Source organism: Myotis yumanensis, unplaced genomic scaffold (genome assembly GCF_028538775.1).
Source record: "Myotis yumanensis isolate MYYU_CA2020_CCGP unplaced genomic scaffold, mMyoYum1.0.hap1 SCAF_20, whole genome shotgun sequence".
Lineage (NCBI taxonomy): Eukaryota > Metazoa > Chordata > Mammalia > Chiroptera > Vespertilionidae > Myotis > Myotis yumanensis.
Window position 1 is genome coordinate 15,377,684 of NW_027223771.1, and position 71,702 is coordinate 15,449,385.

The 71,702-nt window shown below is 46.1% G+C and overlaps 1 protein-coding gene across 1 annotated transcript; it reads left to right on the plus strand.

The window, feature by feature from the left end:
• The first annotated feature begins 3,770 nt into the window (after positions 1 to 3,770).
• LOC138998588 (protein Daple-like) lies at positions 3,771 to 57,018 on the plus strand. Its single transcript, XM_070400732.1, has 10 exons — positions 3,771 to 3,992; positions 30,203 to 30,309; positions 36,128 to 36,239; positions 43,725 to 43,854; positions 47,152 to 47,285; positions 47,734 to 47,871; positions 48,457 to 48,650; positions 53,236 to 53,352; positions 55,555 to 55,741; positions 56,890 to 57,018. Exons 1-10 carry the CDS (start codon positions 3,771 to 3,773, stop codon positions 57,016 to 57,018), a joined length of 1,470 nt encoding a protein of 489 aa, XP_070256833.1.
• The last annotated feature ends 14,684 nt before the right edge of the window (positions 57,019 to 71,702 follow it).

Genomic DNA, 71,702 nt, shown 5'->3' on the forward strand with positions numbered 1-71,702 from the left:
TCTGTTTCACTTTAAGTAATTGTATAGCAGTTAGTGAAGCTAGATAATTAACAGAAATGATAATCAATACTCCCCCATCATAAGTCCAAAGATTTCATCTATTTAAAATAATTTACATTTATTTTAAATTAAGAATGAATTTTTAATTAACAAGAATTAAAATCATTGCCAAAACCGGTTTGGCTCAGTGGATAGAGCGTCGGCCTGCGGACTGAAAGGTCCCAGGTTCGATTCCGGTCAAGGGCATGTACCTGGGTTGCGGGCACATCCCTGGTGGGAGATGTGCAGGAGGCAGCTGATCGATGTTTCTCTCTCATCGATGTTTCTAACTCTCTATCCCTCTCCCTTCCTCTCTGTAAAAAATCAATAAAATATATTTTAAAAAAAAGAATTAAAATCATTACTAGTTTAGAAATAATTAAAACACTATTAGCTCATTTATTAACAGCCTAAATGTTTTTTTACAATTAAATTTTTATTGTTCAGATTATTACAGTTGTTCCTCTTCCCCCCCCCATAGCTCCCCTCCACCCCGTTCCCACCCCACCCTCTGCCCTTACCCCCACCACCCACTGTCCTCATCCATAGGTATACAATTTTTTTCAAGTCTCTTCCTGCACCCCCCCACACCCCTTTCCCCCTGAGAGTAGTCATTACACTCCCTTTCTATGCTCCTGATTCTATTATATTCACCAGTTTATTCTGTTCATCAGATTATTTATTCACTTGATTTTTAGATTCACTTGTTGATAGATGCGTATTTGTTGTTCATAATTTAGATCTTTACCTTTTTCTTCTTCCTCTTCTCAAAGAATACCTTTTAGCATTTCACATAATACTGGTTTGGTGGTGATGAGCTCCTTTAGCTTTTTCTTACCTGTGAAGCTCTTTATCTGACCTTCAATTCTGAATGATAGCTTTGATGAGTAAAGTAATCTAGGTTGTAGGTTCTTGCTATTCATCACTTTGAATATTTCTTGCCACTCCCTTCTGGCTTGCATGGTTTCTGTTGAGAAATCAGCTGACAGTCGTATGGGTACTCCCTTGTAGGTAACTGATTGTTTTTCTCTGGCTACTTTTAAGATCCTCTCTTTGTCTTTTGCTCTTGGCATTTTAATTATGATGTGTCTTGGTGTGGTCCTCTTTGGATTCCTTTTGCTTTGGGTTCTGTGCGCTTCCTGGACTTGGAAGTCTATTTCTTTCACCAGGTAGGGGAAGTTTTCTGTCATGATTTCTTCAAATAGCTTTTCAATATCTTGCTCTCTCTCTTCTTCTGGCATCCCCATAATTCAGATGTTGGTATGCTTGAAGTTGACCTAGAGGCTCCTTACACTATCTTCATATTTTTGGATTCTTTTTGTTTTTCTGGTTGGGTGATTTTTGCTTCTTTATACTTCAAATCATTGACTTGATTCTTGCGATCCTCTAGTCTGCTTTTGTTTTTTGGTTTTTTTAAAAAATATATTTTATTGATTTTTTACAGAGAGGAAGGGAGAGGGATACATCAATGAGAGAGAAACATCGATCAGGTGCCTCCTGCACACTCCCTGCTGGGGATGTGCCTGCAACCAAGGTACATGCCCTTGACCGGAATCGAACCTGGGACCCTTGAGTCCGCAGGCAGACGCTCTATCCACTGAGCCAAACCGGTTTGGGCAGCTTTTGGAACTCTGTATAATATCCTTTATTTCAGTCAGTATATGCTTAATTTCTAGTTGGTTCTTTTTCATAACCTCGGGTTCTCACTAAATTTATCGGCAGCTTCACTAGATTTCTTGAGGGTCTCACTAAATTTATCGGTGGTTTCTAGAAAGTTCTTGAAAAACCTTAAAAGTGTGGTTTTGATCTCAGTATCCAGTAGTTTGCTTTCCTCAGTTTCTGTCATTTGTGACTTGTTTTTTGTCTCCGAATTTTATATGCTTCCCTGTGTTGATAGAGTAACTTTCTGTGTTAGGTGTCCTATAGGGCCCAGTGGCTCAGCCTCCCCAATTACCTTAGGTGGACACTCTGGGTACACCCCTTTGTGGGCTTTGTGCACAGTTTTGTTATAGTTAAGTCTTGATTGTTTTAGGTGTCACTGGGAGGAATTGACCTCCAGCCCAATTGGCTGTGAGAATCAGCTGTGTCTGCAGTGGGAGAACTTCTGAGCTGGAGACACTCTTCTGGGGCAAGACTTGCTTCAGTGGGACTTTGGTGCTCACTGAGTCGGCCCACTGAGTGTGTCCCTTATGGATCTGAGTAGTTGTAATCTGGATGTCCCACTCTGACCCCTGGGGACAGTGGCTCTTGGATCTCTAAGGTGCTGCTAATTTAGCCTCTACCTGGGGCTGCACAGCAGGAGCTATGGAGAGATTCCTCTTCTTTGTTTGGGGTTTGGAGGTGCCCAGATGAGGCCCAGCTGTGAAGCAATGCAAGCTGCTGTGGGGCCTTGTACCTTCTTTTTGAAGTTCTGGGTCTCTCTGATTCAGCTGCAGTTTGTTAGGTAATTTTCAGGTTGCAAAGGGCCAGGCCTTTCATATGCAAAGCCTCTGTGCACAGCTTGGGTGGTGTGGGGTCTCAGGGGATCAACAGGGTGGAGCAAGCAACTATGACTGCTCCCCAGTCCTACCCTAAGAGGCCTGCATCTCAGTGTCCCTTTAATCACTGCAAGCACCTCTAAGGGAAAGCCGCCCTCGAGTTCTGCCTGATGCCAGACAGTCCAGTTTCTCCCCAGAGACTCAGATGAGCTTCAGAGCAGTCTGGAGCTTGAGACTCCCTCCCGATTGAAAAAGACAACCAAGTCCTCAGCAGCCAGCCCTTTCCATGTGCGCCACTCCTCAGTTGCCAGCCATTTTGGCGTGCCACTCCGTACCTCTGCACTTTACTTCCGCACCTCCTCTGAGTCTCAGTGCTTGTCTCTTTCCTTCTAGTTGTAGAATTTCCACTCAGCCAGCCTTACTGTAGTTCTGGACGATGTCCGTTTTGTCTTTTAGTTGTATTTTTAAAGTGGTTGTGTGATGCAGCAATTTCCGGTGTTTACCTATGCCACCATTTTGGTTTCCTCAGCCAGCCTAAATGTTTAAATTCTGTTCAGAGGATACCTGCATATTTGCTCTCTAAATGTCTTTCTTGCATGTGCTAATTTAAGACTCCTTGCACAGAAAGCTATGTACAATATCTTTTTGTTAAAGTATTTTCCAGTCAGGCTGGTGTGGCTCAGTGATGCAGCATCAAACTATGAACCAGCAAATCACTGTTCCATACCCAATCAGGGCACATGTCCAGATTGGGGGCTTGATCCCCATTACTGGGCATGCAGTAGGCAGCCTATCAATGATTGTCTCTCATCATTGATGTTTATATATCTCCCTCCTTCTTTTCCCTCTGAACTTAATAAAAATATATATTTTAAAATTAAGTAAATAAAGTATTTTCCAAACATACAGCTTTACTTTGTTCATTTTTCTTATAAACTACACATTAGTGAATCGTTTGTGAAATTGTTTTTTAGGCAGTTGGTTGGGAGCTGAGCTCTCTAGATAAGACTTCACAAAATAAAATGAATGTGTTGTTACCTAAAAGTAACTGATTTCTATAATTCAGCTGATGGGAAAATAATAATTATTAGAAATGTGGTAGAGAAAGTTAGAATGAAGTAGTTAATTTCCATTTATAATCATGTAGGATACATATATATATCCATTTTGTTTCTTTATATTTTATATGCCCAGACAGGTCTCAAGTTTCTTAGGGAGAGTGTCCTAATATTTGTGTATTCCAAAGCAGTTAACATGGGGCATGAGCTGTTGGCAGAGCAGTTTAGAATGCGGCCCATACGGCAGTTTGAAATGGGTGGCATGGAATTTGCGGTGCAGAGTCGGAGGATGTGGAGTTGGTGGTGTGGAGTCGGTTGTGTGCAGTCGGTGTGTGAAGAGTCGGTGTGTGAAGAGTCGGTGTGTGAAGAGTCGGTGGAGGTAGAGTCGGTGGACGTAGAGTCGGTGAGAGCAGAGTCGGTGAGTGCAGAGCCTCTTCATGTGTAAGAAGGGACTGTCCCTGCCTCCCCCTCAGGGCTGTTGAGAAGAGTGAATGTTGAAAGGTGAGAGGGTGCCTAGTGCAGGGCATGGGATGGGCAGAGAGACGGTGCCCAGGTGAATCCAGAGTCTGTGAGCAAACCCTTCTGGCTGCCAGGCTTTGATCCAAACTATGTCCACTGATGGGAGGTCCATGGCTTCCCTTCTACCAAGAATCTTGGGTTCTGGCTCCTTCAAGGAAAATGGACAGGAGATGGAAAGGCAGCAGTTACCGCCCGTTCCCAGTCATTAGAAATCCTGAGTGGGGTCAACCTTGGAAACCTGCCACCAAGAGAAAGGGTCACATCCCATGGATGCGTGTTCCCACACTGTGAAGGCATTCAGGGGAGACTCAGACCCCTAAGACACCCAGTGGTTCTGGGAGGGCTCAGGGGCGGGAGCAGAGATAAGGGGAAAAAGCCAAATGGCTCCCCCATGTGTGCTGGGCACTGGGACTGGAGATTCCTGAGTCTTCATGTTGATTCACACTAGGACTTGTGTTTCTGCCTCTTTTTTTAGCTTATATACCTATGCTCTATATGCTTATCCACTATTCCAATTACCAGCACCCTATTCTGGCAGCTGGGCCTCCTAGCTCTACCCATCCACAGCGCCCCTCCCCCAACACACACACAACTGGAAAGCTTATGTGGAGCTTACTTTCACTTTCTTTATTATGTTTTATTGCTTAAAGTGTTACAAAAATATTACATATGTCTCTTTTTTATTTTTTTATTTTGGAGCTTACTTTTTAGCCCAGATCTTTTCAGACTAGTTACCATTTGAGTTTGTTGTTTTTTTTTCCTGCTAGAAAGTGTTAGTTGGAAACATTTGAGCTGTCAGGGATATTCAAATAATGTTGCAGGAAAGGGCCAGATGATCCTTTGTCCTTTGTTACAGGATCTGCACCCCAAGGTGACATTTATTCTGTTGAGCACCTTTATTAGGTAGTGGAAGGTCCCACATCACTCTCCCAGAGCAGTAGGCACCAACTTGCCTGAAGTTCCATAATTGAGGTTGGCCCCTCAAGTGATCTCTTTGCCATAACAATGAAAGTTTCCCAAGTGACTTAAATTTACCTTAGGTTTCAGAGTATTTTAGATTATTCCTCACATGGAAGCCAGTCAACAGAAAGCTCTGAATCAAAAGTAGGTTATTGGTCCTTAAAATTGCTAAGGGCCCATCCATGACCGATAAATATCCATGGGTGACCAGTAGGATTGCATCTTCCAAGCCAATTGGGGATAGACAGGGAGATTAAGCATTGCTCTCATAAAGATCTGCTGGTTCAGAATCTGAGTAGTTAGAGAAGGAATAGTAGTAGTCCAGCCCAGGTCCTGGCTTCTATTAGTTTTCTTTGGTTTGTATGATTTGCTGCATAAAGAAGGGAGCATGGTGTTATCTGACTTCATGGGGAAATCTATTCGTACATTAATTTAGTTGTTACTTACATAATAGCTGAGGTACACTGAAATACAAAGCGCAATGTAAGTACAGGTAATAACCAAAATTCATAACATTTTCAGAAAACTGCAACATTTGAATATGAGAAACTATGAAAATTCCACATTGGTATTTCTTTGGGAATCCAAATAATTTCAAGAAATAAATGTCAGGACTAGATTTTTACTTTGGTTTAAATTTTCTGAGCATATCTTTTTGCTGTATCATCTCTTTTAATTCTCTTAGCAAACTTATAAAATAAGGAAGTAAGTTTCTTATTTTGTAGAGGAGAACTGAGCCAAAGATAAGGACTTGTTTGATAACAAATAGCTATTGGTTATAGAACTAGGGTGACTGAGTTCTAGAAACTTATAATAATGTCAAGCTAACTCTAATTAATTCACTGAATTATACTGCTCTCAAATCATGACGGTTACAATTTTTTGTTTTGTACTTCATAAAACAGTTGTGGAACTTACAAATTTAAAGTGTATGGTATCATTAACATTGCAATATTAGCTCTGATATTATCTGAAATATCCTAAGAATTTACTATATTTTGAAAATATTTTTATATTAATATTAAGAGAGTAATGTTATTTATCACCAGTTTTGTGCACAGCAAGCAACAGCTAACTTCTAAATATAAAGAAGAAAGGAGGCCTCAAAAATCTGCAAATAGCACTCCTGGTAAAACCTCTGATAGTGAATTCCTCTTGGTGTTCCTGCCATAGATGAAGTAAGAGTGAGAAAGTTTGATAATGAGAGAGCAGGGAAATAATACCAAACAATGTGTAAGTTGCATGTATAGTTTTTCTAATCTCTTTCTTCATAGCATAGTATTCAGTATTAATAACAACATTAAAATCTGGGGCAATATCATTTGAAAAAAAATTCATTTAGTTAGTCCTTATCCCTAAAATCCCATAAAATATCTTTATGTAAAAAAAATTATGTTTGGATGGTGTATGTTTCCTCTATGTTCATATTATTCCAAATTGGAACTGTTCTAAAATGGATCTTTTGTTTAGTTTTCATTGAAATGGGTTATATTTTGCAAGTACTTGTTATTACATAGAGATTTGTCTCACAAAAAAAGAAACTAAAACTCGGAACTCAACAATACTTTCCTAATATCACAAACAAATGGCAAAGAATAAGAACTATACCCCTTAGCCAGAGTGCAAGAATCTCAATGAGATAGTGTTTTAAAGATGTCTACCCATAGAGCGGAAGTCAGAAAAACAATACCTGTTGGGAAGCAGAGCGTATTGTTCACATTATGCCAAGAAGATCTCATTATATCAACTTTAATCCTCAGAAGTCAAAACAGAAGGAGATATGTTCACTTCATTAATTTGATAATTATCAGGACACTGGCATTTCTTTAGAACAGTGGTTCTCAACCTTCCTGATGCCGTGACCCTTTAATACAGTTCCTCATGTTCCGGTGACCCCCAATTTTATTGTTATAAATTGAACATAATTAAAGCATAGTGATTAATCGCAAAAACAATATGTAATTATATATGTGTTTTCCGATGGTCTTAGGCGACCGCTGTGAAAGGGTCGTTCTACCCCGAAAGGGCTTGCAACCCACAGGTTGAGAACCACTGTTGTAGAACAAGATGCTCTATTGTCATTGGTGAAAAAATAATCATAATAAATATTCGCAAAGCCCAACGAGGGACTCAACAAATTGCAGTAAACGTACAAAAATGTTTCTCAGTAACAAAAATGCCAGATATGTTACCTAGTTCATTGTGCAATATGAATTGTGTGAAGAGTCTACGGCCATACCACCCTGAACGTGCCCGATCTCATCTGGATTCTGTGAAGACACCTTGGACTTAGTCGACTTTATCAGAGGACTTGTGTAGGTTGGTTTTGCAAGTGATAGGAAACACAAAGATGAACTAGTGTTTTGACCTTGAAGATATGTGTAATACGGGAGAGCTTCCCCAGGTTTATTTCTCTCTTATTTTTTTAAAACAAAATTTTCACAGAAAATATCAAAATTCAGTTACTCATTTTTCAGCTTAATGATACGCCATTTAACTCTCAGGCGTCTTTTAGGTACTTGTTACTGTGATGTTGCAGAATTCAAATACCGTCCCTGCCTCCAAGAGCTTGTTAATATCATCACCATCTATATTATTTTCTATTCTTTATTCAGTGCTTATTAGGTGCCATATCACACTAAGTGCTTACAAATATAGTTATTTATTCTTTCATATGCCTGAGTAATACATCAGTCTCTCTCTCTCTCTCTCTCTCTCTCTCTCTCTCTCTCCATATATATATAAATATATATATATATATATATATATATATATATATATATATATATCACATATACAAAACACATATACATAACACATCATCTTTATTCATTTATCTATGGGAAGAATCCTGGTTCCTTCCATATCCTGGCTATTGTGAATAATGTTGCAGTGAACATAGGAGTGCACAGATATTTTCTCCCCAAAATGCGTGTTTATATATATCTGTTGGGTAAATACCCAGATGAGGAATGGCAGTTCTGTTTCTAATTTCTTTAGGAATCTCCATGCTGTTTTCCACAATTACTGTACCAATTTATCTTCACATGAACAGTGTGTGAGGCTTTGTCTCTTCTCCATGTCCTCAAAAACACTTGCTTTTTATATTTTGAGAACAGCCGTTCTGAGAGGAGTGAGGTGGTACTTCTCTGTGGCTTTAATTTGCATTTCCCTGATTAGTGATGTTGAGCTATTTGTTTCCTTGAATTTTTTTAAACATGTTTTTAATTATTTTTAGAGAGAGAGGAAGGGAAAATGAGAGAAACATCAATGAGAGAGAACCATCACATCCATAGGCTGCCTACTGCACGCCACTGCTGGGGTTGAGCCTGCAACTGGAGCATGTGGCCTGACCAGAAATTGAACCAGGAACCTCTCAGTGCATGGGACAGCTCTTCATTCACTTAGCATTACTGGCCTGGCCTGTGGGTTTCTTTTAAATAGAGAAAACACTGAGAGACTTGGAGTTGACTTCCCCTAACTTTTGATGCACTTGGGTTACATCCCATGCTCATTCTTAAATCCTTTAGAGGTAAACCAGTTTCTTTAATCAGCTTAGTATAATCATAACTCTCTTTGGAGCTGGGGAGATAACACCTTCTTTGTGTATCAGAACAGTAAATGTCCAAATACAGTTGTGATTCTCCAGCAATAAGGAAGACCTAAGGTAGGGAGCCAGCAATACTTACTACAGGGATTCACTGGAGTTTTTGGCAGAAGACTAACAGGATTACATATGATTAGGTTCCTCTGGTTGTGGAGGGATGCAGGGATCAGCAAGATTTTTCTTTTAAAGGGCCTGATTTTAGTCCATGTGGTCTGTCATATCTACTCAAGTGGACCATTGTAGTGTGAGCGCAGTCCTAGAGAATCTGTCAGTGAATATGCATGACTGTGTTCCAGTGAGACTACTTGCAAAACCAGATGGCAGTTTGTATTTGGCCTGTGGGCCGTACATTGCTGACCCCTCCTGTAGAGGATAGATGGAAGGAAAACACATAAAGAGATGGGAGACCAAAGAATATTTTGCCTCTGGACTAGCATAAGTCTACTATGAAGATTTCAAGCATCCATGCTGAAATGAGTCAGGAAGCTCAATTCATTCCCTTTAAAATGTTGGTGTTTTTCTACCTTTATGTCTTTCTCATTTGTTTTGCTTAAAAAATAATACTAATTTAAGAAAGAACAATAATAGTTGGTAGTATTTTCCCCGCTGTGAATGCCATCATCTAAAAGCCCACATTTGACTAGGGCACTTGACAGTAGCAAAATAAAGCAGAGACGGTAGATTTTGTGATGATTGCATGTAAAGACTTACTGAGGAGAGAGAACTCTAAGGTGATTCATAGGTTTCTAGGTCGTGCACTTGCATTTTTTTCAGTTGTGTTGTTAATCCTCACATGAAGGTATTTTTCCATTGATTTTTAGAGAGAGTGGAAGGGAGAGGGAGAGACAGAGAAACATTGATGTGAGAGGGACATGTCAATCGGTTGCCTCCTGCATGCTCTCCAACCAGGGACAGGGAGCCTACAACCAAGGTACTTTCCCTTGAACGCAATCACACCTGGGACAGTTCAGTCTGTGGGCAAGGGCTCTATTCACTAAGCTAAACCAGTTAGGGCCTGAATTGGCATTTGGAATGGACATGAAGACTAGGTCTTTAACCGATCGGAAGGAAAGAGCAACAGTTCATGAAGAAAGACCAGTATTTTCCCATACAGGTTGAGTTTAATGAGTATCCATGGATATCCCTATATTTTGGATAACATTTCTTTCACTTTTTAGTTGTCCTGTCAAAAACTGCCTTTAATAGGTGAGCCACGATAGTGTTTAATAGGAACTTTTAAAAAAGATTAGTAATAAAGAAAAAGAACTCTGCAATCATTAGAACACTGTTTTATTAAATACTAGAGGTCTGCCTGCCCCGATGGGGGACGATTGGGGGTGTGGCCAGCCAGGAGATCAAATGTTGGAAGCTATAGCTTTCCTCAGGCTGGATCTAATTATAAAGGATGGCCAAAAGAAAACCCACAACAGAACTGTTTTGCATTTCACGTGCCATGAGATGAAGTTGTTTATGTGTTGTTTGCAAACATATATCAAGATAGATGATGGCCCTTTAATGATTTTTGCGTTCTTTCTGGGACTCTACTCTTAGTTTCACAATATGATCTTCATGCTTGTTTGTTAAAAGGCTTTTCTCTTTTTGAATGTGCCTGTGCTTCACTGTTGCTCCTGGCAGCCTGCAGATCCTCTTTTCTACCCCATTTAAAGAGAGATTGAAAGCTCACCTAATCGGCAAGTCACTGCAATTTCACAAAATCCCCGCAGCCTCTCTACATTTCTCCGCAAAGGACCGCCATCCATTAATGCTTCTGTCGCCTTTTTGGCTAAATTGGAAGGTCTCCTGGGGCTTCAGGCCATGGAGGGAGAATTCCACACCTTGGCTGCAATATTAGCAGAGCCCTCTGGAGACTCTGGTTGGGGTCAGAGGGACTGATAATTATTTTCGTGTGCTTGCACTAACTGTACATGCACCAGGGAGCCAGGGAGAGATTTAGGAGTGTTTGGGGTCATTCGGGTTGGGGGTCGGCCAGGGGGAGGAGCTGCAAGTGGTGGGCGGTCGGATGAACCCCTAACCAGGGTGTTGGGGGCCGACTGGGGGCTGAGCCAGCCAGGAGGGGGGGGCGAACAAGGTCAGTTGAGGCTGTTTGGCTGTTGCAGTGCATGTCATAGCCACCAGTCTTTCTGGTCATTCTGGCATAATGGTCACTGGGCTTTTATATAAATAGACTAGAGGCCCGGTGCACAAAAATTTTTGCACTGGGCGGAGTGAGGGGGGTCCCCCAGCCCGGCCTGTGCCCTCTTGCAGTCTGGGACCTCTTGGGATATAATGACCTGCTGGCTTAGGCCTGCTCCTGGGTGGCAGAGGGCAGGCCCAATCCCTAAGTGCAGCCCCTGGTCAGGCTCAGAGCAGGGCCGATTGCGGAGTTGGGGGGCCGCCCCATCATGCACAGAGCAGGGCGGATCGAGAGGTTGCGATGCCACCCTCAGTCATGCTCAGGGTAGGGCCAATTGGGGGGTTGGGGCACCACCCCCTGTCACACTCAAGGCAGGGTCGATGGGGAGGTTGCGCCGCCACTGATCAGGGGGTTGGGGTGATGCCCCCTGTCACTCACAGAGCAGGGCCCATGGGGGGGATTGGTGCTCCGTACCCTGTCACACAGAGCAGGGTCGATCAGAGGGTTGGGGCGCTGCACCCTGTGAAAGGGGAAGGTGTCCCAACGCCCTGATCAGCCCTGCTCTGTGCCTGATAGAGGGGAGCTCCCCAATCCCCTGATCGCCCTGCGGCTCTGTGTGTGACAGGATAGAGCCATAACCTCTCCATCGGCAGGGCCAATGGGGAGGTTATGGCTCTACCCTGTCACACACAGAGCAAGGCCTGTGGAGGGGGCTTGGGGCGCCACCCTCTATCACCCACAGAGCAGGGCCGATCAGGTGGTTGGGCCGCCGCCACTGTCACACTCAGGGCAGGGCCAATGGTGAGGTTATGGCTCTACCCTGTCACACACAGAGCCGCAGGGCAATCAGGGGATTGGGGAGCTCCCCTCTATCAGGCACAGAGCAGGGCTGATCAGGGCGTTGGGACACCTTCCCCTTTCACAAACAGAGCAGGGCAGATAGGGAGGTTGTGGCCCTGCCCCCTGTCACACACAGAGCCACAGGGCGATCAGGAGATTGGGGAGCTCCCCCCTATCAGGCACAGAGCAGGGCTGATCAGCGGGTTTGGGCGCTGCCCCCTGTCATGAAGATCCCTGTGCCGGGAGCCTCGCTGCTCTGCTGATCCTGGTGCCGGCAGGCATATTACCCTTTTACTATATAGAATAGAGGCCTGGTGAATGGGTAGGGGCTGGCTGGTTTGCCCTGAAGGGTGTCCTGGATCAGGGTTGGGGTCCCTACTGGGGTGCCTGGCCAGTCTGGGTGAGGGGCTGAGGGCTGTTTTCCAGAAGCGGGTGACTGAAGCTCCTAACCACTCCTTTTTTTCTTTTTATTTTGTTTTAATTCTGGGCCAACTTTAGCTCTGAGGCCTCGCTGCTGAAAACATCAATACAATGTTGCGGTAAAGCTGGCTGAAGCCTGGCTGAATGAAAGCCGGTTTCTGGGGTTTTGTTTAGCTTATTATTTGCAACATAGTACATAGTTGCTTAGAGTTGCAGCTGAGAGGCCGGCAGCGGCAGGCAGGGAACATTGGAGTCCACAGTCACTGGAGCAAGCAAGTCTCCCTGCTCCCATCAGTGCATGAGTGCCAGCCGCCATCTTGGCTGACAGTTAATTTGCATAAGGATATGCAGATTATCCAATGGGAAGGGTAGCAGTCGTACCCTAAGTACCATGTTTCTCTTTTATTACTGTAGATGATAATTATTTTTTTCAGTTTTCCTAGTTAGTTGATTATGATAAGGAATTAAACCCTGTTCAGTTGGAGAAATTTGTCAGTGAGATATCTTCCTTTCCTTTATAGGAACTTTGCTATAGAACATACTGTCAAGCATTGGGATTCTGTATTTCTTATTCTGACTAAATAGGAATGTTGCTCGTTTCACATAATTTTCTGACACCATTGATTCATTTATCCCTTTCATCTGTTTATTCAGGTTGTTAGAGATCTACAGAAAACTCGAAAACAAGGAAGGATGGAAGCAAAGTCAAGGACAGGTATTCAGTGAAATCAACTTCTCTATTGTAATCATGTATAACACATCAATCCAAATAACATTTTCACATAATGCAATTTTGTTAGATGTTTCTAAACACACCCCTAGGTTTGCTTGTTCACTAGAAAATTTTACAGGACTCAGCATATAGGTGTGCTCACACGTGAGTTTTAACACGTGTGAGTAATAACAGTGAAAGGTGTATAGTAAAATCAGCAAAAGAGAAAAGGTGCATGTGACAAAGTGCGGCAGACATCTGGTACAAGCTTCCCAGAGTCCTCACCCTGTGGAGGTACCAGGATGTGCTTAGTTATTCCAGTGTCAAATTCTGACAACACACATGAAATAGATCATCTACTGGTCTGGTTAGATTCAGTGTCAAGGTTTTTATGGCACGCTAGTCACATAGACATCTTCCCCATAACATGTACCCAAATTCTAGATTCCCAGAAGGAAAGCAAGTGTTCAGTAAGAACCTCATGACTTGTGCAAAGTATTTAGGCACAGGGAGTCACACTTATCATTTAGGGAAATGTGGAAAGCCTACCCAGATTCAGGTTTTCAGACACCAACTGAAGGGTAGGCATTTAAGCAGGACTTTCTAAGGATAGCAATCTTAGGCCTGCTGCATGGAAATTTTCTACACAGCAGGAATAGCCCTGATGGAATTTTTGGCTTTGGCCTAAAATTATGTTTTTAAAGCAAGTAATATGGTAATATAACATGGTATTGGTTTCAGTCCCATCATGTATAATTGCTTGCAGTGCTGGCCACTTTTGTGTTTCTTGGTGAGTATTTCACAGGTATTTGTACCTAAATTACGAGGGCAATCTTAAGGTCCTCTCTTTGTCATTAAGCATTGCCATTTTCATTATGAAGTGTCTTAGAGTGGGCCTCCTTGAATTCATCTTGCATGGGACTCTCTTTGTGTGCTGTACTTGTGGTCCTTGTTTTTCACAGGTCAGGGAAGTTTCAAGTCATTTCTTCAACTAGGTTCTCAATTTTTTGCACATTCTCTCCTCTTTCTCTACAATGTGGATGTTCCTACGGTTTGTGTTGTCCCTGATGTCATTGAAACTCGCTAATTTTTTAAAGAAAAACAATTTTTCTTTAATTTTTTGCTGCTGTAATTGGGTGCTTCCTGCTGCCTTGTCTTCTAAGTCAAATATCCTATTCTTTGCTTCATCTAATCTGCAGTTGATTCCTTCTGCTGTATTCTTCATTTCAGATATTGTACTCCTCATTTCTGAGTGGTTATTTATGTGGATTCTTTGTCATTTTTAATAATTGCTATCTCTGTGTTGAAGTTATTATTACATTCCTTGAGTATCTTTGTAACCATGTTATTGAACTCTGTATCTTATGCGTATTTTCTGTCCATTTCATTTTGTTATTTTTTTTGAAACTTTCTCTGTTCTTTCATTTGGGGAATGTTTGACTCCACATTTTGTCTGACTCTCTCTATTTGTTTCTATGTATTAGTTAGATGTGCTTTGCATCCTAGTCTTGGAATAATGGCCTTATGTACTAGGTGTCTTTGAATCTCATTGGCACAATCTTTCTGATCACCTCTGTTAGGTGCTCTTGGAATGTCACTTGTGTGTGTTCTGTGAACCCCCTTTTTAAAGCCTTGATAGCTGTTGGCCTGCTTGTGCAATGGGTTGATCTTCAGGCTGGCTGACTATACACGGTATACAAGCTGCTGTGCAAAGGTGACCCTATGTTGAGCAATTCATGCCAGCTCAGTTTGCTGTATGCCCCGATCTTCATTTGGGTGTTCTGCTTGTGGATCTAATTGGGTCATGCTCTCAAGTCCCCCCACCTAACTCTCAGGTTTGTTGGTTCTGGGGCCTCTTGGAAAGGATTCTGCTGCAAGTCAATGTCATTCTCTGCCTGTGATTTCCCTTGGGGTACCTGTGTGGAGCTATAAATAGGTCGAGTATTTATGACTACCTCTGTTGGGCCTGGGTGCACCTGGGAGGGGCCAGCTGCACAGCAATGCCTCCTTCCATCAGCATCCACCAGCAAAAAGCCCAAGTCACTTGGAGATCCATCTCTCCCTACAAGCTTTCTGTTGGGGTCATTCACTGAAAGAGTGCCCATTGGTATGTGAGTTGCATGAAGTAAGTGACTCATCAGGTAGGTGCAAGTGGTGTTTTCCAGGTTGATACAGATTCAAACTCTGTTCCGTTTTTGGGTGTCAGGGCACTCAGCTCAAGTCCCAAGGTACACAAATGCCACTTATCAGCCACCAGATACCCGTGGACTGCTGTGATTGCGGTGGTATCAGGAAGATTATAAGGGAAGGCTATCAAAATTCATCAAGGCCCAAAGACCAGGATTTGACTGTATGAAGGGAGGGCTCATCACTGCAATGGTGGCTTTAGTTAGATCAGCAATGGAATAAAGACCCCCCAACCCAAAGTCACACTACTCAGTCTCTGACACCACCTGAATCCACCCAGACCTCTTTAGGAGATCTCTATGAAACACCATGGGCCCGTACTCCTTTGCAGCATGTAGCTCCACAGGGTGGGGGACAAGGATTCAGGACGATGGTCTAGAACATTCCCCTGGCTGAGACCATAAGGAAGGGAGGGCTTGACATCAGGGGTGATGGATCTGTGAGCATTGTGGGAGAGGGACTCAGCACAGGGAGGGCACCCAGAGGCCATCCCCTCAGCGCTCTCTCCCAGCGCCACACAAAGCAGTCTCCTCACATGACTCTTAGGCCACTCTGAGCCACTCTTTCCTCATAGCCCAGGGTAGGTGGTGGGAAGGATATTATCAGCTGGGCCATTTGTGAGGGCTCCTGGGTTTCTAGCAGAATCCCACCTCTTCCTGGAGGGCAGAATCCCTGCTGATTTTTACAGCCAGATGTCCTGTGGGCTCCTCTTCCAGGCTCTGGTTCTCAGGGCTGGAAGCCCAGTGTGGGGTTGAGACAACAAGCTCCTCAGGGGGACCACTGCACTGAGACATGCCTCTGCATTCTCATCCATCACAAGTGAATGTGGGGCCAGCCCAATTGAATCTCTGTCCTTCCTACCAGTGTAATGGAGGCTTCTTCTGTAGATCCTTGGTTATAATACTGATAATCAACTAGTCTTCAGTTGGTTATTCAAGTTTGTAGTTACATAATTGAGTTGTAATTCCGATCTGGTCCATGGAGAAAGTGAGTTTAACTTTCACCTCCTTTACTCCCATCTTGGATCACACTGAAAAATTCTGAAATGCACTAGAGGGACTCACTATTTAGGATAGGGTGAGGTGAAATATTTTAAGTGAGGAAGGCATTGTAATGTTAAAATTCAGCTACTAATTTATTTCTGATATATTTAGCACCTAATGAATTCTTTGATTCCAATAGTGTGACAATTAGGTTTGAGGGCGCATGTTTTTATATTAATTTAGACCAAGTCAAGATTTTCCTTTCTTTTTCTTCTCAGTTACAATTATTGATTTTGGGAATAGCTAAACATAGATTAAGAAATCTAACAGTTAATTCTAAAGTCTATTCTAATTTATCTTTGTTCACAATTGATCATTTGAGGATAAATTTATTTCAGAAACACATACCCCAACAGCCAAGGCATCTAAAAATCAAAGAAAGCATGTTCATTGTCCACCATTGCATCTGGAAAAAATGTCTCAAGAATCACAAATAAACAAGGCATGTGACAAAGTGGATACATCTTCATATTCAGGACTCTCTTTTGTGCAAAAGGATGAGGAATATGCGCATCAAGCAAGGAACATTAGAGACAGGAAGAATTTACAACTTTCCAAAGATGAGTCAAAGCAGAAGTCACGTGAATTTTCTGTAAAATTCAAAACCACTGATTGTCCTAAGGAAGAGCTACTACATGATAACTCTAAAGAAGGAGCAAGCTTAAGACAAATGCCTTCGAATTTGACAAGTAAAATGCTTGATTGTGAGGGAAAAGGTGCATTTGGAAAGACTATCTCTGCAGCATTACAAACATTTCCTAAACGAGAAGAAACCACTCTCAAAATTGTTTCTCCATCTCATGGACACCCCGGGTCTCCAGAAGACTCTCCGTGGGACTCTTCTTCTGAGCTTTCTTTAAGAGACAAGGAATTACACTCTGAAAATGATCACAAACCTAATGCTGAACAAGTTTTAAACAAAAATGAGCAAAGTTTTTATAATGATACAGTAAATGAAAAAGTAAGGACCCTAGTAGTTACATCTGGAGTGAAAGAAGACCAAGAGTTTCCTATGCAGATGACAAAAAATATGAACCCAAATACCACAGATTGGAACTTAGGCATCGGACCTACACCTCAGTCTCATGATCCAAAAAGCCATCCTGAATTGCAGCATCCCTGCTGCAATGAAACAAAAATCATCATTGAAATGAAAAGCCATGGTATGCCTACTGTTATAAATATTTATAAGGAAACAAAGAGAAATCACGACTTGTTCCAGAATCCATTATGTGCAGATAATTTCAATGCTAATTATTGTACAAGCATGGACTCTAGATTAAAAGATGTGAGTTCCTCTGCACTGCACAATGACAGAACATCTGGAGTATCTGTAATTGAAAAACTAAAGCAAGATATGCAAAGTCTTAAGAATGATATAGAAATGTTAAAAGTAAAGAAGCTGGCTTTGGAAAAAGAGAAAGTTCAACTTAAAAAAGAGGTAGAATTTCACTTGCTGTTACTCTTTGTTTTCTCTCTGTATCAATTCTCTGATCCATTAAGATTTTTCACTCCTGAAAAATATATTGTATGTAAAATGAGGTTGTCTAAATATGCAATTATATATATATATATATATATATATATATATATATATATATATATATATTTTGTCAACTAAATAGCAGGAGTATAGGAAAATATTCTTGTTTACTCATCGATGTTTCTCTCTATCCCTCTCCTATGCTGTTTCCTAAAATCAATAAAAAAAAACAACACATAAATTGACCTAACCAGTTTGGCTGAGTGGATAGAGTGTCGACCTGTGGACTGAAGGGTCCCAGGTTAGATTCTGGTCAAGGGTATGTACCTTGGTTGCTGGCACATCCCCAGTGGGGGGTGTGCAGGAGGCAGCTGATTGATGTTTCTCTCTCATTGATGTTTCTAAACTCTATCCCCTTCACTTCCTCTCTCTGAAAAATCAGTAAAATATGTCTTTGAATAAAAGAAAAGAAAAGGGGGAATGTAATTTAAAAATTGTTCCATACTCTTGAATTAAGTTGTATCCTCCTACTTTAAAATTTTCAAACTGATTCTATTATTCCTTGAATTATCAAATCACATGACTACTAATAGAAGAATGATTAACCTTAGAACTCAGATTTAATTCAGTGGTCATTGATGATAAATATTTTAAATGTCAGCTTTTTTCACACTTCAAACTGATCTCTGAGTCATTGACTCAAAACTAAAGAAGACAATTCTAACTGTTCATGTTATACTTACTTTAAAAATGTATCATTTTTATTTTCTTTAGACACGAAGAGCATCTCAAGAAATCTCAGAGCCGTTAACATCTACGCATAACACTTCAAATATAAGTCATTTGGAACTCAGAACACCACTTTTGCAAGCTTCTCAAGATGATAGCAGAAAGAGAAACAGAAAACCACTTGTGACTCTACCAAGAAGTATTGGAACACAGAAAATGTTTGGAAAGGAAACGAACTTTGTAAGTCAAATGCACAAGCAGAGAAAATAAATTTAACTCAGCAATTAGCCTCTAAACTTAAAACATAATTACTATTGTGCCAGGTTCATGAGATTAGGGGGGCATGAAAGCTAACTAAATAGTATAACTTTGGCAAATGAACTTATCATTCAAATGTTCTTCCAGGACAGTTGCATCTCTCCTCCTTTTTTGGTTTTATGTGCCTTTAGTTTTTTCCCCTTAATATTTTCATATAGTTAACCTGATCTACCAGTCTTTAAGCTGAATGTCTTGAAGCTCTAAAATTTAGCAATCCTATATAATAAAAGGCTAATATACAAATGGACCAAATGGTGGAACGACTGGTCGCTATGATGCATACTGACCAGTAGGGGGCTGATGCTCAATGCAGAAGCTGACCCCTAGTGTTCATTAGAAGCTGCGCTCATAGCTGGCGAGTGCAGCAGCAGTGGCAGGAGCCTCTCCCACCTCCACAGCAGTGCTGAGGATGTCCAACTGACAGCTTAGGGCAGTGATGGCGAACCTTTTGAGCTCAGCGTGTCAGCATTTTGAAAAACCCTACCTCTGGTGCCGTGTCTGTATAGAAATTTTTTGATATTTGCAACCATATTAAAACAAAGATTTATATTTTTCATATATAGTTTATATATTTAAATGCCATTTAACAAAGTAAAATTTACCAAAAAAAATAGGAGTTCCTGTGTCACCTCTGACACACGTGTCATAGGTTCTGCATCACTGCCTTAGGTCATCTATTGGACATCCCCGGAGGGCTTCCAGACTACAAGAGAGCACAGGTCCAGCTGAGGTACCCCCCACTCCGAGTGCATGAATTCCCTGCAAAGGGCCTCTAGTACTATTATAAAATCACTTGTCAGAATCCCCCTAAATAGAAACATTTAAGATAACAACTTAAACACAATGGGTTAAGTTACTCCAACACAATCAGGTACTTGGTAAATTTACTTTCTTGATTGTGACCTTTGTTATTATCACTAGAGGGCATCTTTAGACAAACTGTCCTTTATAGTTTTCTACTCTATATAAAGACATACATGTTAAATAGGGAAAGATTATCATAGAGGTGAGGGGCAGTATCATTGACAAAGTGGCTAAAACTACTGTGATCTGCAGGAGGAGGGTGTGGGGAAGACAGAAAGGGCAGATCCCACCTCCTATGCCTTGGTAACAGTGGTATAAGCAATGGCCTCTGGAGCCCTTTTCGGTCATTTGATCACCAGCCAGGCTATCTTGTTCTCCCTTAGAGGTTGTTGCTCTAAATTATACCTCAGTGTCAAATGATTAACATCTCCAAGGTAATGAGTGTATTGTACAAGGGTGGTGAAGGCAAATGCTTGGCAGTGTTTTTAAGGGATTATTTTTTAAATCTCTAACGTGGCTACTAAATATGTCCAAGGGCCTCTTCAAGGATCTTGTAAGTACCACCCTTCCAGAGGCAGCAAGTATTACCCGATAAGCCATCTGCATCACTGACAGCCTCCTGACTTTGGATTCCTTAGCTGGGACCACCTCTCCCCACTCCCTAGAAACATAAGTACTTTTCAGGACAGTTTCGAACCTATACTTGAAGAGAGTAACTCTGCTCTGATACATTTTCATTGTTAAAATGCAATTTAATGGGAAATTCCATTTATCATTGTGGCTACTTAAAAAAATGCAAGTCATTGAGGGAAAAATAAAATACTAAGTATCTGCTGTTTACAATCCTACAGGGCTCAGAAGCAGCCAGCAGAGGTCAGCACTGAAATGCTCCTTCTTGCAGGAACAACAAAGCAGATGACTGAGTACTACTCATATGAGGCCAGTCCTGGAGACACCTTGTGGTGGAAATCCTGATTATAGTTTTACAGGCAATAGAAAACTTGGTGGTTCCTACTCTGAGAATCTTTTTAATGAACCAAATAAACTTATAATACTAAACTGATTAATATTTGTCTTTAAGTGAAAATTTTTGCCATCTTCTTGCATAGAGAACATTAATTGCTACTTTCCTTACAGCATTTTTATTTCAGTTTTTGTAAAATGTCTTGCTGAGCAGTTGTCCATTTTCTAAATAGTGCAATGAAGGAAATATTTGAATTTTTATTTTATATATTTTCATTTTTAAGTGAAGTTCACTTATGTCTATATCTTGCCAGCCCTTGAATGACTGATGACTAACATGGCAATGTCAGGACATCTTGATATAGCAACTAGCTTTTGTTGTGTATCAGTTATTAATAAATCCATTCATTATCTCATTCATTGAGTTCTTAGTTCCATAATTCGATTGGTTCATTTTATAGTTTTCATCTCTTTGGTAAGGTCCTCCTTTTGTTCATTAATTGTATTCCTGAGCTCATTGAACTGCCTTCTTGTATCTCGTTGAGTATCTTCATGACTGCTGTTTTGATTTCTCTCTCCTTTATATCACAATCACCCATTATTTTGAGTTCCTTTCTGGAGAAGAGTCATTGTCTTCCTGTGTAATTGTTACCTTGGTGGTCCATGCTGCTTGATGGGTTGTTCCACTGCTGGCACATTTGAAGTGGTGAGCACTTTTCTTACTTAGGAACATTTTCCTTTCCACAATTCAGCAGGTTGATAATTTGAGGTCTTTCTTTAGCTGTCCAGTAGGTGGCAGGATAGCGCAGTTTTTGTTTTCTCTTACCTGTCCTACTTAAGCTTGGGGAGGGGGACTTCTCCTCACTTGCTAAGTAAAGCATTGGCACAAGGTTGCCACTGAATTAATTAGATGGAGTCAGAGCCTCAATCATTCACCAAGTCCTGATTCTGGTTGTGCCATGGGGATTGTTTCCATCTCTCCTGGGCTGGACAGGATTCTGATTTCCCAAGTACATTTAGCCAATGTAGAGTCACTTGTTGTTCTTCAATTCATTTACTTGCTGTTTTGTGTTGTTTTCTTCTTTTCTTCTTCTCCTGGTGATCTGGGGATAACCATTTAGCCACTTGGCGCAAAAAGAACAAAGGGAAGAACAAAGGCAAGTGTCCAGCGGCCCGCCCGGCTGTGCTGAAACGCTTTCAGTCCTCATCGTCCTTGAACATCCCACCCCCTTCAAAATAGGTTCTCCCTTTTCCAGATACTGGAGATTCCCTTCCTTTTACCAGTTCCTCCACCAAATACCCTCCCTCATTTATGAAAAACCCACAAAAAAAACCCAAAAACCCCACAAAATGACTAAACCATAAAAAAGAAAAATCATAAAGACCACCAATGACCCGTACTGAAAGGCCAGAGGACCCATGGTGGCCCCCACCTCCTGACCCCAAAGCAGATCCAGAGCCTTCAAACTACCAACACACCTTCTGAAGACAACGGCCTCCTCTCCTGTCTGCCTGCGGTATCTGGAGTGGCTGTAGAAGGAGAAAAGGGTTCCCGTGCTGCTTCCATTTGTTCTGTTAGTGACAACGCTGTTCCAGCCCTAAGGGTCACACCCCATTTGTGAAACTCCTGACTCTACCTCCAGTCACTGGTATCTTTTCAACAAATCCACTTTGGCCTGGGGATACTCACAAGGCAATGACAAACTGACTTTCCAGAGGCAGACAACATGTGAGCATGCCCCATAGAACCAGGGTTAGCTACTTCACCTCCATTAAAGCATGTGTGTGCATATGCATGTGCGTGTGCATGCACTGGTGAGCAAAGACAGACATTCTCTCAGGGCTGGTCCCTCGTGATCCAGAAATTCGACTCCCTCTTCTAGAAGCCTGGTGGTCCCAGGAGAAGCCCAGACCAGCCAAACCACAAAGACCTGGAGTCAGGCTTACTGTTAACCCAGAGCTTTGCCAAGCCAGGCCTGGGCCCCATGTCCTTCAGGCCAGGGCAGTCTTCAAGGCAGGTGGCCTCAGGCTTTGCTTTTCTCCAGCTGGCTCCTGGGGCCACTTTTCTATAAACACTGGGTCTGCCCAGCCTGGGTGATGGGGCATTGAAAAGCCTTGCCCGCCCCCTCCCAGCAAGTGTCCACAGTGTGCAGAGGGGAACAAGTGCAAGAAGCAGGAAAGTGATTTGGAAAGTGGCTGTAGTGCCCCATTGTCCCCCATTGAGGATGACACTTTGATTTATTATTTCTGAGTGACTTCCAAGGATAGGAACCAAATGTAATATATTACATACATGTGTTCAAACTTGTGAAATATATGTGATTTGAGGTGTCCCCCAAATATATATACTACAGGGTGTCCCCCCAAATGTAAACACACTTTAACAGCTGATAACTCAATTTTCACTCCATTTCAGGGTTAACAGATTTAATGTAATGGGTGAAGCCAGACTGAACTTTGAACAAAGAAGATGTATCCTCTGGACTTTCTTTTGGGGACACATAAAGGATGAGGTGTCTGGCACAGAAAGGGCCACAGTCCAGGCATCGGGGCTGCTGTTGACAGAAGATGTGAACAAACAGAACGCAGTGATTCTTGGTGTTTGCGATTCCATTGCTTCCTCAGCAGCAGCGCCTGGAGCAGAACTAAGAAAAGCGATGGAGGCGCAAACAATAAGAATCGTTCCTTCGGTTTGATGTTTGTACATATCTCTTTCCATAGCTGCCCTGGATTCCTCAACTTTATCTTTTACATATCCCCATAAAGAGCCTAGTGGAGAAGTTTTTTTTCATTCACAGGTTAGTGTGGCTTCACCCATTTTTCTGAATCAGTTAAACTTGAAAAGGTATGAAAATTCAGTGAGTTATCAGCTGTTAAAGTGTGTGCACATTTTTTTGGAACTCTACTTTCTGTTCCATTGGGAGTCATTCTCTTCCACCGGAGTCTCACCTGTGTTTCTATTTGGGAAAGGGTGGGCGCCCTATATTTATGTTCAAAAGGCAGTCATTCTTTTCCTTCGGGAGTTGATTTATTATTTCTTTTCACTGTGTTCACATTTTTTGGACCACCCTATGTTTACATCCCATAAGGCGTCATTCATTCTTATCTATGTTTATGCTCCATCGGGAATCATTCATGTTTATTGGGAGGCTGACCTCTGTGTACCTGTCTTGGGGGACACTCATGTTTATGTCCCATAGGGAGTCATTTCTTTGCATCAGGAGTCTCACATGCTGCTGTGTGTATTTGGCCGGTTCCAGACACATTCTGTTTCTTCTTGTTTACTAAAGGTGCTCATTGTGTGATGTACTTAACCTGGTGATTTGGGTTCTATAAAGATTTTTTTTTCATTTGAGCTAAGGTACTGGGAAAGAAATGTTAACATAGTCAGTACTCGGAGCACTTTGAGTTCTATATCAAATAGCCATTGATTCTTGGAACACACAAGGATGGGTTTGTAATAAAATGAGATGTTGTAGAATTGCGTCCTAGTTTTCCTCACCGCTCGTCACTGGCAGTGCTGTTCGGGGGTTGGGTCTCTGGGCTCCCTGCTCATCCCCCCAGTCTCCCCGGGCCCTGGAATCCACCAGCTCCCTTTGCCAGGAGGTGAGAGCATGGGAAAGGGAGGTTTCCTGTTTACCGTGCAACAGCGTTTATTTTATGTTCCTATTAGTTGAATCCCATTTTTATATGGGATTTATATCAAAACAGGAGGTAAGCTTAAAGTGATCCGTTGGATTTTTCCAAGGCTACTCAACCAGGAAGTGTCAGGAGAAGGAGGCAGGGAGGAAGGCAGGTAGAGATCCCCTCCTGACCTAATCTAATGGTGTTCTGTCCAGCTGTCACCTGCATGCCCCCTTCCTTCCTCACCAAACCTCTCCTGTAAGGTGCCTCCTGTCACTTCCTTTCCTATTCTTTCCTGAGGTCCTGCAGCTCTGGGAGCTGCCCACTCAGCCAAGCTGCCCTCCCCAATGCTTTGAGCCAAACTGAGCAGCGCCACCTGCAGGCCTCCTCCCCTGCACCTTTGGCTTTGGCAGGATCTGACACTGGCCAGTCACCCCTGGGAGCTCTCAGCCTCTGTCCCATGATTCTCTCTCCTCTGGGACAGGTTTTTCAGGGCTCACACTTGCCAATCACTCTGTCACTCACTCATTCCTTCCACAAACACTCATTGACTGCTTCCACCGTGGAGGTAGCTCCCTCCAGGCCCCCTCTGTTCCCCTAGGTCTGACGCTCCCCTCCTAAACTTCAAGCCTGAGGTCGGCTGCCTTAGATCCTCTGTCCAGGCTACATGCTTCCTCCACTCTCCCTGGTTCCTCTGGCCTCCCTAATTATTCAAGCAAGCCCGCAGTCCATCATAGAAACCAAAAGCCTATGGTGCAGGCTGGACCCCACCTCTCCCCTTATCCCACATTTGATAGGTCCTCTGAACCTGAAAATGTGTGTAGAATCTTCCCACTCCATCTTAGATGACTGTTCTCATCCCAGGTCCAATATACATCCCATTCCCTGGGTTTGCCAGGGACTGGTCAGCTGGTCTGCCTGTGTCCCTCAACTTTTCAGTCCTATGGCACCTCTCGGCATTCACCCTTGGTGACCTTCCCTTTTGAACCTTCCCTCCCTCAGGTTCCACACTAGCTACTCCCATCCCTTCGTGGTCTAGCTTCTCCATGGGTCACCTCAGAATGCGCCCAATGCTCTACCACCCTCCAGCCCAAGAAAAGCTCATACATGTCTGCCACTTCCATTGCAATCTTCCCAGAAGGCTCCAAACACCTCAAGCCCCAGCCTCTCCTGGGAACCTCCAGATCTGTTTCCAGCTTTTATGTCCCAGAGACACCTCCAACTCAAAATGCTCAGCACACGATTCACCATCCTCCCCCCACCAAAGCCTCTATGTTCATCCTCTCATCACATCTGTCCCCCATCCAGACCTGTGCTGTGCCAGCATGTCCATGCGTGAACCTGAAAGGGTGGGGACGCGGCAATGGTGAAGGATTAAAGAAGAAAGACAAGAGAATATAGCTGGGGCTAGGTGGGACACTGCCCTCTGATTAGAGAGACACTGCCACGGCCTGCAAGCCGAGCCTATTTTTATAGCCAGATTCCATGATGCAAAGTAAAGGCATGGTCAAGATGTTTACAGTGTTCTCCCAGGTTTCTAATCTACTCAATTACATGCACCTGAACACCATCAAGCACCTCCTACAGCAAACCTCACTTAGCGACACGGACCACAGGTTCAGACCATAAGGTCAAGCTTACAACTACAGCCTTTGGCTATAATTTTGCCGGGACTTGCATGTGGCTTTCCCATGAGAGGATCGTGTCCTCTAATTAGTCTGAAGCTTGAACCTGTCCAAACACAATAGTCGCTCTCCACACAGACCATGTTGGGTATCCCCCTCTCTCTTTCCCGTGTGGTATCCAGCACTCTCTCAGATGCTTCCTACTCTGATGTTTCTTCAAATACCCAACCACACTCAGGTGGTGGGTCCTCTGGGCAGTACCATGTGTTCCCATTGCTGAGGGGGCATCCCAAACCATACCCCACTGAGCTCCATAGATGCACCTCTACCCTGGCATGAGAGCTCTGTGATCTGGGGAGTGGGAAATATCCAAGTGACAGCTCTGGGATAAGGTCTGCCTGCAGAGAGGGTTGGATCACCTATGGGACAAGGGGCACTCCCACTGGGGAGAAGAGCAAAGTGAGAAAATTAGAAAAGGTTGGAAAAACATCGGGAAGCATACAGCCAAGTGTTTATCAACCAACCAGAGGAAGGGGAGGGAATATGTTTATCTGTATGCATATATATATGTATATATATATATATATATATATATATATATATATATATATACATATATATATGCACACAGCTCATAGATTCCCTCAGAAAGCTCTCATTGATTTCTCCAAACAGGTGTATTTATAGCCAACCTATGCTTGCCCTCAACTAACAGATGAGTGTGGTTCCAACGTGAATGTTGGATGATGTTTTCTTTTATGCTGGCAAGTAAAACAAGCTGAAGGTGTCTATGAGAACCTCACTCATTCAGGTCGTCCTTTTCTGAATGGCAGCCTATGTTCCTCAATTTCTTATAATGTATTTGTATAGCACCCTGGCCCTACCACTGGCCCTGTTGCACAACCATCAGCCCCTGTGTCATTCATGGAATGTTTTATATTTGCAACCAGCCCTTTCACCAGGTCCAGAGAAACTGAACTTTCTATCCACCAAGTGCCCTGAATGCCTGGGGAGGGTGCTGACTTTCATTCACTGAGCAGCTACTGTGGGTCAGACTCCTTCTAAGCCCTCTGGGGAAATAAATGGATTTACTTCATGTAGTTCCTGTTAAACGTGGTGACAAAAAGGGTGACTGACTCCCTCTTCCCAATTATCACCAGAGAAATGATTGAATGAGAGACAGGCATGCTCTCCAGTGTGTAAGACAGGAGGGAGACCCTGTAGAGACTTGGGTGGGGGTAGTGAGGGTGCTGAGTATATGCAACACTGGAGGAGGTTGGGCAGATGGAAGATGAACATTGTCATGCCTGCTCTTGAGTCTCCCTGGCACAGCCCTACACACTGTTATTGAGGCCCTCTGGGCAGATATCAGCCCTGGTCCACCTGTCAAGGCACAGGATGTGAGGTGCTCAGGGAGGCAGTGAGGAGCCAGTGCCTCAGGCAACCCCTCCTCCTGCTCCTCACCCCCAGCCTGGAGGTTGCAGCTGGGAGTCCATTCCTCCAATTTGGCTTCTCTGCAGGAGCTTAGGAGACAGTGATCTGGGCAGGTGGGTAGGGACCAGAGAAACTCCACACTGCCTGTGAAACAATCACCCCCAGAAATCAGGGTGAGGGCAAAGCCAGTCCTTCTGGGGCTGCAAGGGAAAACCTCTCCCAGCTTCTGGTGGTGCCAGCTCTCCTTGGTTCCTTGGCTTGGAGACCCATCCTCCCCACCCATCTCTGCGTCCGAGTCACATGACATTCTCTCTGCCAGTGAGTCTAATTTCCCTCTTAGAAGGACACCTGTCACTGCAGTGAGGGCCCAGCCATCCCAGACCCAAGGCCTCCTCTGAACTTGATTACAGCTGCAAAGGCCCTATTCCCAAATAAGGCCACGGTCACTATGTCCCATCCGCGTGGATATGGGGACACTGCAGAACACACCTCAGGGTATCACACGGCACACGGAGACATTGAGGCCCGAGGTGGAGTGGAAACACCAGTCTCAGAACAGCAAGCTGAGTAGAAATTTCCTGTAAATACTGGTAAATGCACCCCAGGCCCGGGGGCACATATTCCTACGGGCATGAGGCCTCTGTACCAGGGCCTGCAGGGCTTTCCTGTGTGAAGTGAGAATGCATCTCTGCACTCACCTACTCAGGGCACAGAGTTCTGACAGTGGACACATTGCAGCCTCCCGCCACCAGGGGGCGAAGCGTCGCCCCTCGCAGTGCTCTGTCCTCCAGGCATCACCCGGAAGTCCAGCCTCTGCCGGGAGTCAGCAAGGTTTGTCCAATAGACAGCAGAGTCCAGGGGTGCAGGCTTGTTTGGCCTGAGTGGCTGCTGGCAGTGCAGGGCCCTGAAGCCTCGAGGGGGACATGGGCCTGGGGGCGGCGGGCGGAGCCCTGAGGCGGCTGCCCTGCAGGGAGGAGGTCCTGCAGGTGTCCTGGGGGAGCAGCCTCACTGGAGATGTGCTCCCTGCAGGGAGTCCATCAGCTTCTGCAGCAAAGATGGGAAGTGGGGGCCCCGGGGCACGGGCTGAAGACTCCCGGGTCTGCATGGACCAGCTGCTTAGGGAGGCGCCTTCTGAAGTCAGGGTTTGGTTTCTGAGAAAGACTCCTCCTCACAGGCCAGGCCCACCCTCCCCGCCGAGGGTGATGGAGACCCGCGCCTGCCTCTGCCCTGTGTGGCCACAGCTCAGGGGGCTGTTCCATGGCTTTCTGGGCCCATGTCTTCCTGTGACGGACCGGGATCCTCCTCAGGCAAAGGGTTTGGGCTCAGGCAGAATGTCACCGGGTTGTAATAAATGCCATAGACACTGACCACCTGCAGCAGGTCATGCGTCCACTGGACGTGGGCCCAGGAGGTCATTGGTCCACTTCGCACATCAACCTTCTCTCCTGGCATGAAGGACACCAGATAGGACTCGTTGCAGGGGCCTCATCATGGTGCCTGGGAGTTTGGCGTCCCCTGAAACCTGTGCCAGAGGGATGAGCTCTCAGGATGCGCGTCCATGAAGCTCTAGTTCTGTGGTGACAGGAGCGTCCTCGTGGGACCCAGAGTGTGTCACCAGATCCGGGGGACGGTCCCTGAGCTGCTCTTGAGTCATTTATTAATCAGACATCAGGTCTCTGCAGAGTATGTGCAAGTCCCATCAGAGCTCATGTAAGTGCTTAATAACTTCAGCAACATGAATGGTATTGTTTGTTTTAAATGCTCTACTAAGTTACAGGTTATATTGAAGACACGAAATAAATTCAAAATTTTAGATAAATTGACGTAATTAATTCCAATTGTGTGTTGAACGCATTCAACCTGAGTAGTTTGTACATAAACTAGAGGCCCAGTGCACCAAATTCATGCACTGGTAGGGTCCCTAGCAGCTTCCTGCTGGCAGCTGGATACACTCTCCATTCCCCCAGCCAGCCCCGCCCCCTGGTTGAACTCTAGGGCAACTCCCCATAGAGTGGACACTTTGCACGCTATTATGTAAATTTATTTTTATGTCTGCAGATTTCTAATTTCTCTTTTCAAAAATATATTTCTATTGATTTCAAAGAGGAAGGGAAAGGGAGATAGATAGAAACATCAATGATGTGAGAGAATCATTGATCAGCTCCCTCCTGCAAACCCCACATAGGGAACTGAGCTGGAAACCTGGGCATAGGTCCTGACCAAAAATCAAACTATGACTTCCTGGTTCGTATGTTGACTCTCAACCACTAAGTCATGCTGGCTGGGTAATTTCTCTCCTCTCTCTCTCTATCTCTCTCTCTTTCTTTAAGTTATATTTGAACTTAATGCCCTGGGCATAGTATGCTCTTCAAGTTGATTTTCATGCAGGGGCGCCAATAGGGAGTTTACAGGTTATATTTATTATTTGTTCCCTAAAGAATATCCCCTGTCTATGGACACTGGCCTCTGTGAAGTCATTCTCATCTGCCCAACTGGCCTTTCTCTGGAGTCTTGTAGCATTTAGTGTTTGCCCGTCAGCAATGACACGTGTATATCACACTAACCTGTCTGGTTGAGCTCACCTGCACCCATAATTGAAGGAGCCCCCCATAACCTGCTATTCCCCTCAGGTTTCCCCTTCCAGCTTCAGTTCCTCAGAGTTTAATCTTTTATGACTAGTGGCCAAGTTGCTGGTCACAACTGCTAGTTCTGTTTTGAGGTCTTCCTTCCCAGGTCCAGCAGGACTGCATTTGTGCAGGTCTCACTTCCCAACTGGACCTTCGACACCACTCTATGCCTCCTCCTCCAGGCTCAGTGGGCATGTCAGAATGAGTGTCGGTAGATGTGCAGTGCTGCAGACAGAGATGTGTAGTGGTATTTTTCCAAGGAGCCAGATGGTTGCTTGCTGAGGCAGTCCCCCATAGACTTAGAAGACGAGAGGGTGTGCTAACATGGGAGGCTCCAGTGCTGTGGCAGATTGCTCTGTGCTGCATCTGCCAGTCTGTGTTGCTGTGTATCAATACTGTACACTCAGACTGGTTTTTAAAGTTTCTGTCCTGTGGGCCTGTGCATCCTACCATGTGTATAATGATGTGTTGATTTTATAAGCACTGACTCCTTCAGCATAAACACTAACAGCTTGTTGAAAAGAAGGATCCCTGAGAGTAACTTGCTGCCACAAATGTCAGGTGTTTGCAAGAACGTTTCGTCTGTTCCATTGGTGCAGGTGAAAGCTCCCAGTCTGGAGGCCACAGTGAGGAAGTTTGATGACGTCTGTAAAAAGGGCAGTGAAGGCAAAGAGTGTGACAACCTGTTCACCATCATTGCCCATTTGTATGACTTCCACCTGGGACAGCCTCTCCTCATATTAGTCATTTTGGAAAAACTTACAAGAAATTTCACAGAGAAAGATAGGAACTGATCCTATTAACACATTTCGTACTGCTCAGGAGTTTTCTCATGTTTCGCGCGTCATCTGTTAAGGACCTCTCAGAAGTGTTCTCATTTTTCACGCCCAAGGAAAAAAGAGTGAATCTAGATACTTATGTAAATTTTGTTTGGTCCCTCTTCATAGAGGAAAATGTTTGACGCAGTACCATACATTAAAAAAGTACTAGGAACTTCAATTGTTTAATTGTTTTTGTGAATAAAAATGTTATAATTATTGAAAAACAACACCTAAAGTGCATTATGATGATTTAAATAATGTGCAGTTTGCCCAAAAACATGCAGTCCTTGGCGTATGTCTTAGCAATTTCTATGCGGTACGCGATGTGTTAATGCTGAGAAATGTGGGCTTTTTGTTGAGAAAAGATAATGTTTTGTCACTTTGTTGTTGTTTTTTTTGCCTTTAAAATCTTTTTATTGATTGATTTTAGAGAGAGGAAAAGAGAAGAGAGAAAGAGAAAGGGAAACATTGATTTTTTTTTGTTCCACTTATTTATGCATTCATTGGTTGATTCTTGTATGTGCCCTTACTGGGAAATCAAACCCACAACCTTGGACAATGCTCTACCCAACTGAGCTACTTGGCCAGGGTCTGATTTGCCTTTTAGATGGTCCCAAGTGTATAATAGAACAACATTTAAACATTCACCTTGTATTTCTACCCTGCAAAAAACATTCCAAAGCATTCAGAAGAAATATGATACAGCTCTGACAGCCCATGCTAGGACACAGAAAGGAGTTCTGCTGTTCAGTTTCTCCCACTTCAATGACGCTGTGCCCGAGTTCCAGCTTCCTCATCTGTCAGGTGGGAATCATAAAAGCCAGCGTTGTCTGCTTAGCCTGAAGTTGTCTTCACCTCAGAGTTATCAGAGCTTCTTTCTCAAGAGCTCCTGGGCTACCCCTGCTTCTGATCAACAGTTCTTCCAAGTTATCATTCTCAGTGCACAAGGAAGGACAGTGAAGGGACTAAGCCAGCGATGGCGAACCTTTTGGCTTGGCGTGTCAGCATTTTGAAAAACCCTAACTTAACTCTGGTGCCGTGTCACAGATAGAAATTTTTTGATATTTGCAACCATAGTAAAACAAAGACTTATATTTTTGATATTTATTTTATATATTTAAATGCTATTTAACAAAGAAAAATCAACCAAAAAAAATGAGTTCGCGTGTCACCTCTGACATGCGTGTCATAGGTTCGCCATCACTGGACTAAGCAGTGCAAAGGAGCTTGATTTGATTGCAGTTTCATAATGAACCAACAGAGGGCGCGGCTGCCTGTATGCTTGGTTGTATCTGTTAATTTTTAGCAGGAAAGCAAGTGACAGGGCAGCCCTGGTCCCAGCCCCAGCCCAGGCTGGATCGGAACACATTTTAGGTGAAGGATCCTACTCTCGGGGAAAACACTGCTAAGCACAAGTTACAGGATCTTCTGGAATACCATCATATAAAGAATGACTAAATGAACTGGGGGAGTATTTAGAATAAGAGACAAAGAGGAAATGACAGATTCCCCCTCCCCACGACAGCCCCTCCACTGACCACCACAGCAAGTGTTTTGAAATTGCCTTTGCACGTGATCTCTGTAATCTTGCCTACTCTTAGCCTACACCATCTTCATAAACCCACTCCATTCCAGCTTCCATCCCCATCACCTGGGCCAAATGTCCATGGCCCGCCTCTCTGGCTTTGCCCACTTTTCTAAGTCTTTGTTATCTACTCACCCCTTCTGGCTCAGTCCTGGTCCCACTTCCCACTTGCACACTCAGGGTCTAGGTGACAGCATACACATTCCTATAGCTTTAAATGTTAACAATGTGCTGACAATTCCCAGCCTAGTTGTTATATCCAATTGTCAACTTAACATCTGCATTTTAATATCTCAAGGGCTTATTAAAATGAACAATTAATAAGCCCTTCAGATATTAAAATGCACACAACCAAATCCAAACTCTTGATCCAACAGCAGAATCCCTTCAATTTATTTTTCCTCTAGTTTTCTACCTTTTAGTAGATGGCACCTCTAGCTGACTAATTAGAAATGCACTAGTTGTAATATTGAAAATACTTGATTGCTGGCTGGTGACTGTACAAATGGAAAGGAAGCTAGGATGCTAACCATAGAGGTGCTGCTCTCTGAGTACCAGCCTGATAGCTCCCTCTCTCACCAGCCACATGTAATTCTTCACCAAGTCCTCTGCAGACTATCTCCAAAATAAATATCAAATCTGTTTATTTTTCATCTCTATGGTGACCATCTTCTGTTTTGTCACTTTAAGTGATCAAAGAGAACCAGGCCAAAGCCAGCAGGGCAGGCAGCAAGTTCCAGGACAAGGCAAGGTATGATGGGTCACTCGACCTGCCTCCTGACTACCTAAGTGTTCAGAAGCTGACCGGCACATAGAAATAAGTGGGGTAAATGCTACATTTCATTTCCTAGTAATCTGCTATCTTCTGCTTCTGCGATTTGATTTTTTAATCTTTAAAACTAGAGGCCAGGTGCACAGATTCGGCTTTCCGATATCCCCCGAGGAGTCCCAAATTGCTAGAGGGTGCAGGCCTGGCCAAGGGACCGCACTGGTGCACGATTGGGCCAGGGAGGGATCGTGGGAGGGCTCCCGGGCATGTCTGTCCCATCTAGCCCAGTCCTGATCAGCTGGACCCCAGGAGCAAGCTAACCTACCAGTCACAGCATCTGACCCCTGGTGGTCTGTGTGCATCATAGCATCTGGTCAATTGGTCAACGGTTGGAGAGACAATTAGCTTATTGGATATATATATATATTTGAGGCCCAGAGCAAGGGATTCATGTACTGGTCGGAGGGGGGCATGGCCTGCAAGGATCAGCCTGCGGTGGAAGTCCACTCATTCTGGTCAGCATTAGAGGAGCGTGCTAACCACCACAGGGCAGATCCTACATTGAGTGTTGGCCCCCTGTTGTTCAATACGCTTCATAGTGACTGGTCATCATTCTGGTCATTCTGTTGTTTGGTCACTGGGCTTTTATTATATACTAGAGTCCCTGTGCATGAAATTCGTGCACGAGGTAGGGGAAGGGGAGGGTCCCTCAGCCCAACCTGCACACTGTCCAGTCTGGGAGCCATCAGCAATGTCCTACTGATGGCTTAGGCTCGCTCCCCGAGGTTCTCGGCTCTCTGCAGGGCCTGCCTGCTCCACACCATGGAGATGGCAAGCAGGCCCTGCTGGGCGCTGCCTACTGGCCACACTTGCTTGCTCCCACATCCCCCCAGCTACCCACCAGCAGGCCCTGCTGGGTGCTTGCCTGCTCGGGGGTCCCCATGATGATCTGCCAGCAGGCCCTGGTGGGTGCTGCCTGCAGACCAAACTTGCCTGCTTGGGGATTGCTGTGGTGACCCACCATGCCTGGCTACCTGTCAACAGGCCCTGCTGGGTGCTGCATTCGGGCAGTGCTTGCCTGCTTGCAGATTGCCGGGGTGACCTGCCAGCTGACCCTGCTGGGGGCTTGCCTGGTCTGGGTCACCATGGCAGTGCCCGCTGGCCTCACATTGCTGGTGTGACACAGCCAGCATCCTGCCCTGGCTGCTATGGGCACCTCCTTTTTTCACAGTGATGATTAATTTGCATATTACTCTTTTATTATATAGGATGATGTGAACAAGCCTTTTTTCAGTTTTAAGAAACAGGATAGTTCTTCAGTTTAAGAATTGATTTCACACTCATGTATTCAAAAGTTATTTACTGAGGAAGGCCATTTGGCTTGGGGCTCAGGTGTCAGCACACCTGGACTACCAGCTCAGCCAGTGGACAGCCCTGTACCTGAGTCTTCCAAACCTCAGTTTCCCCTTCTAGAAGGCAGGGCTGAGCATGGCTCCTACCTTGTTTTCTTTTCTGAAGATCAGAGTAGGGGAGGACAGGGAAGCCCCAGGATGTGTGAAGAGCAGGAAAAGGGTTTGTGTGGGGCCCACAGAGGAGCAGGGCAGAGGCCATTGCAAGAATTTGGGCTTTTATCCTAAAGGCACCAGAGGGTTCTGAGTGGGAAAATGGCAAAGGAAGTTTTCATGCTAATGGTCCCTTTGGCTACAACGTAGAAGACGGAGTTGGTCAGGCAGGAAGATGGAGCCAGTGGGGGGAGGATTAGCTCAGTTGCAGTGGGTGTGGCAGTGAGGACTGACTAGGTGGGTGAGGGGTGTGAGGGAAGGCCAGGGTCAGCCCATGTTCTCAGCTTGGGCCTTGGGTGGACAGCAGTACATGCAGAAGACCCACACTCAAAAGGGAAGATGGGCTCTTTTCTGAAATCCCGAAATGTTCACTGTTAGGAGGTGTGTTCTGAGCCCTCTGAGGAGGTCCTGAGGCTCTGCGGTGGGAAGCCTCAGGGTTGAAGCACTGACATTCAGACCTTTGGGAAGAAGAGCGGTTGAGGGTAGGAAGAGCAGGAGAAAGGTCATGGGAACCAGGCTGGAGTGTTCCAGAGTACAAGTTTCCCCATATTGAATGCACAGAGGCCAGGTTTAAAACAGAGAATTCAACCCAGCTTAGTAGTGGAGAGTCTACTGCTGAACCAGGAAGTGATGGTCTGATTCCCAGTCAGGGCATATACCTGGATTCTGGGCTCCACCCCCAGTGTGGGGCATGCAGGAGGCAGCTGAGCAATGATTCTCTCATAATTGATGCTTCCGTCTCTCCTTTTTCAATCCTCTCTGAAATCAATAATATATATATATATATATATATATATATATATATATATATCCTCACTGGAGGATATTTTTCCATTGTTTTTTTTAGAGAAAGTGCAAGAGAGATGGAAAGACAGAGGGAAATATCAATGTGAGGAAAACACATCAATTGGTTGCCTCCTGTACACACCCTAAACCAAGGCCTGGGCCAGGGTGGAATCTGCAACTGAGGTATGCGCCCTTGAGCAGAATCAAACTCAGGACCCTTTGGTCCAGAGGCCAAAGCTCTATCCACTGAGTCAAACCAGCTATCTCAGTAAAAATATGTTTTTAAAAATAAATCAATTTTAAAAGCACAGAAGTTAGCAGAGGCAGAAAATACTCTCCTGGTTGCCTACGGGTGGTGGGTTGCGGGGAATTTTGGTGTGGCTGTTAAATTGTATTTGGAACTGCTTTTTGGTGAGCGCTGAAAATGATGTAAAATTATGGACATGGATGCACAACCCTTAATATACTCAGTGTGTATTTTGAATGGGTGAGTTTGATGGTATGTGAACTATATCAATAAAAAGTCAGCATTTGAAGAAATAGCAACATGGGATATCTGGGAGTTCTCTGTACTGTTCCTACAGCCTTTCTCTCAGTATGACACTATTTCCAGGTTAAAAGTTAAAAGAGTGAACATCCCAGGAGTCGGGAAGGATTGGCAACTCTTGTGGAGAGCAGGGGTGATCCAGAGCACAGGGTCAGGAGGGAGGAGCGCAAGTGAGGGCATCAGTGGAAACAGTTGGGGGTGAGAGAACAGGAGAGGAAAACCCAGAGATTTGTGGGTAGTGGTCAAGTTCCCAGTGGAGCTCTGGTGCAAGTTCAGTGCTGGATTGATGTTAAAAGGCAGCAGAAGCTGGAGAGGGATTGGTCTGCCTGAGACCATCAGGTTTATTAGCAGTGATGGCCACCAGCAGAGTTGGTTTATTTCTTCCCAAGTTGAAGGTCAGTTGTACAGACAATTTGAAATGATGGCTTTCTCTTTTGTGTGTTTATATTTTTAGGATTCGCTTTTTGCTGGAAAAGATGTTAGTACTGAAGGACAATGGCATGCAGAGGGTTCTGGGCTATGACCCTGAGCCTGTAGAGAAACTGAGGAAATTGCAAAGAGCTTTGGTGAGTCACTTTTACTCATAAGTGCTTTGAGTTCCCTGTGGACGTGAACCCATAGTGGAAGTCTGGGAGGTAGTTGGAGCTGTGAGTCAGGTGACCGGCCTGGTCAGCAAGAGTTCTGAGGGATTGAGTGGCAACTGTGTTTCTGTGGTGAGACCCTGTGATTGGACTGTGTGCAGTGAGTCCCCGTTAGTTTAGCATCCTCCACCCTTACCTTGTGGTGCTGGACTGGGCTGTACAGCAGAATCATCCTAGAACTTTCTGATCATTTTGGAAGAGGTCCCACAGGTGTTAGCCAGAGGTGTTAGGACCAGAGGTGTTAGCCTCGGAGGAGAGGGGGCTTGTCTGTTTATCCTTCCCAGGTTTTTTTATGTGGGGTCATAGCTGAGACCCACTGCCCTCTCTAATCAGGGTGAGTTCTCTATCCTTCCTTTATTATTTTTATTTTTTAAAAAATAATTCCATTATATACATATATATAATTGGTTTCAGAGAGAGAGAGAAACATCAATGATGAGAATTATTGATTGACTGCCTCCTGCACACCCACCCTGGGGATTGAGCCCACAACAGGGGCATGTGCCTTGACCTGGAATCAAACCATGACCATCTGGCTCATAGATCGATGCTCAACTACTGAGCCAGGTGGACCAGGCTTAGGTGCAGTAAAACTGCTTATATAAATAAAGGAATGTTATTGCTGGTTTAGTTTACTCCAAGGTATTCTTTGAAAATATTGGGAAATTTGGCAAGAATTTAAACTAAAATTTAAAAATTAACTTCTAAGACCTAGTGGAACTCATTTTGTCTTTAAATACTGTCCTGAGGATATGCTTACTCATTAGAGAGAGAGAGGGAGAGAGAGCGGGGGAGGAGAGAGAAATGTTGATGTTAGAGAAAAGTATCAATTGGTTGCCTCTCATAGGCACTCCCATTGGGAACTGAACACCCAACCTAGGTATGAAACCTGACTGGGAATTGAACCCAGAGCCTTTCAGTGTGTAGAGCGGTGCTCCAACCAACTGAGTGACACTGGCCAGGTCATGGAACCAAGTTTTAGGATAGAAAACCTTGGATTACTCCTTAAATTTCTGCATATCTGAGGTCCAAAATACATCTAAGTCAATGGAACACCTTGATGACTTTGAGTGGATTAAATGAGATAAAATGTCTGCAACATGCTCATCACTGTGCTAAGCTGGCACTCACTCTATTGTGGTTTCAGTCGGCCTCATCCTGTTTTCTGTGTCATTGTTATGAATTTTCCTTAAAACAGCTCTAGGTTCATAAATTTTGCATCATTTCTCTGAAACGTTGACCCTGAATATTGGGAGCAGAGAGTGAAAAATTTTAGCATCCAGTTACTATCTCATTAACATAAATTCAACAGTTATTGAAATCTTGATTGGCATAATGATAAAAGAAGTAATTTTCAATATATCAAGATTCTTTCAATTATAAGTAATTTGCTGTGTTCTCAGGTCAGATCACGACATCTATAAATTTGTTTCCAGTTTAGATCACAGTTCGTTTGACATCATTTTAAATCTCATCATGCCTCCCACAAATGAAGCATGTTAGTTAAGTTTATGGGATAGACTTTACAAGAGGAATTGATTGAGGTAGTCATGAATAAAACAGATTTAGGTGTGATTTCTTTTCATTTTTGTACTTTTGTTAGGGGCAGGAATAGAATACTGGGGACTAGCTATAATAAGAAGAAATATTAATCTGGCTCTGTTAATTGTGATTGTTACGTTCTGATCAGAGAAAGCACATTCTAATCTGTTTGAGAGTTGTACGCCCTGGAGCATGGTAGCTGACATGGGAATCCAGCCATCCTCCTTTCCCCAGAACAGCCTAGATTAACAACCTGGTTGCCTTTAAGCTGGTCCCTGAGGCACCAGCCCCTTATGAACCCCCAACCCGCATTGCCTGTAACCTGTAACCACTGTACCTTGCCTACTTCCCCATGCGTGTAATTTCTACTTTCCCATGGAGTCTGTATCATTCTACCCAAGAGAAGCAGCTGACTTATGGGGTGAGTAGAGCAGATGTTTGTGGATGACCTGCTGCTCTCCCATTCTGCCCACATTAATGGAATAAACACCATATATGAGTCAACCCAGTCTCTGCTACATTCGTTCAAGTATTAACCAGCAGCCTGGGCCCGTCAGGTTGTCTGGTTATAGCAGTTAGTGAAGCTAGGTAATTAACAGAAATGATAATCAATACTCCCCCATCATAAGTCCAAAGATTTCATCTACTTAAAACAATTTACATTTATTTTAAATTAAGAATGAATTTTTAATTAACAACAAGTAAAATCATTACTAGTTTAGAAATAATTAAAACGCTATTAGCTCATTTATTTATGGCCTAAATGTTTTTTTACAATTAAATTTTTATTATTCAGATTATCACAGTTGTTCCTCTCCCCCGCCCATAGCTCCCCTCCACCTATTCCCACCCCATCCTCTGCCCTTATCCCTGCCACTCACTGTCCTCATCCATAGGTGTACAATTTTTTCCAGTCTCTTCCCACACCCCCACACCCCTTTCCCCCCTGAGTAGTCAGTCCACTCCCTTTCTATGCCCCTGATTCTATTATGTTCACCAGTTTATTCTGTTCATCAGATTGTTTATTTGCTTGATTTTTAGATTCACTTGTTGATAGATATGTATTTGTTGTTCATAATTTGTATCTTTACCTTTTTCTTCTTCTTCCTCTTCTTAAAGGATACCTTTCAGCATGTCATATAATACTGGTTTGGTGGTGATGAACTCCTTTAACTTTTTCTTACCTGTGAAGCTCTTTATCTGACCTTCAATTCTGAATGATAGCTTTGATGGGTAAAGTAATCCAAGTTGTAGGTTCTTGCTATTCATCACTTTGAATATTTCTTGCCACTCCCTTCTGCCCTGCATAGTTTCTGTTGAGAAATCAGCTGACAGTCATATGGGTACTCACTTGTAGTTAACTGATTGTTTTTCTCTTGCTGCTTTTAAGATTTTCTCTTTGTATTTTGCTCTTGGCCTTTTAATTATGATGTGTCTTGGTGTGGTCCTCTTTGGATCCCTTTTGTTTTGGGTTCTGTGCGCTTCCTGGACTTGGAAGTCTATTTCTTTCACCAGGTAGGGGACGTTTTCTGTCATGATTTCTTGAAATAGGTTTTCAATATCTTTCTCTCTCTCTTCTTCTGGCACCCCCATAATTCGGATGTTAGTACCCTTGAAGTTGTCCTAGGGGCTCCTTATACTATCTACATATTTTTGGATTCTTTTCTTCTTTTTGTGTTTCTGGCTGGGTGATTTTTGCTTCTTCATATTTCAAATCTTTGACTTGATTCTTGTGATCCTCTAGTCTGCTGTTGGAACTCCGCATAATATCCTTTATTTCAGTCAGTGTATGCTTAATTTCTAGTTGGTCCTTTTTCATAACCTCGAGGGTCTCACTAAATTTATCAGCGGTCTCACTAGATTTCTTGAGGGTCTCACTAAATTTATCGGTGGTTTCTAGAAAGTTCTTGAAAAACATTGAAAGTGTGATTTTTGAACTATATATCCCGTAGTTTGCTTTCCTCCATTTCTGTAATTTGTTACTTGTTTCTTTGTCTCCTCATTTTTTATGCTTGATTGTGTTGATAGAGTAACTTTCTGTGTTAGGTGTCCTATAGGGACCAGTGGCTCAGCCTCCCCAATTACCTGAGGTGGACACTCTTGGTATACCCCTTTGTGGGCTTTGTGCACAGTCTTGTTGTAGTTAAGTCTTGATTGTTGCAGGTATCACTGGGAGGAATTGACCTCCAGGCCATTTGGCCGTGAGAATCAGCTGTGTCTGCAGTGGGAGAACTTCTGAGCTGGAGACACTCTTCTGGGGAAAGACTTGCTTCAGTGGACTTTGGTGCTCACTGAGTCTGCCCCCTGAATGTGTCCCTTATGGATCTGAGTAGTTGTAATCTGTATGTTCCCACTCTGACCCCTGGGGACACTGGCTTTTGGATCTCTAAGGTGCTGCTAATTTAGCCTCTGCCTGAGGCTACACAGCAGGAGCTAAGGAGAGATTCCTCTTCTTTGTTTGTGGTTTGGATGTGCCCAGATGAGGCCCAGCTGTGAAGCAATGCAAGCTGCCGTGGGGCCTTGGACCTTCTTTTTGAAGTTCTGGGTATCTCTGATTCAGCTGCAGTTTGTTGGGTAATGTTCAGATTTCAAAGCGCCAGACCTTTCATATGCAAAGCCTCTGTGCACAGCTTGGGTATGGTGGGGTCTCAGGGGATCAACATGGCGGAGCAAGCAGCTATGGCTTCTCCCCAGTCCCACCCTAAGAAGCCCGCATCCCATGGTCCCTTTAATCACTGCAAGCACCTCTAAGAGAAAGCCACCCTCGAGTTCTGCCTGATTCCAGACAGTCCAGTTTTTCCCCGTATGAGGCTGGGTCCCCAAAGATACACCTGGACCTGGAGTTCAGAGCAGACCAGAGCTTGAGACTCCCTCCCGATTGAAAAAGACAACCGTGTCCTCAGCTGCCAGCCCTCTCCATGTACGCCACTCCTCAGTTGCCAGCCCTTTTGACCTGCGCCTCCGTACCTCTGCACTTTACTTCCACACCTCCTGTGAGTCTCAGTGCTTGTCTCTTTCCTTCTAGTTGTAGAATTTCCACTCAGCCAGCCTTCCTGTAGTTCTGCATGATGTCCGTTTTGTCTTTTAGTTGTATTTTTAAAGTGGTTGTGTGAGGCAGCAATTACCAGTGTTTACCTATGCCACCATTTTGGTTTCCCCAGCCAGCCTAAACGTTTAAATTCTGTTCAGAGGATACCTGCATATTTGCTCTCTAAATGTCTTTCTTGCAGGTGCTAATTTAAGACTCCTTTCACAGAAATCTATGTACAATATCTTTTTGTTAAAATAATTTCCAATCAGGCTGTTGTGGCTCAGTGATTGAGCGTTAAACAATGAACCAGGAAATCACTGTTCCATACCCGATCAGGCACATGTCCAGGTTGGGGGCTTGATCCCCATTATGGGGCATGCAGGAGGCAGCCTATCAATGATTGTCTGTCATCATTGATGTTTCTATACCTCCCTCCTTCTTCTTTTCCCTCTGAACTTAATAAAAATATATATTTTAAAATTAAGTAAATAAAGTATTTTCCAAACACACAGCTTTACTTTGTTCATTTTTCTTATAAACTACACATTAGTGAATCATTTGTGAAATTGTTTCTTAGGAAGTTGGCTGGGAGCTGAGCTCTCTAGATAAGACTCCACAAAATAAAATGAATGTGTTGTTACCTGAAAGGAACAGATTGATTTCAATAATTCAGCTGATGGGAAAACAATAATTATTAGAAATGTGGTAGACAAAGTTAGAATGAAGTAGTTAATTTCCATTTATTATCTACTTTTTGTTTCTTTATATTTTCTTTACCCAGATAGGTTTTAAGTTTCATAGGGAGAGTGTCCTAATATTTGTGTATTTCAAAGCAGTTAACATTGGGCATGAGCTGCCTGTAGAGCAGTTTAGAATGCGGCCCATAGGGCAGTTTGAAATGGGTGGCATGGAAACAGTGGATTGTGAGGTGCAGAGTCGTTGGACGTGGAGTTGGTGGTGTGGAGTCGGTTGAGTGCAGAGTCAGTGTGTGAAGAGTCGGTGTGTGAAGAGTCGGTGGACGTAGATTCGGTGGACATAGAGTCGGTGAACTTAGAGTCGGTGAACTTAGAGTCGGTGAGAGCAGATTCGGTGAGTGCAGAGCCTCTTCATGTGTAAGAAGTGACTGTCCCTGCCTCCCGCTCAGGGCTGTTGAGGAGAGTGAATGTTTCAAGGACAGAGGGCACCTAGTTCAGGGCTCTGGATGGGCAGAGAGACAGTGCCCAGGTGAATCCATAGTCTGTGAGCAAACCCTTCCGGCTGCCAGGCTTTGATCAAAACTATGTCCACTGATGGGAGGTCCATGGCTTCCCTTCTACCAAGAATCTTGGGTTCAGGCTCCTTAGGGGAAAATGGACAGAAGATGGAAAGGCAGCAGTTACCGCCTCCTCCCAGTCATTAGAAACCCTGAATGGAGAAAACTGCCATCGAGAGAAATGGTCACATCCCTTGGATGCGTGTTCCCACACTGTGAAGGCATTCAGGGGAGACTCAGACCCCTAAGACACCTCGTGGTTCTGGGAGGGCTCTGGGGAGGGAGCAGAGATGAGGGGAAAGAGCCAAATGGCTCCCCCATGTGTGCTGGGCACTGGGACAGGAGTAAGTCCAGCAGACTCCTCCCGTGAGGGGACCTGCAAGGGACCAGCCATGGCGTCCCACACCCAACATGTGCCTGACACCCAGAGGCCCATAGTATTATTTGTTGTGTCTGAGCCCTCATTTCCAGGAAACTGCCGAGAGCTGTTGGTTTTCCAAGAGGACATGTGGAAACTGTTCAGATAGGAACTGTGTGTTGAATAAAAGCTTGCCCGAATAGCTATTTATTTCCAGCCCCAGATCAGTGGAGTGACAGTGGAATTGAGAGGCCTAGACTCAGCACTTAAACCCTGGACAGACTCTTAGCCCACCCCTTCCTTGTGATGGAAATGGGCTCAGCGAAATCTCATGCCTATCAGTAGCTGTACATGTCAGACCCTCTTGTACCACATGTACAACAGATTGGGGCACTGTTAGGTTTATGTGGTGCCCTTCTCTGACTTTCTGCTACTGGTTTGTTGCTTTTGCCGACATAGTGACCTGCTGATGGTGAAGAGTTTCTTATTAAGCTCAGTGGCTTGACTGGACTGGGCAACATTTAAGGTCTTCAAAACAGACCAGGCCTGCCTGGCCAGGGCTGATGCCCAGGTTGGAGGAACCTTACCCAGGGATTGCCTGTGAGAGACAGCCGATCAATGATTCTCTCTCATCGTTCATGTTTCTATCTCTCCCTCTTCCTTCCTCTCTGTGATATATATATATATATATTTAAAATACATTTTATTTATTTATAATATGTGTGTGTGTGTGTGAGTGAATGTTTAAAAAAACCTCAAAACCAGATAGGGCCTGACTGCTGTGTTGCTTTTCTGTAAGGATGGATGTAGGTGGGTGACTATTGCAAAAAGGGTCTCTACTAGTGTTTAACATGTGGGTTGCGCTGTGATTTGGAAGTCCCTAAAACCTTTCCAAGACATGTTACACCTGCTAAGGAGCCGCAGAACTGCCCATCATCATATTCCTTGCTTTAAAGCCCAGTGCTGTACGCCCCTTTGTTCAGACACCACTGAGAGACATTGGGTGTCTTCATCACCTAGGCCACTGGGTCAGCATGTGTGTTAGTGGCTGTAGGTCTCCCAGCTGGGCTCTGTGTTGGAGTAACTTCTGTGCAGCTGTGTTTTTGGATTTGAGAAGGTGTATGGAGGCCCTTCATTCTGGGGGAATGAGGATAGATGCATGGGGGTGGGGCCTGTCCAGAGGGTGCCCCGGGGTACATCCTCACCCCACCCCTCTTCCTGCACTAGGATCTTGGACACATTCCCCAGCGGTTTCTTGAGGAGCTGTTGGGGGACAGCATGGCCCTCGAGGCTGAACGGGTGCAGAGGATGAACCAGCCTGCCCACCTGAGCTGGGAGATGGAGCAGCTGTCAGAAGGTAGGTAGCAGCCCCTGGTGCCTGGGAGTCAGCCTGGATGTAGCTTCCTCATCCAGGGAGCTGAGCTCTTAGATCTGAATCTCATGAGTCAGCTCATCCTCACCCCAAGGGAATAAGATTTTATTTAAAAGCCATTTGGAACTGTGTCATTGCAATTCTCCCCAAGGAGAACATGAAGGGTCTGGCAGCCTTGACGTGAGGACATGAATTACAAAGTAACCGATTTCTCAGCTCCCATGTGGACAGTCCCAGGAGCTTCCAGATGACAGCATGCTGGCACCCTTAGGATGTCTTAGATCTGTCTGTGGGGGATTAAAAGCTCTGGATGGCAGGAGACTTCCCCAGTGGTTACTAACCTCCAGTCTACCTGACCCTGGGCATGATTTCCTCCATTCATTTCATAATTGGGCAGATGGGTGCAGTCTGTACTCTGTCCCCCCTGGGCAGGGGTTGCTACATGTTGGCTTTTCAGGGGAGCCAGGCCTCTTCCCATCCCTCTTGTGTTTGCCCCCTCACAGCCCAAGAGGAGGTGTGGCATTGGCCAGGGGAAAGTGGTCTGGGGGCAGGCAGTGCACCAAGCAAACAAGTAGCCAATTCCTGTGCTGAAGAACATCACATGTGCACCTGAGGTTGCAGGTGAAGGTGTGCTTAGATCTCTGCAGAGCTCAGGAGGGCCTTGGGCGTGTTGGGGCGGGGGAAAGGTGCTGCTTTTCCAATATTGATCAACATTCCTAAGCATCATGGAGAGACTGTTGAAAGAACCTGGATATTCCTTCTCTTCAAGGGTTCCCATCAGTTCCAAACCTAAAATCAGTTCATTGAACTGTGAATCTGTGTGAGAAGCCAGTTTTGTTTTTTTTTCTGGGGTTTGTTATCTCGGCACTCCTGGGACCAAGTGTGGGCCAAACGGGATCCCTGTTCTAGGACTTTCTAGGACTTCAGGTTCCTGGGGAGGACCACTGCCAAGTGCTCAGGTTCATGGGGAGGACCACTGCCCCCTGGTGGAAGGCAGGAGTGGGGCCGGCTGGCAGGGATCTCTCAGACCTCATGTTTCTCTTAGAGACCAGGGAGGTTGGTGGGTTGGGAAGTCTCCCTGATTCAGGCCCTCTGTGTAGTTTGTGAACCCTTTGAGGTCAGTGCCCTTGAGTACTTCTTGGTGTTCACACTTCAGTTACTTAACTAGCAGGAGCCTTACCAGTGGGGAGTAACTCTAGTACAACTGACATTCATAAACAAAGTGTGAATGTACTTTTGCGAGGATGGTGTGGTGGCATCTTGAGTCAGAAAGGCCTGGCTTCAAGTTCTGGCTCCTCCAACTGTTAGCCAGGTGACCTCTTTTGAACCTCAGTTTTCATAGCTGCAAAATGGGGTAATGAAGCTGCCTCATAGGATTGCTATGTGTACCTCCTGAGAGGAGACAGTGAAGCCTCACGCTGTGCCTGGCCACCAGGGCACCAATAAAGATGGCTGGCCTCAACACCCTTGTTGAATTAAAAGACCCCCTTTGATCTGCTTCTTGGGGTGTATGTGAACACAGTACGCAGTAGACAACCATTGTTTTTTCCCCATAAAATGCTGTGTCAACATAAGAGCCTCTGAGGGGCTGGCCTTTAGGGGAGAAGAAATGAGGCTGGTCATCAGCTCCACTGCAGCACTTGGCGATTCTTCACAATCATTTCCCAGGAGCACAGAGGCACAGGGTGAGGCACTGAGTGAGTCAGGAGGTGGGCTGGGTGAGTTGCAGGACAGTGGAGATGCATCTAATGGCACAAAACTATACACTGAAAAATAGTTAAAATGGTGAACCCAGTGTTGTACATTTATTTCACCCCAATCTTCATAACATGCATTTTTATAGATTTCAGAGAGGAAGGCAGAAGGAGAGAGAGAGAGAAATATCAAAGATGAAAGAGAATTATTGATTGGCTGCCTCCTGTCTGCCCCATGGAAGGCATGGAGCATACAAACTGGGCATATACCCTGACCTGAAATCGAACCATTACCGCATGGTTCATAGGTTGGCACTCTATCGCTAATCCACACTGACTGGGCTCATCCCGATTCATAAAACTGTTATTTTTAAAGCGAATGCTGAAACGGTGCCATTGAATGAGCACAGGTTGTGACTTAGTGGAGTATTCTGCTGTTAGTGTCATTGGTAGCCTTGTAAGGATGAAGCCCTTGGCGTGCTTCCATGTGTTGACAGCATGTGTGTTTGTCTGTGGAGTGCGCTGAGCTGGAGTTGGGCCACGAAGGTTCATCTGCACCACTGCTGAGTTGACTGCTGCTTGGGGTCTTCAGTCTGTTCTGGCTTCTTGGGTCTGTGCTGCTCTCCTTGGTGGGAGCTGATCACATCCACCTTCATGTGCTGGGGTGAAAGCCGGCGTCCACTCTAGGTCCTTCCATCCCCGAGGGGGTGAATAGGAAGCAGATGGGGTGCAGTCAAAGGAGCAGAGCAGTGTCAGTAGGGTCCCGGGTTTGAGGATGTGGCCCTGGAGGGACAGGTGAGGGAGCACCCTGACCCCTCACACATTCATTTACCTAAAATCACGTACCTGTGTGTGGCAGAAAGGGGCTGAGAACTCCCGTTCTTCCCAGGTCTGTGCTCCTCTTTCTGTTCTGTGTTCAAGCTGTGTAAAAGCAAAGGAGGAAATCTGCCTTCTTCTGTCCTTACCTTATGTTTTGATCTCGCTTAGACTTTTTCAAGCCATTTAGATGTACTGTCTAATTATTTTTTCAATGCAATTGTAAAAGTACAAAATGAAATCTCAATCTGAAGGCCCTGCCCAGGGATGGTAAGTACTGGGCATACTTGCCTCAGAGCCTCTACCACCTACAGACGTACTGGTCAATTATCACAGCCCCTATACCCTGAGCTGAGCCACCCAGACCCCCATCACCCTGAGGGCTGGCACAGAAAACTCCATATCTTTGCCATCTCTGTTACTCTCTGAAATCCATGACTTGATGGCCAGGTTAGAACTTGGTAAATAGCGGTTCCAGCAGTTGTACCAAGTTGAGGTTTTGCATTGGCCTCTCCACCATCACATTCTTTCTTTTTAAGCTCTGGGTTGCTTCCTTACCAAGCCCCAGCTGAGCCAGCAGAGGGGCCATAATGGCCTGAGGAACACTCAGGTGCCTACAGCAACAGCAGCCTGTGAAAAATTGAGGGGACCCAGCCAACCGTCCCAGGTCCCTCCAACCTAGGGCCCAGGGTGGTGGTTGTCTTGGGGCCGGGGGCAGAGAGTGGAAGCCCAGGCCATGCAATGTGGGCTCTGACTCAACTTTACTCTTTAGCCTCCAACCGTATCCTAGAAAACCAGACCCTCCAGGGCATGGTCCAGGAGATGCAGGGTGCCTCCGTGGCCCGGCAGGACAGCAGCCTGAGGTGCACGGAGCTTCAGGAGGAGAACCAGCAGCTCCAGAAGCAGGTATCGGTGGGTGGTGTACAGAACATACGTGCAAGCAGGTGGTTAGGTGGTGCACCCAGGTGTTGGTGTGGATGTGAAACTGGGAGAAATGCAGAATGCAGGGCAGCCCCAGTTATGGTAGCGGGACACGAGTCCTCATGGAACAGAGTCCGAGGCAGCATGACATGTCGGTGCAGCAGAGTGAGTGGACACTATGGACGTGTCTGTGCCCCATTGCCTTCATCTTCATCTGTGAAATTGGGTTAATGATGTGCCCCCTGTAGGTGTTTTGAGGATCATATGAGTTAGCGAAGGTAAATGGTCTGAGCACATAGTGTTTACTGAAAGGAAAGCAGCGCCCTGTTAGAAAGCACAGGGCGGGCCTGAGAGGGAAGCAGTCATGGAAGCCACGCACATGTGTATAGGACGACGGATAGACCGCTTCATGGCTGGGTCTTTGTCTCTGCAGAAGGAACAGTTGGAGATGGAACTCCTGAAGGAGAAGAACAGCAGCCAGGAGTGGGAGACCCTCACTGAGGAGCTCGTTAAAGCCCTAGAGCAGCTGCTCAATGAAGTTGACACCCTGAAGGTGGACAGAGCCATTCAGGTAAGCACCCCCAGAGCTTGTGCCTCCCCTGGTGCCCCTGCCTACAATGGGGAGTGTCCAGGATCACAGCCCTGTCCTGGTCATTGATAAGTGATTCCTGGGTGAACAGTTTCCTCGCTCAGCTGCAGCTCAGAGAAGCAATCCTCAGCCACAGCAGCAGGATGGGGACAGGTATCTCTGCCCAGGAACACTGGCCATCTTGTTTTTTATTGACAGGACTTGGGGGAGAAGACAGGTGGTGCTTCTGGCTTTGGTGCCTGGAGGCCAGGGATGCTACTCCATGTCCTGCAGCCCCCAGGACAGCCCCGCAGGACAAAGAATGATCCTGCTCCATTGTCCAAGGTCACCCTGAGAACCCTGGCAAACCTCCAGCGTGGATTTGCCTGGCACTACCACAAGTCCCAGGGAAGGCATCCCAGCACTGGGGCAGCGGCTCATTGATTTTACCCAGGGACGAGGCTTCCCCCTCTGCCAGCCTTGGCAGTGGCTGTTGTACCTCCCCAAGAAGTGGGCAGGAAGGTTCATCCTTGAGAAAAAGCCTGTTAAATTGTTCTATGAGGTAAGAGGTTTCACTCTGTGAAACAGACTTTCACAGGGGCTGGGTCTTTCGATCTGCAGAAAGAAAAGTGGGAGATGCTACTCCACAAAGAAAAAGAAAAGACCCAGAAGATGGAGACCATCAATAAAGTACAGTACCAGGCCCTCCTGGATGAACACAGCCGCTACAAGACCCTGCTGCATCGTTCCCTAGAAATAGAGAGCAAGGCGTTCAGGCGTAGGTGGGTGCCGTCAACTGTCAGGGTGACTAGCGAGCTCTCCAGGCTCCTGTCCCCCTTTGCTCTGGTCCCTCATAGTTCCTCTGGATCTGCTGCTTCACAGGGAAGAGAAGTGAATGGAACTCCCCCCTATGCAATGTGGGGTGGGTCCAGCTGGAGGCTGAGGGGCAGGGGGGTCCCCCAGGAGAGGATGGTGTGCCCACCTGATCCCGGCTCAGGGAAACGATGTGTCAGCATTGGGGTCACTGCTCCCCTGGGGTTCCTGCCCCCTCTTCCTCTTCTCTCCCAACCAAGAACAAGGAGGGGGCGCTCACCACAGCTTCCGATGTACAGGGATGTGCCTCACCAGCTTCCAGGCCTCTTCTCTTTCAAAGTCTCAAAGTCTGGGCTTCTCTGTGTGTTTTTTTAACTTTTAAATTTGGAAACTTTTGAATATATGGGAATGTGCAGAATTGTATAGTGTGATTCCCAGGTACTCATCCACGACATCAGTACTTCGATACTGTGCCCATCTCATGTCATCTTTACCTCTGACTCTCCACCTCCATACTCCTTTTTTTAAGGTAAAATTGATGTCCATTGACATGCACAAATCTCAACTTTGAGCTTCTGCCAGATCAGGGCTTTGTGTGCGTGCAGTCAACCAACGTCGCAGAGCTCCTGCTCCAGCAGATCCCAGATTGCTCCGGGGCCTGGGGCAGGTGCAGTGGTATACAGAGCTTGTGGGAGGTCTGATGTGCACAGGATACCAAGTGAGGAGAGAGGGGGAGAGATATGGCTAAAGAGAGCCTCTCCCACACTTGGGGCAGCACAGGAGAGAGCTGTTGTCCACTTCCTATGCTTGTGAGACACCCCTGCTCACAGCATTTCCTTTGAATCCTCTTCAAAAACACTGAGCAAACGTGGGGTCTTCAGTAGTGTAAGCAGCTGAGGTGCAGGGAGTTTCTATCACAGGGAGCCTGCTGAGGGTGCCTGCTGCTGCCGTGAGTGTGGGGGCCATGACATTCATTTATTCACTAACCCAGTGCTTCCTGTAGACTCCACAGGGCTTTCCACCCCCTTTATCCTCCAAGTGCTCCATCCTCTGGGGGGTGCCAAGACATCTGCTCCTACCAGACTCTGTTCCTTCCAGCCAGAATGAGCATCTTCTGCATTTTGGCATCCCCCTCTCTGCCTCCTCCTGCACCCATCCCAAACTCCCGTGATGCTTAGTGAGCTTCTGTGGGGCATGTGGTGCTAGCCCTGTGGGAATGCTCCTAGCTGAGTAATGAGGGGAGACTTGTGTAGTGCCCACCCCTCACCAGTTGCCTTCAAGCCCGATGATGTGGTTATAACAGTGTCATTATATTCTTTTTTCCCTCTTTTTTTATTATTAAATCTTTATTGTTCAGATTATTGCATTTCTTCCTCCTCCCCCCCATAACTGCCCTCCACCTAGTATCCAACCCACCCTCCACCCTCACTCCCCACCCACTGTCCTCATTCATAGATGCGCAATTTTTGTCTAGTTTTTTACCGCATCCCCCACACCATTTCCCCCCAAGAATAGTCAGTCCATTCCCTTTCTATGCCCCTGATTCTATTATAATCACCCCTTCATTCTGTTCATCAGGTGATTTATTCACTTGATTTTTAGATTCACTTGTTGATATATGTGTATTTGTTGTTCATAATTTGTATGTTTACCTTTTTCTTCTTCTTCCTCTTCTTAAAGGATACCTTTCAGCATTTCATATAATACTGGTTTGGTGGTGATGAACTCCTTTAGCTTTTTCTTACCTGTGAAGCTCTTTATCTGACCTTCAATTCTGAATGATAGCTTTGATGGGTAAAGTAATCCAAGTTGTAGGTTCTTGCTATTCATCACTTTGAATATTTCTTGCCACTCCCTTCTGGCCTGCAAAGTTTCTGTTGAGAAATCAGCTGACAGTTGTATGGGTACTCCCTTGTAGGTAACTGACTTTCTTTCTCTTTCTGCTTTTCAGAGTCTCTCTTTGTATTTTGCTCTTGGCATTTTAATTATGATGTGTCTTGGAGTGGTCCTCTTTGGATTCCTTTTGTTTAGGGTTCTATGCGCTTCCTGGACTTGGAAGTCTATTTCTTTCACCAGGTAGGGGAAGTTTTCTGTCATGATTTCTTCAAATAGGTTTTCAATATCTTGCTCTCTCTCTTCCTCTGGCACCCCTATAATTCGGATGTTGGTATGCTTGAAGCTGTCCTAGAGGCTCCTTACACCACCTTCTTATTTTTGGATTCTTTTTTCATTTTGCTTTTCCAGTTGGGTGTTTTTTACTTCTTCATATTTCAAATCTTTGACTTGATTCTTGTGATCCTGTGGTCTGCTGTTGAGAGTCGGTACAATATTCTTTATTTCAGTCAGTGTATGCTTAATTTCTAGTTGGTCCTGTATCACAACATCGAGGGTCTTGCTAGATTTCTTGAGGATCTCACTACATTTATAGGCATTCTCACCAGTCTTTTCGAGGGTCTTACTAAATTTATCGGCGGCTTCTAGACAGTTCTTGAAAAACCTTAAAAGTGTGGTTTTGAACTCTAAAGCCGGCAGTTTGCTTTCCTCCATTTCTGCTATTTGTGTCCTGTTTCTTTGTCTCCGCATTTTTTATGCTTCCTTGTGTTGATAAAGTGGTTTCCTGTGCTAAGTGTCCTCTAGGGCCCAGTGCAGCCATGGGCAAACTACGGTCTGAGGGCTGGATATGGCCCGTTTGAAATGAATAAAACTAAAAAAAAAAAAAAAAAGACCATACCCTTTTATGTAATGATATTTACGTTGAATTTATATTAGTTCACATGAACACTCCATCCATGCTTTTGTTCCAGCCCTCCGGTCCAGTTTAAGAACCCATTGTGGTCCTGGAGTCAAAAAGTTTGCCCACCCCTGGCCCAGTGGTTCAGCCTCCCCAATTACTTGAGGAGGACACTCTTGGTGCACACCCTTGTGGTCTTTGTGCACTGTCTTATTGTAGTTAAGCCTTGATTGTTGTAGGTAACACTGGGAGGGATTGGCCTCCAGGCCAATTGGCTGTGAGAATCAGCTGTGTCTGCAGTGGGAGAACTTCTGTTCTGAAGCTCTAGGGAGGTGCTAATCTAGCCTCTGCCTGAGGCTATCCAGCAAATGCCTCTGTGCAAGGCTTGGGCGGGGCAGGTCCCAGGGCATCAACTGGGTGGGCAGTGCGAACAGTTATGGCTGCTCTCAGTCCTGCCTTCAGATTCCCTGATTCTCAGTGTCCCAGCAATTGCTGCAAGTACCAACGAGAGAAAGCTGCCCTCGAGTTCTGACCAATGCCAGACAGTCCCACTTCTCCCGTATGAGTCTTGGTCCCCAGAGACTCCCTAGGAACTGGAGCTCAGAGCCTGAGACTCCCTCTCGATTGAGAAAGACAACTGTGCCCTCAGCTGCCAGCCCGCTCCACGTGCACCTCTTTACCTTAGTATTTTACTTCCACACCTCCTCTGAGTCTCGGTATGCTTTTCTCTTTCCTCTAGTTGTAGAATTTCCACTAAGCCAGCCTTCCTGTGGTTCAGGGTGATGTCCGTTCCGTCTTTTAGTTGTATTTTTGAAGTGGTTGTGTGAGGCAGCAAACTCCAGTGTTTACCTATGCCGCCATCTTGGATATTTCCATGATATTGTTAATGTCTGCTCACATGGGGAAGGTTTGTGCAAGTGGCATCTCACTGGCTCTGAAGGAGTGTTTCATTGTCATTCTACTGGTAGCTCCTTGCTAGATAGACCTCCTGTGTTATTAGGTAGTGTTTGCTGGTGCACAGAGAGCTGGAGCCCTTGGTCTGTCTGCAGCAGGGCTACAGGGTGGGAGGTGGAGGTGCCTGCAGCACAGGCTGGTGCGTCTGTGTTCATTTCACTTGACACCTGAGTGGGACCCTCACTCCTTCGTTCCCCAGCACATGTTTCCTGGGTATCAAGCCTCATCCCGTTGACTCAGTGGGGAGTGAGACTCTCAGTTTCTGCCCTGCAGTAGGGTGGTCACCAATGGTTGGAATGTACTTAATCCATGACCTTATAAACACTGAGACAGGAAGAAAATAAAAGCGCTGAACTGAGGGGGAGATGAGGGGGACCTGAGGGGAAGGTAAGTGCTGGACTGGAGGTGCCTGGAGGAACAGGCTGAGTGGATGTGCATGTGCCTATGTGCCAATGGACCCTGGCATTTGCGTGGTCCCCAATGGGCAGGCCTCTGGCCCCCACGCTGCCTGACTCAGCATAGGGAGGCTGTTCTGGATCTGGGCAGAGTGCGCACCAGGCCCTGGTGCGGTGGGAGGTCAGCTGTCATGTGGGTGGAATTCCCTGAATATGTGCTGGTTTCTGTGAGAAGGGTGTGAAGTTCAGAAAACAGTGTTGGTGTTCCCAGCGGGCTCATGGAGAGAGGCTGCTGAGACAGGGACGGGAAGGGACCCTGCAGACGTGTTGGGTGGGAAGAGAGACACTCAGCTCTGGGGCTGGAGGAGACTCCTGCCCATTACCGCAGCCCTAAGCTCTGCAGAGAGAAGCCGCTCACAGAGGCTGTGCATTCTCCTGTGTGTGGGTGCCTAGCGGGTTTGTTTCCCTCTTCAGGGAGCAGGACCAGCTCCAACATGAGGCAGCATTACAGGAGCTGAGGGACTTAGTGAGCACCCAAAGAGAGGCTCTGAAGCAGGCTGCCCAGGAAGAGAGGCTGCCACAGGAGGAGAGGTAACCGCCTTCACCCCCTGCAGTGGCATCTGCCAGGTTACATTCAGAACAACTCACTCAGCACCCACTGAGCTAAGCTCAAGCGAGTCTCCTGGTAATGGTATATTTTTCCCAACCCTGTCATGGTCACAGCTGGTTGGTCACAAGGGAAAGGCAAGCCAGATAGTGGCTGGGATGGAAGGATAGCAACACTGGGATGCTGCATTGTCTACATGTGGATGACCTCCCCTCTCACGTTGATGATGGTGATGATTGTATTGGGCGTGGACTCCTCCATCCTCTAATACCAGCCATCCCATGAGGGAGAGACTCTTGGTCTTTGGCATTCACGCATTGTCTACTGGTGAACTCACCTCCTCACTGAAAAGCACTTAAACCAACAAATTATAACCATGGCTTTTCATGGGACTGTCCAGATTGCAAGAGACAGGAGTCGCCTGATGGGCACATTTGCAGATGAGGTTGAAAAAGACCTTTGTCTCCTGCCTTTTTTAACTTTCACACTGCAAACCAGTGACCCTTTTATGGTCCATTGAGTGCCAAGGATTTCTATTTTCCTGCTTTTTGGTGGTGATATCATTGTTTGAAATGCCCCCCAAATGGATTGCTGAAATGCTATCTAGTGTCCCCAAGTTCAAGGCTGCACTGGGCCTTATGGGGAATAAGAGGGGTAGCACGTGAGGTTCCTTTTAGTCCAGGGTATGGTGCACTTGGCTGTGAGTATATTACAGGAGGTGTCTTGATGACTTGGTTGGTTGACAAAAATGTGGCCAAAGACTCACACGAACCGGCGGGTACATTTCCAGTATCCATTAACTGAGTGTTCGCAGTGGCTTGATAGAACTTTATACCAAAAATCATGAGAATTGACTGCACTACAGTTATCTCTTAAAACAAAACAAAACAAAACAGAACAAAACAAAAAACCACAGATGAGGGAAGAAGCTCAGAGAGATTAAATAACTTGTTCAAGTTCATGCTCCTAGGTAGCGAGCCTGTCAGGAATCAATTCCAGGTCTTGTCTCAACCCAGAGGCATGTCCATATGAAGCCTTCCTTCCCACAGCCTAGTTCTAACATGTATTGGGGGTTATAAACTCAGGTGCCCTCAGTGGCCAGGCAGGTCCAGCAGGTGGGGGAAGGAGTGTCAGTGTTAGATCAGACCCTCGTGGAGAATACACACCCCCTGAGGGCTGCCTGTGGAGAGGCAGGCCCGGGCTGCCAGGTCATTCTTTTTATAATCTTTTTTTAAAAATCCTTACAACATGATAATTTTTCCATTGACTTTTACAGAGAGTGAAAGGGAGGGAAGGAGAAGGGGAGAGGGAGAGAAACATCCATGTGAGACCATCACATCTATTGGATATCTGTAGCACACACTCAAGCTACAAGGGGGAGCAAACCGGCAACCCAGGTCTGTTCCCTTGAATGAGACTTGAACCCATGACCCTTCTGTACATGGGTCATGCTGTAACTACTGAGTCATGCCTGCCAGCACCTTTTGTTTATGCTTTCTCCCCACCACCTGAGAAGATAGATACCTGAATGTTGACCTGACACTTAAAAATTTTTAAATATTGTTGAACTAATTAATTTAAATGGAAAAATACAGATGATGTGCACCAAACAGGGCACATCTGTGTTCAAACTGAGTCCATGAGCTTCTGGTCATGTGAGCTTTCTGGTATAAATCTGCCCCCTGATACTCAATTGAGCAGTTAAGATGACGATGATGATGATTTCTGTGGATTTACATAATACTCTCCAATCTCATACGTTATTTGTCTCAGGAGAGGAAATAAGAAAGGGCTTGGAATTGGGGAGAAGTGATGGACAAAGACATATAAATTTACAGCAAAAATGTTCTGATTCCATGTATTTCAAAAGTATTTCGTCAAAGAATCCTTTGTTCCAAGTCAGCAGGTCTGCCAAAGCCTTCCATGGGAAGGATTCTCATAGGGTGCTCTGTTGAAGTGGTGTCCGAGCCTGCCTGTCCTCTCTCCCCCGGCCCACAGTGGGCAGCTGCGCTAGCATTCTAGAACCCCAATGGACACAGTTTGAAATCCACTAAGTTTGTTCCACCCTCATTTACACACGGGAAAAACAGAGGCCCAGAGAGGTTGTGGTTTTGATTAAGGTGCACACCTGGGTCAGAAGCTGGGAGTGCTCCTCAGCCCTTGGCCCTGTGGCTCTCCACCCCCAGAGTCAACTTCTGGAACCAGCTGATGATTGCAGAGCCGAAGGAGCTGCACACCCAGAGCAAAGTGATGCAAAGCTCCCCAGAGGTCCTGCAGCAGGAAGTGACGCTCTGGCAGGCCCAGTACAAAGGGGCCAAGGAGGACCTGCACAGGATGGAAATCTCGCTGAAGAAGCTGAGCAGCCAGTGTGAGGTGAGGCCTGGGCTGGTGGGGTCAGGACCCCCTGCGTGTGCCCTGAGCGACAGCCTTGGCTCAGCCAGTTCGCAATGGGTCCTCATTGGAGAGGAAGCCAGAGGCATTTGAAGGGGAAAAACCCCATGACTGGTGCGATTGAGTTAGAAAACACCTTACACCTGAGCTTTGTTTTTGAAAGGTCGGGGCGGTGCATGGAAACAGCCAAGTATTGTTTCATTTCCGAACCCTCGGCTGAGAACTTTGCTCTTTGCTCACCCATGTCCTCTCATTTAATTCTCCCAATGATTTTGTGAGCTGGGGTTCCCATTCTCATTGCTCTTAAGTTGTGGGTTGCAACCCAGTTTGTCTGATGCCAAAAGTTGAGACTTTTTTGCTACAGCAACAGGGATGATATTCTAGAGCAGAAGCAGTCCAACTTCAGTCATACATATTCATATCCAACCCCTGCTCCTGTGTGTTTTTATGTCTGTGAAACAAGAATACATTTCTAAATATGTTTTATTTCATTTTATGGATATCAGTGAGAGGAAGGGAGAGGGAGAGAGTGATGGAATCATCCATGAAGAGAGAAAATCCTTGATGGGCTGCCTCCTGCAGGCTCCCTACTGGGGATCAATGCCACAACTGGTCATGGTCCTTGACCAAGAATCGCACCAGAGACCTCTTGGTGCTGGGAGGATGCTCAACCAACTGAACCTCACCAGTGGGGCAGCTTATTAACAAGATGTTCTACATTGTTTTTCAAGATTGTGATTAAGGCCTCAGAATTTGTTGTCTATTTTGCAGTTGCAGCACATTGCAGCTCAGACCGCCTGCGTTTTCAGTGCTCAGTGGCCACAGGCGGGCTGTGGTTCCCTGATTGGACGGGACACTTGGCCATCCACATGTCATTGATTGTGTTGGTCATTCCCATTGTCGTAGATCATACCGAAATGACCACCTTTGAGCATGTGGCCTTTTTCTTCTTTTGGGAACAGATTCCCCTCAGTGGAATCACAGGGGCGCATGGTATGTGAGACATTGTTGACCTCTCTGTGACACAGGAGGTCAAAATTACCAGCAGAGGTTAGGCAGGTACCAACTAGAAGAGTCAGGGCCTGGTATCCAGGGGGTATCTGATAATGGTTTTGCATCTTCTCATGTAGGTGCTCTCTCATGAGAAGGAGAACTTCCAAGAAGAAAAAGTTAAGCTGAAGAGGAAGATTCAGACATTGGCCAGGAGGAACAGAAAGCTTCTAAAAGAGAATGAGGAAGACAAGACTCGGCGCATGTAAGGGGTGTGGGCTGACCTGTCAACAAAGGGGTCCTTCTTTCTAGTCCACGCCTAGGCCTCAAGATGCTGGGCAGAGAGCCCCCTGGTGCACTGGTGTCCCAAGGGAAGGGGACACACCACCTTCCCATTGCATCCTCCTATCATTTTCCCTGGAATGGTCCTAGAGTTCTGCAAGTAGGGGTGGTTGGCTTTTGAAAGATACTGCCCACTACCAGATGGTTCTTAATCTGCCTTTGGAATTCAGTTCAGTTTAAAAAATATGATGGCAGTAAAGAGTGGTGCCCAGGGAAGAGATTCAGATTGCAGGCGGAGGCCTTTCTATGTGTTTTCCCTTAATGAGCTGGGCAGAGGGTTGTTGCTGCACCATGGTTTTCCTTCCTCTGTGGACAAGGCACATTCCTGGCTTTGGGAAGGCCCTGTGAGGTGCACAGAACCAGTTACCGGGTGGCCAGGAAGTAGTTGGAGTGATAGGAAGTGATCAGAGCTGTGTGCACAGCAGACAGATGTTGAGGAGCTTCATAGAGGCCGAGAAGGAGGCCTGGTGGTGGGAGTTGGGGTTCTGCTGCTGACCCAGATGGGGATAGGTCTAGCCAGTGGGGGGACATGAGATGGAGCATGGGTAGTCTGGGTGCAGGGACGGTGCAGGCAGTGGCAGGAGGGAAGGCTGCATCAGGCAGCGCTCAGCTGTAGAAGGCATCCACACCAGGCTAATGAGTTGGATCCGCTGGGAAGTAAGTGTTGATGGGAAGCTGGTCTACAGGGCCCAGGAAGCTGCCAGAAAGGAGGGCAGGAGGAAGAGCCTTGGTGTTGGAAACATTGTGGTTGGAAGTCATGTAACCCGAGATGCCTCTGGTGGGTCCAGGGTAGTCTTCCCCCCTCGGTGCTATGCTGCTGAACTGTCCTTCTTTGTGATCAGGAATGGCTGGCTATGTAGGACAGAGGGACATGGTCCCAGTGACCACGGGGGGCACTGTCCAAGTCCCTGGGGTCACAGTGCTGCTTTATTGTCCTCTCAGATTCATCTGCGCATCTACAGGTGGTTAGCCACCTACCCAGGATGGTTTACATGGAAAGCCACACTGTAGTTTTGGGGTAGAAATGACTGTGGCCTGAGTTGACTCTCTGTGACACAGGAGGTCAAAATTACCAGCAGAGGTTAGGCAGGTACCAACTAGAAGAGTCAGGGCCTGGTATCCAGGGGGTATCTGATTATGGTTTTGCATTATCCGGTGTCTGCAGGAGGCTATGGAGTTGGCAGGCTTGCTGAGCCTGTTCTGAGCGGATTCTTCCCCAGTCCTGGGAGGGTTGTAGATCCTGCCTCTTGTGAGTTTGTGCACCCAGGGGAGCAGGGTTGGTCAGAGCCAGACAGGAAAGCAATCTAGCATAAAGCCAAGCAGCACGGCCGTGAACAACACAGTGCCAAGGACGCTGGGAGCAGAGCAGGTTCGGTGTCCAGCCGTTTGAAAGCCATCACTTCTAACGGGGTGCTTACTTCATGATGAACTGGTGGAAATTTCCTCGTATTAGTGGGACCTCAGCAGCTTCATGACCGACAGAGTCTGAGCAGCTGCCTTGATCCTGAGGACTCATTTTCCAGCAAGGAAACCGGGGTCTGAGCTGTCAAGGCCCACGTATTTCCCAACCTGAGTTTCACATGGTTCAGGGCTTGCTCTCCTGAGATGACGTTCAGCCTGATCCTCGGTGCTTCGGCAGGTCTCCTCGACGTGTTAGGGTTCCCGGACCCACGTCACGTGCTTCCATCCCCATATTCCCGAGTCAGAAATCAGTAAGGCCATGAGCACCCTGTTGTCTGAATCCTAGGAAAATTCAGGCCCTTCTGGGCCTGGTCCTACGCTGGGCAGATGAGTCGATTTACATGTTTTTTTTTAAAAACCAGATTGTTTTTCTTTCTCGTCTATTTACAGGGAAAATGTAAATTTCTTACCGAAAATCATAGAAGAGCAAGAGGAAACACTTGTGGGTTCCTATGAGTCTTGGGGTCCTGTTCCACAAAAGTGAGTTTGATTTAATGGCAATAACTTAAGCACAGAACAGAAAGCTTGCTCTTTCACGAGTGGGGAAAGCTGTAGCCATGTACAGCAGTGGCCAGTTTGTGGGGCCCCCATCTTTCTCTCTATGGCCGGTCCCCTGTGTGCATGTCTCTCCCAGCACTGAAAGAATTTAGAGTTTCTTTTGGTCCCGCCCTCCATACTCAGGGTTATCCTAGGAGGGATGGTGAAGACCAGCTGGTCATGAGCCTGTTAAAGGGGCAGAGAGTCTGTGGTTTAAAGCCACTAAAGCAGGACTCTCAGTTTGTGTCTCCAGGTTTCAGGACCTAGAAAACCATGTTTCTGTTTTGGGAAGGAATCATGGGCCAGACACCTGCCTAGCACCCAGGGTCTTCAACTACAGGGACCTCTAAGTATTCCCTACATTCCTCTGGAGTCTCTGGACCCCAGGGTGGTTCACAAACACGTTCCCTTCTTGCAGTTTATCAGCCCCGGTGGCGGGCCGTCTTTGTCCCCAAGACTGCTGGTCTGCTCCATACAGCAGGGCTTCCTCTGGTGCGGGTCTGAGCCCCATGAGCTGGGCCTTCAGATTGTCCTGTCCCAGCCCAGCCTAGAGGTCATATCACCATGAATCCTGTAAGACCTCTCTGTTGAAATCTCAGAACCACAGAATCTTCTACCTTCTGCCTGACCCTTCTGTTGACAGGGAAATGAGGCATCTATGAGGGAATTAAGCAATTTGTGAAAGCACTGTGCTGGTCTGTGGCAGAGCCAGGATTACAACCCACATGTAGTTCTTATTCTATTCAAATGCCCCCATTTCCAGTTAGCTGCAATGTTTTACTTACCCTTTAAATTCACTGTTTTCATTTATTTCTTTTTATTTTCTTAACCTCACTTGAGGACATTTTTTCATTGATATTTAGAGAAAGTAGAAAGGAAAGAGGCAGGGGAGAGAAACATCAGTGGGAGAGACACATCGATTGGTTGTAATCCTGTACACACACTGATTAGGGCCAGTGATGAACCTGATTGTTGTATTTGAAGTTCCATTTCCCAAGAGGCTAGTGTGGGTTTCTGCCACAATGAATGCTTCTACCATCCCTGGGTCTGTGTGAATTCACTGCCAATAGTGTTCCACCTCCTGAGACCCACATATGAACATGGTGGTGCTGGAGAAGAGCACCATCCGTCTGAACCCCAAATGAACAGCCACTTGCCCATCTGGAGGGACATTGAGGGTTGGTAATGTCCTAAACCTCTACTTCCTGTAGGAAAAAGTGGTGGACTCGAGCCAGATCCTTCATGAAATTCTTCAAACCCAAAAACAACGGTTCTGGAGATCCAACACAGCGAACCCGAGACAGCCCTCCTGGGCCCCTGGAGGCCACCCCATCATGCTCATACTGGGTGGAAGAGCAAGATGCCCCCAGCGCACCACCTCCAAAATGTAAGAGGGGTGACTGAGCTGTAAGTGGGAAATAAAGGGGAGGATCTCAGGTCTCGTCCATGGACAGGGCAGCACCAAGGAGATTATGTGTTGGGTGTGCACAAGAGTGTCGGAGCCGGAAGGGGGTGTGCCTTCCCTTAGGTATGTGAACAACCAAATATAAAATATAAACCCTTGTCAATGTTGGACACTTTTGTCCCAGAACAATGTAGTTCTGCTAGCATAAGGAGCCTTGCCCATCACATATAGTTGGTAGGTCCTGGGATGTACGGTGCGGATCTCCATAGAGTTAACGCAGACACTAGAGCCTTCTGAAGACCAGGGCCAAGCCTGAGACTCATGAGCTCGCAGCGGCTGGCATTACAGTACCTGACAAGATCTAGGGAGGGTGACAAGCCTCCTTCTGAGTGTGACATGTGCACAAGCCTTTCTGGGTGGCATTCACCACTTCAACTTTTGGTGTGTCACTGGAGATGCAAAAATGAAGTGTGCACACACATGTCCACTGTTTGGGGACTAATGCGTGCATTCCCAGTCTTTACAGCAGGTGAATTAGGTCAAATGCTCACATGCAGGTAAATGATAATGAAGCTTATTAACATTTGCTTTATCTAGAGGGGTTCTTTAGCCTGATGTTTTCATACTGGATCCTTAAATGTTGTGACATTTATTACCTCAACTTCTGTTATTGTATAAATTGCCTTAATGAATATAATTAGCCTAATTGAGTTAGCAAACCTTTCAGAGAAAAAAAATGCTTGACAGATCCAAACTGTCATTTGGATGCATGAATGAGCAGGTGAGTGGTAAATAATAGTAATGGCAGCCGTGCAATGGTGCTTCCTGGGCTCAGTCCACTTTAGGGATTTGACCCGCTTTATCTACCACCTTTAGTCCTAACTGCCGGGTGAGGTAGGCATGATCCCTATCCCCTTTTCAGAGCTGGGAAAGTGAGGATTGACAGGGTGAAGCCCTGGCCCAGAGAATAAGTGTTGGAGCTGGGATCCCAACCTGGGTCTGACAGATTATGGTGCCTGAACTTTAACCCCTGTGAGCACTGCCTGCACTTCAAGCTGCTTTGGTCTCTGAAGATGCTGAACCAGCCTGTGGCCCCAGCATTGAGTAGTGGGTCCTCATCCTGTGGTGTGAGCTGTGGTCAGCAGGTGGCGATGGGGGAAAGAAGTAACGGAGGTTCTTCTATGTATGAACTTGAATCCTCAATCAGAAATCTGGTGAATCAGTTATGATCATGCACATGACATGCTCAGAACATTAGACCAATTGTCAGACTATAATTTAAAGGTCATGAAGTGGAGGTTTAGAGTAGAGGATGCGTATTGATCTAAACAGGAATAATTCTTTTTGAATATATATTGTTATTGATTTCAGAGAGGAAGGGAAAGGGACAGAGATAGAAACATCAATAATGAGAAAGAATTATTGATTGGCTGCTCCTGCATGCCCTCTACTGGGTTGGAGCCTGCAACCCAGGCATGTGCCCTCAACCTAAATCAAACCTGGGACCTTTTAGTCCACAGGCCTGTGCTCTGTCCACAGAGCAAAACCAGGGCTGAACGGGAATCATTCTTGATGTTGAGAGTGTTTTGTCATCAAAAAGTGGTAGAGCCCTAGCCATTTTGGCAGAGGTAGGTACTTCCATTATTTTCAAAGGTATCCTTCTATAAGAGGTTATGTTACATGTATAAGAATTATTAGTGCCCTGACCGGTTTGGCTCAGCGGATTGAGCCCAACCTGCGGACTCGAGGGTCCTGGGTTCAATCCCGGTCAAGGGCATTTACCTTGGTTGTGGGCACATACCCAGTGGGGAGTGTGCTGGAGGCAGCTTATCCGTGTTTCTCTCTCATCGATGTTTCTGACTCTATCCCTCTCCCTTCCTCTCTGTAAAGAATCAATAAAATATATTTTTTAAAAATAATTATTAGTTATCCCTGGCCGGATTTTGCTCAGTGGATAGAGCGCCCACCCACAGAATGAAGGGGCACGGGTTTGATTCCTGGTCAAGGCCATGTGCCTCGGTTGCAGGTTTGATCCCGGTCCTCAGTTGGGATTCATGCGAGGAGCAACCAGTGGATGTGAAACTCTCACATAGATGTTTCTCTCTCTATCTCCACCTACTCTCGCCCTTCCACATTCTCTCTAAAATTCAATGTGAAAAATACCCTCCAGTGAGGATTTCCAAAAAAAATATTTTAGTGAGTAGTTGAGATAGCCCATTTTACTGCAGAAACATACCATTAAGTGTTCCAAAGTCTTTGAACAGGAGCAGGAGTTAGGGTGTGTGAGCCAAGGTGTCAGGAAACCTGTCATAAAAATGGATGAGTAAGCCCAGCTGGTGTAACTCAGTTGGTTGAGCATCAACCCATGACCCAGGAGATAACAGTTTGGTTTTGGTCAGGGCACGTGCCTGGGCTGTGGGCTCAATTCCCAGGACAGGACATTCAGGTTGCAGCTGATCAATGATAGAAACATCATTGATCTTTGTATTTCTTTCTCCCTCTCCCTTCCTCTCTCTGAAATCAATAAAAACACTTTCAAAAAAGAATGAGTGACAAAAGCCAAGTCCTAAATTAATAAACATCCGTATTTCAAAATTTAACACATTGAAATTGAAAAATGATCTAATGCATCATCTCCTAGGGCAATATAGACTTCTCCTCACTTGCTAAGTAAAGCATTGGCACAAGGTTGCCACTGAATTAATTAGATGGAGTCAGAGCCAAAATCATTCACCAAGTCCTGATTCTGGTTGTGCCATGGGGATTGTTTCCATCTCTCCTGGGCTGGACAGGATTCTGATTTCCCAAGTACATTTAGCCAATGTAGAGTCACTTGTTGTTCTTCAATTCATTTATTTGCTGTTTTGTGTTGTTTTCTTCTTTTCTTCTTCTCCTGGTGATCTGGGGATAACCATTTAGCCACTTGGCGCAAAAAGAACAAAGGGAAGAACAAAGACAAGTGTCCAGTGGCCCGCCCAGCTGTGTTGAAACGCTTTCAGTCCTCATCGTCCTTGAACATCCCACCCCCTTCAAAATAGGTTCTCTATTTGCCAGATACTGGAGATTCCCTTCCTTTTACCAGTTCCTCCACCCAATAACCTCCCTCATTTATGAAAAAGCCACAGAGAAAAACCAAATGAAAAAACAAATACCTAAACCATAAAAAAGAAAAATCATAAAGACCACCAATGACCCATGCTGAAAGGCCAGAGGACCCATAGTGGCCCCCTCCTCCTGACCCCAAAGCAGATCTGGAGCCTTCAAACTACCAACACACCTTCTGAAGACAACGGCCTCCTCTCCTGTCTGCCTGCAGTACCCAGAATGGCTGTAGAAGGAGGAAAGGGTTCCCGTGCTGCCTCCATTTGTTCTGTTAGTGACAACGCTGCACCAGCCCTAAGGGTAACACCCCATATGTGAAGCTCCTGTCTCTACCTCCAGCCACTGGTATCTTTTCAACAAATGCACTTTGACCTGGGGATGCTCACAAGGCAATGACAAACTGCCTTTCCAGAGGCAGACACCATGTGAGCATGCCCCTTAGGACACATGTTAGCTACTTCACCTCCATTAAAGCATGTGTGCGTATATGCATGTGCGTGTGCATGCGCTGGTGAGCAAATACATGCATGCATTCTCTCAGGGCTGGGCCCTCCTAATCCAGAAACTTGACTTCCTCTCCCAGAAGCCTGATGGTCCAGGAGAAGCCCAGACCAGCCAAACAATAAAGACCTGGAGGCCCTGGGTGGACCGTGGAGTCAGGCTCACTGTTAACCTAGAGCTTTGCCAAGCCAGGCCTGCTTTCCACATCCTTCAGGCCAGGGCGGTCTTCCAGGCAGGTGGCCTCAGGCTTTGCTTCTCTCCAGCTGGCTCCTGGGCCACTCTTCGATAAACACTGGGTCTGCCCGCCTGGGTGATGGGGCACTGAAAAGCCTTGCCCGCCCCCTCCCAGCAAGTGTCCACAGTGTGCAGAGGGGAACATGTGGGAGAGGCAGGTGCAGCCTGATTTGGAAAGTGGCTGCAGTGCCCCAGTGTCCCCCACTGAGGATGACACTTTGATTTATTATTTCTGAGTGACTTCCAAGGGTAGGAACAAAATGTAATATATTACATACACTTGTTCACACTTGTGAGACATATGCGCTTTGAGGTGTCCACCAAATATATATACTACAGGGTGTCCCCCCAAATATAAACACACTTCAACAGCTGATAACTCAATTTTCACTCCATTTCAGTGTTAACAGATTTAATGTAATGGGTGAAGCCAGAATGAACTTTGAACAATGAAGATGTATCCTCTGGACTTTCTTTTGGGGACACATAATGGATGAGGTGTCTGGCACAGAAAGGGCCACATCCAGGCATCAGGGCTGCTGTTGACAGAAGATGTGAACAAACAGAACGCAGTGATTCTTGGTGTTTGCCATTCCAATGCTTCCTCGGCAGCAGTGCCTGGACCAGAACTAAGGCAAGGGATGGAGGTGCAAACAATAAGATTTGTTCCTTCATTTTGTTATTTGTACATATCTCTTAACTTAGCTGCCCTGTATTCTTCAACCGTTATCTGTTGTCTATTGTCAACTTTATCTTTTATGTATCCCCATAAAAAGCCTAGTGGAGAAATTGTCTTCATTCAAATCTTAGTTTGGCTTCACCCATTTTTTCCAATCAGTAAACTTGAAAATGGGTGAAAATTCAGTGAGTTATCAGCTGTTAAAGTGTGTGCACATTTTTTTGGAATTCTATTTTCTGTTCCAATGGGACTAAGTTTTTTCTCCGGATTCTTACCTGTGTGTACATTGGAGGGGGGCACCCTATATTTACATTTAAAAGGCAGTCATTCTTGTCCTTCAGGAGTTGATTTATTATTTCTTTTCACTGTGTGCACATCTTTTGGACCACCCAATGTTTACATCCCATAGGGAGTCATTCATTTTATCAGGAGTCTGACCTCTGTATACCAATCTTGGGGACACTCCATGTTTATATTCCAAAGGGAGTCATTCATGTTTATCGGGAGTCTGATCTCTGTGTACCTTTGTTGGGGGGACACTCTATGAATGTTCTACAGGGAATCATTTGTTTGCATCGGGAGTCTCTCCTGCTGCTGTGTCTATTTGGCCGGGTTCCTGACGCATTTTGTTTCCTCTTGCTTACTAAAGGTGCTCATTGTGGGTTAAGCTAACCCTGATGATTTGGGATCTATAAGGATTTTCTCCATTTGAGCTAAAGTGCTGAGAAAGAAATGTTAACATGGTCCATTTTCTGAGTGCTTTGAATTTTGTATTAAGTAGCCATTGATTCTGGAACACAAGGACGGGTTTGTAATAAAATGAGATGTTGTAGAATTTAGTCGTAGTTTTCCTCACCGCTCGTCACTGGCAGCGCTGTTGGGGTGTTGGGTCTCCGGGGTCCCTGCTCATCCCCCCAGTCTCCCCGGACCCTGGAATCCACCAGCTCCCTTTGCCAGGAGGTGAGGTCTTGGGAAAGCGAGGTTTCCTCTTTACCATGCAACAGCGTTTATTTTACACTCCTATTAGTTGAATCCCATTTTTATAGGAGATTTATATCACAATAGGAGGTAAGCATAAAGTGATCCGTTGGATTTTTCCAAGGCCATTCAACCAGGAAGTGTCAGGAGAAGGAGGCAGGGAGGAAGTCAGGTAGAGATCCCCTCCTGACCTAATCTAATGGTGTTCGGTCCAGCTGCCACCTGCATGTCCTCTTCCTTCCTCACCAAACCTCTCCTGTAAGTTGCCTCCTGTCACTTCCTTCCCCATTCTTTCCTGAGGTCCTGCAGCTGTGGGAGCTGCCCACTCAGCCTAGCTGTCCTCCCCAATGCTTTGATCCAAACTGAGCAGCGCCACCTGCAGGCCTCCTCCCCTGCACCTTTGGCTTTTGCAGGATCTGACACTGGCCAGTCACCCCTTGGAGCTCTCAGCCTCTGTCCCATGATTCTCTCTCCTCTGGGACAGGTTTTTCAGGGCTCACACTTGCCAATCACTCTGTCACTCACTCATTCCTTCCTGAAACACTCATTGACTGCTTCCACCATGGAGGTAGCTCCCTCCAGGCCCCCTCTGCAGGACTGACCACCTGTTCCCCTAGGTCTGACGCTCCCCTCCTAAGCTTCAAGCCTGACGTCAGCTGCCTTAGATCCTCTGTGCAGGCTACAGGCTTCCTCCACTCTCCCTGGCTCTTCTGGGCTCCCTAATAATTCAAGCAAACCAGCAGTCCATCACAGAAGCCAAAAGCCTGTGGTGCAGGCTGGACCCCACCTCTCTCCATATCCCCCATTTGATAGGTCCCCTGAACCTAAGAATGTGTGTGGAATCTTCCCACTCCATCTTAGATGATTGTCCTCATCCCAGGTCCCATACACACCCCATTCCCTGGGTCTTGCCAGGGACTTGTCAGCTAGTCTGCCTGTGTACCTCAACTTTTCAGTCCTATGGCACCTCTCGGCATTCACCCTGGGTGACCTTCCCTTTTGAACCTTCCCTCCCTCAGGCTCCACACTAGCTACTCCCATCCCTTCGTGGTCTATCTTCTCCATGGGTCACCTCAGAATGCACCCAATGCTCTACCACCCTCCAGTCCAAGACCAGCTCATACAAATCTGCCACTTTCATTGCAATCTTCCCAGAATACTCCAAACACCTCAAGCCCCAGCCTCTCCTGGGAACCTCCAGATCTGTTTCCAGCTTTTATGTCCCAAAGACACCTCCAACTCAAAATGCTCAGCACATGGTTCTCCATCCTCCCCCCACCACAGCCTCTTTGTTCATACTCTCATCATCTCGGTCCTCCATCCAGACCTGTGCTGTGCCAGCATGGCCATGGGTGAACCTGAAAGTGTGGGGGGTGGCAAAGGTGAAGGATTAAGGAAGAAAGACAAGAGAATAAAGCTGGGGCTAGGTGGGATCCTACCCTCTGATTAGAGAGAGAATGCCACGGCCTACAAGCTCAGTCTATTTTTATAGCCAGATTCCACGATGCAAAGTAAAGGCATTGTCACGATGTTTACAATGTTCTCCCAGGTTTCTAGTCTACTCAAGAACCTTAACTCTATCAAGCACCTCCCACAGCCTACCTCACTTAGCGACACGGACCACAGGTTCGGACCATAAGGTCAAGCTTACAACTATAGCCTTTGGCTATAATTTTGCCGGGACTTGCATGTGGCTTTCCCATGAGAAGATCATGTCCTCTAATTAGTCTGAAGCTTGAACCTGTCCAAACACAATAGCCGCTCTCCACACAGACCATGTTGGTTATCCCCCTCTCTCTTTCCCGTGTGGTATCCATCACTCCCTCAGCTGCTTCCAACTCTGATGTTTTATTCAAATACCCAGCCACACCCACATGGTGGGTCCCCTGGGCAGTACCATGGGGTCCCATTGCTGAGCGGGCATCCCAAACCATACCCCACTGAGCTCCATAGATGCACCTCTACCCTGGCCTGAGAGCTCTGTGATCTGGGGGGGGGGGGGGGGGTGGCGGGGAATACGCAAGTGACAGCTCTAGGCTGAGGTCTGCCTGCAGAGAGGGTGGGATCACGTATGGGACAAGGGGCACTCCCCCTGTGGACAACAGCAACGTGGAAAATTAGAAAAGGTTGGAAAAACCTTGGGAAGCATACAGCCAAGTGTTTATCAACCAACCAGAGGAAGGGGAGGGAATATGTTTATCTGTATGCATACACACACACACACACACACACACACAAACACACACACACACACACACATATATATACATGTATGCAAACAGCTCATTGATTCCCGTAGAAAGCTTTCATTGATTTTGCCAAACACGTGCATTTATAGCTAACCTATGCTTGCCCTCAACTAACAGATGAGGGTGGTTCCAACGTGAATGTTGAATGATGTTTTCTTTTATGCTGGCAAGTAAAACAAGCTGAAGGTGTCTATGGAACCTCACTCAATCAGGTCGTCCTTTTCTGAATGGCAGCCTATGTTCCTCAATTTCTTATAATGTATTTGTATAGCACCCTGGCCCTAACACTGGCCCTTTTGCACACCCATCGGCCCCTGTGTCATTCATGGAATGTTTTATATTTGCAACCAGCCCTTTCACCAGGTCCAGAGAAACCGAAATTTTTGTCCACCAACTGCCCTGATGCCTGGGGAGGGTGCTGACTTTCATTCACTGAGCAGCTACTGTGGGTCAGACTCCTTCTAAGCACTCTGTGGGAATAAATGGATTTACTTCATGTAGTTCCTGTTAAATGTGGTGACAAAAAGGGTGACTGACTCCCTCTTCCCAATTATCACCGGGAAATGATTGAATGAGAGACAGGCATGCTCTCCAGGGTGTAAGACAGGAGGGAGACCCTGTAGAGACTTGGGTGAGGGTAGTGAGGGTGCTGAATATATGCAACACTGGAGGAGGTGGGACAGAAGGAAGAAGAACATTGTCATGCCTGCTCTTGAGTCTCCCTGGCACAGCCCTACACACTGTTATTGAGGCCCTCTGGGCAGATATCAGCCCTGGTCCCCCTGTCAAGGCACAGGATGTGAGGTGCTCAGGGAGGCAGTGAGGAGCCAGTGCCCCAGGCAACCCCTCCTCCTGCTCCTCACCCCCAGCCTGGAGGCTGCAGTCCCTTCCTCCACTGTGGCTTCTCTGCAGGAGCTTAGGAGATGGTGATCTGGGCAGGTGGGCTGGGTCCAGAGCTCTCCACACTGCTTCTGAAATACTCACCCCCAGAAATCAGGGTGAGGATATGGTTGGTCCTTCTGGGGCTACAAGGGAAAATCTTTCCCAGCTTCTGGTGGTGCCAGCTCTCCTTGGTTCCTTGGCTTGGACACCCATCCTCCCCACCCATCTCTGTGTCCAAGTCACATGACCTTCTTTCTGCCAGTGAGTCTAATTTCCCTCTTAGAAGGACACCTGTCACTGCAGTGAGGGCCCAGCCATCCCAGACCCAAGGCCTCCTCTGAACTTGATTACAACTGCAAAGGCCCTATTCCCAAATAAGGCCACGGTCACTATGTCCCATCCACGTGGATGTGGGGACACTGCAGAACACACCTCAGGACAGGTATCACACGGCACACAGAGACACTGAGGCCCGAGGTGGAGTGGAAACACCAGTCTCAGAACAGCAAACTGAGTAGAAATTTCCTGTAAATACTGGTAAATGCACGCTCTGGCCCAAAGGCACATTTTCCTACCGGCATGAGGCCTCTGTACCAGGACCTGCAGGGCTTTCCTCTGTGAAGTGAGAATGCATCTCTGCACTCACCTACTCAGTGCAGAGTTCTGAGAGTGGACACATTGCAGCCTCCCGCCACCAGGGGGCGAGGCGTAGCCCCTTGCAGTGCTCTGCCCTCCAGGCATCACCCAGAAGTCCCGCCTCTGCTGGGAGTCAGCAAGGTTTGTCCATTAGACAGCAGAGTTCAGGGGTGCAGGACTGTTTGGCCTGAGTGGCTGCTGGCAGTGCATGGCCCTGAAGCCTCGAGGGGGACGAGGGCCTGGGGGCGGCGGGCGGAGCCCTGAGGCGGCTGCCCTGCAGCGAGGAGGTCCTGCAGGCGTCCTAAGAGGGCAGCCTCGCTGGAGATGTGCTCCCTGCAGGGAGTCAGTCAGCTTCTGCAGCAAAGATGGGAAGTGGGGGCCGCGGGGTGCGGGCTGAGGTCTCCCCGCTCTGCATGAACCAGCTGCTTAGGGAGGTGCCTTCTGAAGTCAGGGTTTGGTTTCTGAGAAAGACTGCTCCTCACAGGCCAGGCCCGCCCTCCCCGCCAAGGGTGATGGAGCCCCGCGCCTGCCTCTGCCCTGTGTGGCCCCAGCTCAGGGCGCTGTCTCAGGGCTTTCCTGTGCCCATGTCTTCCTGTGACGGACCGGGATCCTCCTCAGGCAAAGGTTTTGGGCTCAGGCAGAACGTCACCGGGTTGTAAGAAACGCCATAGACACTGACCACCGGCAGCAGGTCATGCGTCCACTGGACGTGGGCCCAGGAGGTCATTGGTCCACTGCGCACATCAACCTTCTCTCCTGGCATGAAGGACACCAGATAGGACTCGTTGTAGGGGCCTCATCATAGTGCCTGGGAGTTTGGCGTCCCCTGAAACCTGTGCCAGAGGGATGAGCTCTCAGGATGCGCGTCCATGAAACTCCAGTTCTGTGGTGACAGGATCGTCCTCGTGGGACCCAGAGTGTGTCACCAGATCCGGGGGACGGTCCCTGAGCTGCTCTTGAGTCATTTATTAATCAGACATCAGGTCTCTGCAGAGTATGTGCAAGTCCCATCAGAGCTCATGTAAGTGCTTAATAACTTCAGCAACATGAATGGTATTGTTTGTTTTAAATGCTCTACTAAGTTACAGGTTATATTGAAGACACCAAATAAATTCAAAATTTTAGATAAATTGACGTAATTAATTCCAAATGTGTGTTGAACGCATTCAACCTGAGTAGTTTATACATAAACTAGAGCCCCAGTGCACCAAATTCATGCACTGGTAGGGTCCCTAGCAGCTTCCTGCTGGCAGCTGGATACACTTTCCATTCCCCCAGCCAGCCCCGCCCCCTGGTTGAACTCCAGGGCAACTCCCCATAGAGTGGACACTTTGCACGCTATTATGTAAATATATTTTTATGTCTGCAGATTTCTAATTTCTCTTTTCAAAAATATATTTCTATTGATTTCAAAGAGGAAGGGAAAGGGAGATAGAGAGAAACATCAATGATGTGAGAGAATCATTGATCAGCTCCCTCCTGCAAACCCCACATAGGGGACTGATCTCGAAACCTGGGCATAGGTCCTGACCAGGAATCAAACTACGACTTCCTGGTTCCTAGGTTGATTCTCAACCACTGAGTCATGCTGGCTGGGTAATTTCTCTCTCTCTCTCTCTCTCTCTCTCTCTAATTTTTTTTTTTATTTGAGATTAATGCCCTGGTCATAGTATGCTCTTCAAGTTGATTTTCATACAGGGGCGCCAATAGGGAGTTTACAGGTTATATTTATTATTTGTTCCCTAAAGAATATCCCCTGTCTATGGACACTGGCCTCTCTGAAGTCATTCTCATCTGCCCAACTGTGCCTTTCTCTGGAGTCTTGTAGCATTTAGTGTTTGCCCTTCAGCAATGACACGTGTATATCACACTGTAACCTGTCTGGTTGAGCTCACCTGCACCCACAATTGAAGGAGCCCCCCATAACCTGCTTTTCCCCTCAGTTTT

What these genes read in the sequence shown, in the direction of transcription:
- LOC138998588 (XM_070400732.1), top strand. Translation starts at nt 3,771, where the DNA reads ATGGGGCATGAGCTGTTGGCAGAGCAGTTTAGAATGCGGCCCATACGG. An exon ending in ACCAGCAGCTCCAGAAGCAG is followed by an intron (nt 47,286 to 47,733) that starts GTATCGGTGGGT and finishes TTGTCTCTGCAG; the next exon opens with AAGGAACAGTTGGAGATGGA. An exon ending in AGGCTGCCACAGGAGGAGAG is followed by an intron (nt 53,353 to 55,554) that starts GTAACCGCCTTC and finishes CTCCACCCCCAG; the next exon opens with AGTCAACTTCTGGAACCAGC.